This window comes from Hypanus sabinus, chromosome 1 (genome assembly GCF_030144855.1).
Source record: "Hypanus sabinus isolate sHypSab1 chromosome 1, sHypSab1.hap1, whole genome shotgun sequence".
Lineage (NCBI taxonomy): Eukaryota > Metazoa > Chordata > Chondrichthyes > Myliobatiformes > Dasyatidae > Hypanus > Hypanus sabinus.
The window spans coordinates 2,629,448-2,701,536 of record NC_082706.1 but is presented as its reverse complement, the minus strand read 5'-3'; positions in this window follow the sequence as shown (position 1 = coordinate 2,701,536).

Below are 72,089 nucleotides of genomic sequence, written 5' to 3'. Positions count from 1 at the left end.
TTCCCCGTGACCGCCTGGGCTTTCCTCCGAGTGCTTCAGCTTCCTCCCACAGTCCAAAGGAGTAGCGGTCATCAGATTAATTGCTCTTTGGGCTCGGGTTAAATCGGAGAGTTACTGGATGGTGTAGATCGATGGACCAGAAAGGCCATTCTGCACTGTATCACTAAATAAACAAACAAATAAATAAATTATAAGTAAAACTCACACAGGAATGAAGCCAATGGTGACCTGGTCTCAGGATTTTTTTATATTTAAAAATCAACTTTATTCATAATAATATTCTTAACTTCATAGACAATATTTTAAGTATTACCAGGGGAATGTTTCAGCACAGACTTGTTGGGCTGAAGGGCCTGTTTCTGTGCTGTACTTTTCTATGACACTAACCTGAGGGGGAATTCTTCACTCAAAGGGTGGTTCGAGGTGCCAATGGAATGGTGGATGTGGGTTCGAGTTCAATATTTTAGAGAAATTTAAAATTTGATAGTTCATTGTCATTCTATTATTGTCATCCAACTATATATGAATACCCATGAACTCAGCCAAACAATACAGTGTTGCTCCAGGATCAAGGTGCAAAACACACAACACAAGGCACGTATAACACATGTAAGACAGCAAGATATCAGTAAGTACAGTCACACAAAAAATCATGTCCAACACCCTGAGTCCATGAATGTTGCAGAAATCTGCATTCAAACATAATTCAGCTCGTCTTCTGCTGAGCAAAGATTGGGTGGCAGACTGACTCCAGCTTGGACCCCCCCCCACCACAGTACCTCAGGTGGGGTGTACCAACTCCAACACCTCTCTTCTGAGCGGCTGTAAACACTGCAGCTCAAGACCTAGTCCTTGCTATGTCCAAGTCCACATAGCACCCATGCTGTACTTGCCTGCTGTTTGCCAATAAATCAGTGAGACAGACTTGCTGCATTCTGCTTTAACAGTGTCCAACAGGGTGGCGTGACCGTGTTTGACTGCACACCACCTTTGTGCAGTGAAGCCTTCTGTTGCAGTCAGCAGCACAATCTACTCCAAATCCAGCTCCTTCAATTTCTCTGCCAACTAACAATTCGCTGATGGGGAATACTTTAAGTTCTTAAAGTCCAGCAGGATGCGATGATTGTAAAAAAATGTTTAAAAAGGGCAATAATACCTTTGGTTGAACACATATAAGCCATTATTGTGATTGAAGATGTTGCCATCTTAATGAACATGGGTGGGAGGAAAATGGAGGACTATGGTTTGGATTCAAGTTGATGGGACTTGGCAGATTGAAGACTAGATGGGCCAAATGACATTTCTGTGCTGTTGGATTCTATGACATTCTTTAAAACCAGCAGCAATGCTCCCATTCATGGGCGGTACACTGTAACATACAATTCCTTACGCAACCTGGCCTCTCCCTGTCCAGTAGCAGAATAACCCTGCACTGTGCTCTCTGAATACTTTGAGGGGCTGCACCAAGTTTCAGTGCATCTCTCAGCACTTGCTCCTGCTGGCTGGGATGTGCCAGTCGGCAGCGTTCCTCTATGGGCATCATGGTGTACTGACACATACAAAGTGGAGAGTGCAGTAGTTTGATTGAAAACCAGTGTATTATGCCCAAACTATGGAGACTACAATGGGATGAGGGAGGTGTTGACTAGTGTAGACTGGGAACACAGGCTATAAGGTGGGACAGTTGAAGAACAGTGGAAGACCTTCAAAGAGATTTTTCACGGTGCTCAACAAAAGTATATTCCCGTTAAAAGCAAGGACAGTAAAGACAGGGATAACAAGGAAATAAAAGAAGGCATCAAACTAAATGCTCATGCATACACAGTCACCAAGAGTGGTGGGAAACTGGAAGATCGGGAAAACTTTAAAAAGCAACAAAGAACCACTAAGCTAGCAATAAAGAAAGGGAAGCTAGATTATGAAAATAAACTAAAATAAAAATGGAGAGCTTAAGTTTTTATAATTGTATAAAGCAGAAAAGGGTGGCTAAAGTCAACGTAGGTCCCTTGGAGGATGGGAAGGGGGTAATGAGAAAATGCCAGAAGCTTTGAATGACCATTTTACGTTGGTCTTCATGGTGGAGGACACCTCTAACATCCCAAAGAGAGAGTTTATGAATGTGATGGGAAGTGAGGACCTCAATACAATAGCTAACACTAAAGACATAGTGCTGAGCAAACTTGGGGGCCTGAAGATAGATAAGTTTCCCGGTCCTGTTGGAATTCATCCCAGGGTACTGAAAGAAATGGCTTTGGCAATAATTTACCAAAGTTCTCTGAACTCTGGAAAGGTCCTGGCAGATTGGAAGACAGTAAACGTCACGCTACTGTTCAAAAAAGGACGTAGACAGAAGGTAGGTAACTATAGGCCGATTAGTTTAACATCTGTAGTTGGGAAAATGCTTGAAGCTATCATTAAAGAAGAATTAACAAGGCATCTGGAAAGAAATGGATTCATCAGGCAGACACAGTAGGGATTCAGCAAAGGCAGGTCCTGTTTGACAAACTTTTTGGAGTTCTTTGAGGATATAATGAGTGCAGTTGATTATAATCATATAACCATATAACAATTACAGCACGGAAACAGGCCATCTCGGCCCTTCTAGTCCATGCCGAATGCTTACTCTCACCTAGTCCCACTGACCTGCACTCAGCCCATAACCCTCCATTCCTTTCCTGTCCATATACCTATCCAATTTTACTTTAAATCACAATATCGAACCTGCCTCTACCACTTCTACTGGAAGCTCATTCCACACAGCTATCACTCTCTGAGTAAAGAAGTTCCCCCTCGTGTTACCCCTAAACTTTTGCCCCCTAACTCTCAACTCATGTCCTCTTGTCTGAATTTCCCCTACTCTCAATGGAAAAAGCCTATCCACGTCAACTCTATCTATCCCCCTCATAATTTTAAATACCTCTATCAAGTCCCCCCCTCAACCTTCTACGCTCCAAACAATAGAGACCTAACTTGTTTAACCTTTCTCTGTAACTTAGGTGCTGAAACCCAGGTAACATTCTAGTAAATCTCCTTTGTACTCTCTCTCTATTTTGTTGACATCTTTCCTATAATTTGGTGACCAGAATTGTACACAATACTCCAAATTTGGCCTCACATGCCTTGTACAATTTTAACATTACATCTCAACTCCTATACGCAATGCTCTGATTTATAAAGGCCAGCATACCAAAAGCTTTCTTCACCACCCTATCCACATGAGATTCCACCTTCAGGAAACTATGCACCATTATAAATTAGTTGTATTTCCAGAAAACATTCGATAAGTTTCCGCATAAAAGACTTAACCATAAGGTAAGGTTGCATAGAGTTGGAGGTGATGGATTAGCATGGATAGAGGATTGGTTAACTAGTAGAAAGCAGAGAGTTGGGATACATGTGTGTTACTCTGATTGGCAATCAGTGGTGAGCAGTGTGCTGCAGGGGTCAGTGCTGGAACCACAACTGTTCATTAACGATCTGGAAGAGGGGACCGAGTGTAGTCCATCTAATTTTGCTGATGATACTAAATTGAGTGGAAAAGCAAATTGTGCAGAAGATACGGAGTGTCTGCAGAGAGATATAGATAGGTTAAGTGAGTGGGCAAGGGTCTGGCAGATGGAGTGCAATATTGGTATTGTGAGATCATCCACTTTGGAAGGAAAAATGGAAGATCAGATTATTATTTAAATGGTAAAAGATTGCAGCATGCTGCTGTGCAGAGGGACTTGGGAATGCTTGTGCATGAATCACAAAAGGTTGGTTTGCAAGTGCAGCAGGTTATCCAGAGGGCAAATGGAATGTTGGCCTTCATTGCTAGAGGGAGTGAATTTGAGAGCAGGGAGGCTATGCTGCAACTGTACAGGGTACTGGTGAGACCTCACCTGGAATAGTGCATGCAGTTCTGGTATCCATACTTGAGGAAGGATATACGAGGAAATCTGAAGATGCTGGAAATCCAAACAACAACACACACAAAATGCTGGTAGAACACAGCAGGCCAGGCAGCATCTATAGGAGAAGCACTGTTGATGTTTCGGGCCGAGACCCTTCTATGAGGATTAAACTATGAGGAGAAATTGAGTTGTCTGGGACTGTACTCGCTGGAAATGAGAAGAATAAGAGGTGATCTTATAGAAAAATATAAAATTATGGAAGGGATAGATAAGATAGAGGCAGAAAAGAAAGATACTCCCCAAGATATATATATAAAAGACTAACACCCAGGAGAGAATAGAAAATAAAAAACACATCATGCTCATCAAGATGAACCCATAAAAAATAAAAGTATAAAATAACCAATAAAGAGAACTGTTGAACACCACATGAGCAATTTAAAAAAAAATCATGCAAGCAGTAATCGCAAGCAAATAGCGTTTTTGAACTGAAGTCCACAAGAGAGTCCCACCGTTCAATGCAGAGCTGAGTAGACATTGTGGAGCAGCAAGTGAACTGGCCTGTACCTCACCTGAGGCCCCAACACCCCGACTTGCTCAATCTGGCCCGGCACTTAACTCTCTGTCCAAACAACAAGCTCTGCCATTTGGATACGCTAGACTTCGCAGTCTCAAGTTGGCCTGTAAACCTCTGTCTGAACATCCTGTTTAGTCGCATCGATATGCTTTTGGGCCTGGACATGATGGCTTCTGTTCAGCCCGTGTCCGACCTTTCACCATCTCCCACGCTCTCGGCAGCTGGCCCACCAACTCGCCTTGCCTTGGTTCTGCTGCATCGAATTGCCTCCTAGTCTAAAGGGAAGTTACAGACTATTCATTGCGATGATTGTTTGCCAGAGAAAGCGTATAGTGACTGTTTCACAGCAAATTGTTCAAAGTTCAAAAGTAGAAAGAGGTAACAGGGTTGGAAGGTGTTAAATCATTGTGTATAGAGCAAATGAATTGCAAGGCTAAAAAGACCTTGATGGGAGTTATATACAGACTCCCAAACAGTAGTACGGATGTGACCTACAAATTACAAACGGAGATAGAAGATGCATGCCAAAAGGGCAATATTACAATAGTCATGGGGTTTCAATATGCAGGTAGATTGGGAAAATTAGGTTGGTGCTGGATTCCAAGAGGGGGAATTTCTAGAGAGACTATGAAATGGCTTTTTAGAGCAGCTCATGGTTGAGCTCATCAAAGAATCAGCTATTCTGGACTGGGTGTTGTACAATGAACCAAAATTGATTAGAGAGCTCAAAGGTAAAGGAACCATCAGAGGAAAGTGATCATAATATGTTCAAATTCACCCTGAAATTTGAGGGAGAAGCTAAAGTTGGATGTAACAGTATTACAGTAGAATAAAAGGAATTACAGAGGCATGAGAGAGGAGTTGAGCAGAGTTGATTGGAAAAGAACACTGGCAGGGATGACAGCAGAGCAGCCAAGGCTGGAATTTCTGTAAGTATTTCAGAAGGCATAAGATATATACATCCCACAGAGACGGAGGTATTCTAATGGCAAAATGACACCACAGTGGCTAACAATAGAAGTTAAATTCAACATAAAAGCTAAAGAGAGGGCATATATTAGAGCAAAAATTAGTGGGAAGTTAGAGGATTGGGAAGCTTTTAAAAAGCAACAGAAGGCAACTAAGAAGTCATTTAGGTAAAGATGGAATATGGAAGTTAGCTATTCAATAATATTAAAGGGATAACAAAAGTTTCTTCAGATACATAAAGTGCAAAAAAGAGGTGAGAGTGGATATCAGACCACTGGAAATGATCCTGGAGAGATAGTAATGAGGGACAATGAAATGGCAGACAAACTGAGTAAGTATTTTGCACCAGTCTTCACGGTGGAGGACACTAGCAGTATGGTGGAAATTCCAGGTGTCAGGGGTCATGAAGTGTGTGAAGTTACCATAACTAAGGAGAAGACTCTTGGAAAACTGGAAGGTCTGAAGGTAGATAAGTCACCTGGACAAGATGGTGTGCAACCCAGAATTCTGAAAGAGGTGGGTGAAGAGATTGTGAAGGCTTTCAAAATGATCTCTGAAAAATTACTAGATTCTGGAATGGGTTTGGAAGACTGGAAGACTACTGATGTCACTCCACTCTTCGAGAAGGGAGAGAGGCAGAAGAAAGGACGTTGTAGGCCAGTTAGTCTGACCTCAGTGGTTGGGAAGATCTTGAGGATGTGGTTTTGGAGTACATGGAAGCACATGTTAAAATAGGCCATTTTCCTCAAGGGAAAACCTTGTTTGACAAATCTGTTGGAACTCTTTGAAGAAATAACACACAGGATAGACAAAGGAGAATTGGAGATTCTCAGAATCATAGGATAGACAAAGGAGATGTTATGTATTTGGATTTTTCAGAAGGCCTTTGACAGGTGCCACACGAGGCTGTTTAACAAGCTATGAGCCCAAGGTATTACAGGAAAGATTCCAGCATGGATAAAGCAGTGGCTGATGGGCAGGAGGCAAAGAGTGGAATAAAGGGAGCCTTTTCTAGCTGACTGTCAATGACTAGTGGTGTTCCACAGGGGTCTGTGTTGGGACTGATTCTTTTTACGTTGTCTGTCAATGATTTGGGTGATGGAACTGTTGCTTTTGTGGCAAAGTTTACAGATGATATGAGTATAGGAGGAGGGGCAGGTAGATTTGAGGAAGTAGAGAATCAGTAAAAAGACAGATCGATTAGGAGAATGGGCAAACAAGTGGGAGATGGAATACAGTTTTGTGAAGTGTATGGTCATGCACTTTGGTAGAAGAAATGAAAGAGTTGTCAAGATTAGCTATTTTCTAAATGGAGAAATAGATACAAAAATCTGAGGTGCAAATCGACTTGGGAGTCCTTGTGCAGGATTCCCTGGAGGTTAAGTTGCAGATTGAATTTGTGGTGAGGAAGGGGAATGCAATGTTAGCGTTCATTTCAAGAGGACTGGAAGATAAAAGCAAGGATGTAATGGTGAGACTTTATAAAGCACTGGTGAGGCCTCACTTGTTGAATTGTGAGCAGTTTTGGACCTCTTCTCTTAGAAAGGATGTGCTGAAACTGGAAAAGGTTCAATGGTGGTTCATTAAAATGATTCCAGGATTGAATAGCTCGTCATATGAAGAGCTTTTGATGACTCTGGGTCTGTATTCACTGGAATTCAGAAGGATGAGGGGGTGATCTCACTGAAACCTATTGAATGGTGAAAGGCCTTGATAGAGTGGATGTGGAGAGGATGTTTCCTAAATCCAGAGGACACAGTCTCAGAATAGAGGGATATCCTTTTAGAACAGAGATCAGGAGAAATTTCTGTACCCAGAGAGCAGTGAAACTGTGAAATTCTTTGCCACAGTCAGCTGTGAAGGCCAAGTCTTTAGGTATATCTAAGGCAGAGGTTGACAGATTCTTGATTGGTCAGGGCATGAGGGGATACGGGGAGAAGGCGGGAGATTGGAGCTGAGAGGAAAATGGATCAGCTGTGATTAAATGGGGGAGCAGACTCGATAGGACAAATGGCCTTATTCTGCTCCTATATCTCATGGTCTATGGTGATTTGTGGGTGGTGATTTCATGCTTTACAACAACTACCATCTTCAGCAGGGTAAAGTGAGCCAGGACCCTCAGAGAGGCAGTATCAAATAGGATTAGGTATTGAGGCATTGAGACCATGTGGTCAAAGTTGTAGAGTTTGAGAGGGATCGGAAGATGAAGAAGTTTGTGGGAGGTGTTCCAGGCAACTGGAGTTATGGTGACCAACAGAAGAACGAGTGGAACTGGGGAGACAGTGAGGCTGGAATTAGAAGGGTGTTTATCATTCTTTGGGTGAAGATGGGTTTCAGATTCACATTTAGTTATCACATATATATCAAAATATACAGTAAAATTATTAACCAGCACAACCTGACAATGTGCTGAGGACAGCCCTCAAGCATTGCCAGACATTCCAGTGCCACATCACATGCCCATCATTTCCACCCTAAATAGTTTGGCTCTTTGATCTTAATGTTATAACCTTCAGATGTATTCTCAATGATTTCTTTACTCAGAGTCCAGTAGATGTCTCTCAGTTTGAAGGAACGGTTTCTAATATCAGTCGCAAATTTAATTCTTACTACTTTGGTCATTATCACATCACTTTTCTCTCATAATGTAAAATAATAAACAAACTTACACACCCAGTCCGCAAGTTACTTCAGACTTCTCAATATTTGCAAGATCCCTCAAAAGAGCAGATATTCTCCTGTTGGATATAGAAAATATCGACCACATCTCCTCACTGTTCCTCAGAACTGCCCTGCATCAACATCATGAATAATCCTCACCAGGGCTTCACAGGCTTTAAGGTAGATCGGGACATGTAAAGTTTTCCACAAGTGGATGTTTGACAATAATAACACATACATAACCAGAGAAAGAATTATCGTGATGATCCAAGGGGATGTGGGAAAAAGAAGACACTGAACTGGGTGGACCTAAGCATCAAGTAACTCACACACAACGGTGGAGGAACTCAACAGGTCAAGTAGCGTCTAAGGAGAGGAATAAACAATTGATGCTTCAGGTCTCGACTTCTTTACACAAAGCTTTACAGTATCGACGACCCAGGTTCATTTCCCATTGCTGTCCGTAAGGAGCTTGTACGTTCACCCCGTGACCATGTAGGTTTCCTCTCGGTGCTCTGATTTCCTCCCATTGTCCAAAGACATACCGGTTGGTAGGTTAATTGGTCATTGTGATTAGGCTTAGATTAAATCGGGGTTGCAAGCCAGCACAGTTCAAAGGACTGGAGAATCCTGAAATGCGCTGTATCTCAATAAATTAAAGAAAATGTAGTGTAGTTTTTCCCCAAGTCAGTCTGCACAAGCCCATAAAGAAGGGAACTGGTAAGTTCATGGTGGAGTAGACATTTCCAGTTGATGTACAGAGTGCTGGCATGTTCCAGGGGAGCCTGGAGAAACATGACAGAGGGAGGTAGGATGTCTGAAGAAATGTCTGGGACAAATTTAGGTTGTGTTCTCTACAGTTGTAGAGTCTGAGGGGATATCCGATGGAAGATTATAAAATTATGAAAGGCAAAGACAGTCAGAATCTTTTTCCTGGCATAGATTTTCGGACACTGGAGGGCAGAGGTCTAAGATGGGGCAGGAAGTTTATAGGTCGAGTTTTATTTTATTTACAGAGAGGCTGGTGGCCTGTAATGTGTTGCCAGGAGAGACTGGAAGCAGATTTGATAGCAAGAGTCCTTTAGACCGGCAAATGAACAAGCGGGGAATGGAAGGTCAGCATAGCAACAGGCCATCAGCTCACCAGGTGTGCAGTTGATCAGTCAGGGCATCAAATGATATGGCAAGAAGGCTGGTGTATGAGGTTGTGTGGGATCCGGGATCAGTCATATGGAATGGCAGAGCAGACTTGATGGGCTGAGTGGCCTAATTCTTATGTATTGTGGTCTTATGATAAACATGATAGATTTTTCAGAGGCTTCTTAGCATCTTCTTCATTCCTTTGTATTTGCAACAATACGCCTCTTAGCATCATTTCTAAGCTCTTAATTTAGTTTGCTTAGTTTGTTTGCTTAGTATGTTTGTTTCTACTCTAAAATAAATTGGAAATGAAAAACCCCATGGACCAGAAATTAAACAGAGATCCAACAGCATCTTCCACAACTTTAAGATGTCACGATAAAGGAGATGAATGCCACGGTTGTGATGTTCGAAACGATGCAGACTATGTTTCCTGGGCAAGTCCAATGTCCGGGACAACTGCTCGAGTGATTATGGCTGCCGGTTAAATACTGAGCTGATACAGTATGGTGGTAGCCTCCTGCTGTCCCAGGAGATACCCTCCGATCCCCAGTGATACAATGAACCTCCACTTCATTGTTCATCCGAAACTCAGCTTCTGAGTGCAAGAGCCTCAAGGTAATGTTGCACCTGGTTAGACCCTGTGTGTTCAGTTCTCAGCACCTCATTACGGCAAGGATGTGAAAACCTTAGAGAGGGTGCAGAGGAGATTTACCAGGAACCTGCCCGGATTGGAGAGCATGTCCAATGAGGATAGCTTGAGCATGCCAGGGCTTTTCTCTTTGAAGCAAAGGACGGTGAGAGATGACTTGATAGAGGTGTGCAAGGTGATAAGAGACATAGGTAGAGAGGACAGCCAGAGACTCTGTCCCCAGGGTGGAAATGGCTAATATGAAAGGATTGGAGGGGGATGTCAGAGGTAGTTTTTTTTACCTAAAGCATGGAATGCCCTTCCCTTCCGGAGGCAGATACATTAGGGGCATTAAAGAAGCTCTTAGGTAGGCACATGAATGAGAGAAAAATGGAGGGGTACGGAGGAGGGAAGGTTAGATTGATCTTGGAATAGGTTTAAAGACTGGCACAACATTATGGGTTGCAGAGTCTGTGTTGTGCTGTAGAGTTCTTTGTTATGAAGGTAAGAAATACATTCCATAGTAAGTAATTTAGTGATACAGCTTGAAACAGTCCCAAGGAGCTGCACTGCCCAGCATCCTACCTATTTAACACTAGTCTAACCACAAATCAATTTACAATGACTTTTTAGTCTGCTAACAGGTGATTTTTTTGGAACATGGGAGGTAACCGGAGCATCCGGAGGAATCCTACAGGAATGTACAAACTCCTTACACTGAACTCTGCCGCCCAGAGCTGCAATAGTGTTGAGCTAACATGATGCCCACCCTTTAATCTACTCTGCTTTAAGATAAATAATTTTGATTCTAATAACTGGAGATGAATTAAAGCTGGAGTGAAAGGTTCACAGATGTTATCTCTTTAAAATGATTTCAGCTGGCTCAGATTTACAGCATCTCTTGAGGCCCTCTGGGTTGACCATAAATAAAGAATACAGCACTATAAAGGATGTTGTATAAATGCAATATCTCCGTTAGATTGATACTTCTCCAGTAAATTCGACTTGCAAAAAAAATCTGCCAACTTTGGAATCATATTTTAATCACTTTGTGGAATTACTAACATCCCACAGTGATTTTCATACGAACAGCGAGAAAGACTGGTACATATTATATGCGTACGACCTTTCCCAGTGTTGGGAAGCCGCAAGTGCTTCACAGCCAGTGAAGTGTGGTCACTGCTGTACTGCAGAACATGAGTGAGTCAACTTGTGGACAACATACACCCAGACACTGCAGTACCACAATGCTTGAGGATCTGTCACCAAAGACTCCAGCAAATTTCTACAAATGTACCGTGAAACCATTCGGACTGGGTGCATTACTGTCTGGTTTGGAGGCTCCAATGTACGGGATCAGAGAAAAAGTTAAAAAGTAAACAGTATAACGGTACTGGTGCTTCCTATGCAATGAGACGGTAAGATGAGATTCCCGCATACACTGCCAGAATTAAACCCCAATCATTAGCACTGTTACACAAACTGCTAAGCTACCATGGACCCTAATTTTTATTGAAAGAGAGAGAAGGCCATGGAAGCTGCGGCATTTTGTGTGTGTTGCTGATAAATACAACTTTCTTTGAGAAACTGAAGCAAGGGTCCGTTAGTATGGAACATGTCATCATGGACAATATTTTATAACGTGAATAATAATTTTATAAAATTATTTTGTAAATAAGGCACCCAAGGTTAGCTGGAGTTACACTAAACCTGGGGCTGCTCTCTGGTTTCACACATCAAGATGACAAGGTGGCTGAGTTTCCGTCTGTGAGTGAGGAGGACAGGCGTCGACTCCAGAGGGCCTGCTCAGCCTCACCCTGCGGGTGGCAGAATGACCGATGGAGAGAAGACCCTGGATGGGGACAAATGGGAGCAGGCAACATTGCTCGGTGGTGCAGCAGTTAGCATAATGCTTTAATGCACCTGCAATCTGGGTTTAATTCCCGCCGCAAACTGTAAGGAGTTTGTGCGTTCTCCCCATGACTGCGTGGGCTTCCTCCCACATTACGCACGGGTTAGGTTAGCAAGTTGTTGGCTGTTTATTCATTTCCATAGATGCTGCCTGACCTTCTGAGTTCCTCCACCATTTTGTGTGTGCTACTCTGGATTTCCAGCATCTGCAGAATCTCTTGTGTTTATTATTAAGTTGTGGGCATGTCATGTTGGAGGGAAAATACAGGTTGGAGGCCCAGAAGTGCCCATTCCTGTGGTTGACAAACAGACAGACAGACAGACATACTTTATCGATCCTGAGGGAAACTGGGTTTCGCTACAGCCGCACCAACCAAGAGTAGTGCAGAAATATAGCAATATAAAACCATAAATAATTAAATAATAATAAGTTAATCATGCCAAGTGGAAATTAGTCCAGGACCAGCCTATTGGCTCAGGGTGTCTGACACTCCAAAGGAGGAGTTGTAAAGTTTGATGATCACAGGCAGGAATGACTTCCTACAACGCTCAGTGTTACAACTCGGTGGAATGAGTCTGTCTGAATGTACTCCTGTGCCTAACCAGTACATTATGGAGTGGATGGGAGATATTGTCCAAGATGGCATGCAACTTGGACAGCATCCTCTTTTCAGACACCCCCGTCAGAGAGATGGTGACCCGTTTGTTTGTGTGTGTTGGTTCGGAGGGAGGGATGGGGCTTGTTTTGTTTTGATGCTGCTGTTGTTGCTGTTGTGATGTTGTTGTTGTTGTTTTGATGCTGTGTCCTGCCGAATATTGTGGGCATGCTATGTTGGTGCCAAAATGTGCGGTGACACTTGTAGGCTGCCCCAAAATATCCTTCGGTTGTGTTGGTTGTTAAAGCAAATGAAGGTTTTGATGGACATATGATAAATAAATTAATCTGAATTAATGAAAGACTGTGTGACAATAGTTTAGATACAGTCGGGACAGCTCTAACCTTGAATTTTCACTTTTGCTTCTCAGCTGCTCGGTGACTGGACAGTGGAGGACATTCCCAATAACACTGCATACACTGGAGGCAGCTTGCACGTAGTGGTAACGTATCACCTCCCCATCCCTGTATTAACTCCCCACCCCCAGGTTGCCTCCCCATCCCCAGGTCTCCTCCTCAACCCCCGTATCAACTCCACAACCCCGGGTCACCTCCCCACCCCCGTGTCTCCTCCCAACCCCCGTGTCTCCTCCCCACCCCCGGGTCACCTCCTCAACCCCCGTGTCGCCTCCCCATCCCCGGGTCACCTCCTCAACCCCCGTGTTGCCTCCCCATCCCCCATGTCGCGTCCCCATCCCCCGGGTCACCTCCCCACCCCCGGGTCACCTCCCCATTTCCGGGTCACCTCCCCATCTCCGGGTCACCTCCCCATCCCCCGTGTCACCTCCCCATCCCCTGGGTCACCTCCCCATTTCCGGGTCACCTCCCCATCCCCCGGGTCACCTCCCCATTTCCAGGTCACCTCTCCATTTCCGGATCACCTCCCCATCCCCCGTGTCACCTCCCCATCCCCTGGGTCACCTCCCCATCCCCTGGGTCACCTCCCCATTTCCGGGTCACCTCCTCAACCCCGTGTCTCCTCCCCACCCCCGGGTCACTTCCCAACCCCCGTGTCTCCTCCCCATCCCCGGGTCACCTCCACATTTCCGGGTCACCTCCCCATTTCCGGGTCACCTCCCCATCCCCCGGGTCACCCCCCATCCCCAGGTCACCTCCCCATTTCCGGGTCACCTCCCCATCTCCGGGTCACCTCCCCATCCCCGGGTCACCTCCCCATCCCACGGGTCACCCCCCATTCCCAGGTCACCTCTCCATTTCCAGGTCACCTCCCCATCTCCGGGTCACCTCCCCATCCCCCGGGTCACCTCCTCATCCCCGGGTCACCTCCCCATCCCCCGGGTCACCTCCTCATCCCCGGGTCACCTCCCCATCTCCGTGTCACCTCCCCATCCCCGGGTCACCTCCCCATCTCTGGGTCACCTCTCCATTTCCAGGTCACCTCCCCATCTCCGGGTCACCTCCCCATCCCCGGGTCACCTCCCCATCCCCGGGTCACCTCCCCATCCCCCGGGTCACCTCCCCATCCCCGGGTCACCTCCCCATCCCCTGGTCACCTCCTCATCCCCCGGGTCACCTCCTCATCCCGCGTGTCACCTCCCCATCTCCGGGTCACCTCCCCATCCCCCGGGTCACCTCCCCACCCCCCGGGTCACCTCCCCATCCCCCGGGTCACCTCCCCATCCCCGTGTCACCTCCCCATCCCCCATGTCTCGTCCCCATCCCCCGGGTCACCTCCCCACCCCCCGGGTCACCTCCCCATCCCCCGGGTCACGTCCCCATCCCCTGGGTCACCTCCTCATCCCCCGGGTCACCTCCCCACCCCCCGGTCACCTCCCCATTTCTGGGTCACCTCCCCATTTCCGGGACACCTCCCCATCCCCGGGTCACCTCCTCATCCCCCGGGTCACCTCCCCATCCCCGGGTCACCTCCCCATCTCTGGGTCACCTCCCCATCCCCTGGTCACCTCCCCATCCCCCGGGTCATCTCCCCATTTCTGGGTCACCTCCCCATTCCCCGGTCACCTCCCCATCCCCCGGGTCATCTCCCCATTTCTGGGTCACCTCCCCATCTCCGGGTCACCTCCCCATCCCCCAGGTCACCTCCCCATCCCCCAGGTCACCTCCCCATCCACCGGGTCAACACTGAGTGCTGAAGTTGACCATGGACCAATGTTCCGCTAATTCGGTAATGACGTGTCTGCACAAAGATCTTGTGCTGTACAGTTTTTCACCCAGCATCACCCAATGTGCGCACTGAATTTTATATAGAGAGGTGTTCATTTAACAGCTAGCCGAACACTGTTAATAAGAACTTCGATCTCCTCTGGGTTTGACTGTTTTCACTCTCGTTCATCTACTGTCTCACAAAACATAAGATTCAAGGTTCAGATTTACTTATTACATTACATTCACACATTCAGTGAAATGTGTCAATAACCAACATAATCTAAAGGTTCCTCGCAAGTGTCACCACAAATTCCAACCCCAAAATAGCATGTCAATAATGCTCAGCAGTACAACATTAAGCAGCAGAGCCTGGCAATGAGAGGCTTTGCACACCCAGCACTGGAGATGGGGCAGTGTTTCTGCGCAGGAAGGCTGATGGAGCGGGGAGCTGGGTCTGGTGAACCTGGCTTGGGGCATGGAACAAGAAAAGGAGTTCCAGCTCTCATTATCAACACTTACAAAACGCTGGAGCAGCTCAGCAGGTCAGAAGGGGAAATAAACAGTCGACACTTTGGGCTGACACGCTTCTTCAGGACTGAAAAGGCTGGGGAAAGGTACCGGAATAAAGCAGTGGGGGGAGGGGGAAGGATAGCTAGAAAGTGACAAGTAAGTTCAGGTGGGCTGGAAAGGAAGGAATCTGATAGGAGAGGAGAAAGGGAAGGAGGAGGGGACCCAGGGGAAGTAATAGGCAGGTGAGAAAAGGTTAAAGGTCAGAGCGGGGAATAGTGGAAGGGGCAGGGGGAATTTGCTTACTGGAAGAAGAAATATATATTCATGTCATCAGGTTGGAGGCTGCCCAGACTGAATATAAATGAGGTGTTGCTCTTCTGCCCTGAGGGTGGCCTCACCTTGTACAAGAGGAAGTCATGGACCAACATGCCAGAATGGCAATGGGAATCAGAATTAAGATGTTGGGCCACTGGGAAGTTCCTCTTGTGGCAGATGGAATGGAGGTGCTCGCTGAAGCGGTCCACAATTCCATCTCATCATTGCTGCAAAATAATGTTGTCTGTTTAGTCCTTTCCATAGTTGCTGCCCGACCTGCTGAGTTCCTTCAGCACTTCGTGTGCTGTTCTGGATTTCCATTATCTGCAGAATCTCCCATGATAATGGTTTTCTCAGAAGCAATTTTACTTTATGCAAAGCGATACGCCGTGAACTTCGAGTGACCCATTGCAAATTATCCCTCCCACTGAACCTCCCAATAACAAGCATGTAACTTCCAAGCTGAAGTGTATTTTGGGAATGAGAAGTCATGGTGGCATTAGACGGCATGGTAGTGCGGTGGTTAGTGGCATAACGTTTTACAGAGCCAGTGACCCAGGTTCAATTTCCTCTAATGTCTGTAAGGAGTTTGCACATTCTCGCCGTGATCATATTCCACAAACGTACAAGTTAGGGTTAGGAAATTGTGCGCATGCTACATCAGAAATGTAGTGATATTTGCAGGCTGCCCTAGCAAAACCTCGGTCTGTATTGGTCGTTGATGCAAATGACTCATTTCCCTGTATGTTTTAATGTACATGTGACAAATGAGGCTAAAGTTCTTTATCTCCCCCAATTCGCACTCACTCACTTTCTCATGGAATCTTGGAAAGAGCCTGCACCACATTTGGGCTGAGCCCACTGAATACATGCACTACATCCACCCCCACCCAGTCACCGGTCTGCCCCACAGTTAACCCCAACCCTAACCGCAGCTGAGGGTGAACAGAGCCTGTCCTTCCGGAGAATTCCTCCAGGGGGCAGCAGATCCCTGCGTACTGTACTAACAGCCGCGCTGCAGTGGAGATCAGGAAGCCATTCTTACAGCACGGGGAATAAGACAACTAATTTATACATAGCACCTCTGTCACACCTAAACACAAAAGCGGTGGCACGGTGCCTAGCAGTTAGTGCAATGCGATTACGGCACCAGTGCTCTGATTTCAATTCCTGCCGCAGTCGGTAAGGAGCTTGCACGTTCTCCCCCGTGGCTTTATGGGTTTCCTCCAGGGTGCTCCCTCATTCCGAGGACATAAGGGTTAATACGTTGCCGGGTATGCTACGTTGATTCAAGCCACACTTATGGGCAACCTCTGCACATTCCTGGGCTTTGTTGACGCAATTCACTGGTTGTTTCAATGTACTTTTTAGCTCTTTGAAAGAATTAATCTAATTGCATGCTTCTTTTCCCTCAATTTTCTGCATATTTATGTGCCTAACTGGGAGCCTTGAAAGTACCTCCATCATGTCAATAACTATATAACGATGAAAGGCAGTGATAGAGTAGACGGCCAGTATCCCCCCCCCCCCCCCCAGGCTCAAATTGTCAAACAGATAATACACAGAGAGTCAGTGGTACCCGCAACCCAGTTCGAGAGTTAGTGGTGGAACCAAACTAATCTTTAAGTAGTGGTCACGTTCACAAACTCCTCCCAGACACGAACTTTCCTGGTCTATATGTTAACCCAGTTCATTACATGAGTTATTTACAGATGCCACCCTCACTAATTCCCATCGGTCTTGAATCCTCGTTACTCGTTCAGCACCCTAAGATGCGAGTTGGGCGAGAGCGTGCTTTGATAAATATTGTCAGCACTGTGGGCAGGCAGATAACTAATGGATTGACAGAGCCAGGGATGAAACTACAGCACGATCTGCAAGTGGAGATGTTTATCATATCACACAAGCTGTCTATATTGTGTTATTTTCATTAGAATGCTGAAGGGCTTTGAAGTGAAGCTTGTGCATTTTAACTGCCATTATAGCTGAAACCTCAGGAAAGTCACTTGAAAGTGTTTTACAAATCTCGCTTTGTCTCTGTGATGTGCTAACAATGAAAGTATTCGTTACACTCTCATACATCCTCTACACCCGTGTTTCAAGAGCACCTCCTCATTTATTCTGATGTATTCCAAGAGCATCTTGAATCTGTTCTGAGCTCTGATGAGTAGCTGGTTTCACTCCATCATTCTGAACTTCCTACAACATCATTTATCTTTGACAAAGTAATATCCCAAAACGATATTCTCTTGTCTCCACATAGTCGCTGGTATCTGTTGTGGCATGACTGATGAAAGACACAAACAGATGTGACACTGCCTCTCGAACACGGAGCCGGAGAGGCATTGTTCTGCTCTCTGGTACAGGCTGACCACCCCTGAGACACAGAGCCACTGCCGTCCGCCGACAGCAGCTGCAACACCCAGCTTCAGTAAACATTCCCTTGCATGTTAGCAATGAGGTCAAAGTATGTATTATGTCATCTCAGAGCCATTTTCTTGCAGGCATTCACTGTAGAACAAGGACACAGAACAGAGTCAGGGAAAAACTACAAAGACTGAGACACCATTGTGCAAAAGAAGAAAAACTGTATAAACAGATCATAATAATTCTAATAATAATCATAAAACTGAGAACATGAATTGTAGATTGCCTGAAATTCAGTCCATAGGTTGTGGAATCAGTTCAGAGTTGAGGTGAGTGAAGTTCTCCACACTGGTTCAAGAGCCTGATGTTTGAGCAGTAATAACTGTTCCTGAACCTGGTGGTGTGGGACCTGATGGTTGAGGGGTAATAACTGTTCCTGAACCTGGTGGTGTGGGACCTGATGGTTGAGGGGTAATAACTGTTCCTGAACCTGGTGGTGTGGGACCTGGTGGTTGAAGGGTAATAACTGATCCTGAACCTAGTGGTGTGGGACCTGATGGTTGAGGGGTAATAACTGTTCCTGAACCTGGTAGTGTGGGACCTGATGGTTGAGGGGTAATAACTGTTCCTGAACCTGGTGGTGTGGGACCTGATGGCTGAGGGGTAATAACTGTTCCTGAACCTGGTGGTGTGAGACCTGATGGTTGAGGGGTAATAACTGTTCCTGAACCTGGTGGTGTGGGACCTGATGGTTGAGGGGTAATAACTGTTCCTGAACCTGGTGGTGTGGGACCTGGTGGTTGAGGGGTAATAACTGATCCTGAACCTAGTGGTGTGGGACCTGATGTTTGAGGGGTAATAACTGTTCCTGAACCTGGTAGTGTGGGACCTGATGGTTGAGGGGTAATAACTGTTCCTGAACCTGGTGGTGTGGGACCTGATGGCTGAGGGGTAATAACTGTTCCTGAACCTGGTGGTGTGGGACCTGATGGCTGAGGGGTAATAACTGTTCCTGAACCTGGTGGTGTGGGACCTGATGGTTGAGGGGTAATAACTGTTCCTAAAGCTGGTTATGTGAGTCTTGAGGCTCCTGTACCTCCTTCCTGATGGCAGCAATGAGAAGAGAGCATGGCCTGGGTTGTGGAGGTCCTTGATAATGGATGCTGCTTTCTTCTGGCAGCGCTTGACATAAATGTGTTGAGTGAGTTGGAATTCCTTCATGGGGCAGGCACCAATCAGACTGTTGGAGCCAAGCAGAGAGAGAATGAAGTAGAATTAGAAAAAGTGATGGGAATACCGGATGGGAAGGCTGTGTGTGTGGAGGAATGGAGTCACTTCTCCAGCTTGATAGTCCTTCATCAATTGGATATTGAGCACATCTTAAGTTACCAAGGTGTGGAGAGGCAGAGCAGTGTTTTGGGATATGGAGATTCAGGATGAGTAGATGCAGGGCAAGGGGAGGAGATATAGGCAGCACTTCAGGACGAGGAGATGCACAACAATGTTTCAGGACGAGGAGATGCACAACAATGTTTCAGGACGAGGAGATGCACAACAATGTTTCAGGACGAGGAGATGCACAACAATGTTTCAGGATGAGGAGATGCAGGACACTGTTTCAGGACGAGGAGATGCACAACAATGTTTCAGGATGAGGAGATGCACAACAATGTTTCAGGATGAGGAGATGCAGACAAGGAGAGGAGGAAATTCTTCACTCATGTGATTGAGGTCATTGGAGTACCTGACCAGTGCTGGCTGGTGAATGTGTTTAGGACATGGATAACATCACTCACCTCAGCACTGAACTGATTCCACAACCTATCGACCCTCTCATGTTCTCTATATTATTTATTAATTATTATGAATTTGTATTTGTACATTTTGTCTTCTTTTGTACTTTGGTTGTTTTTCAGTCTTTGTGTGTAGTTTTTCATTGACTCTATTGTTCTACCGTGAACACCTTCAAGAAAACGAATATATACACCAATAATGAGTTTACTTTGAACTTTGAGAGAGGTGACTGAGGTTTCTTGGCAGGGACAGTGTGTACCTGTGTCAGCACATCTTCACATCCGAAGATGACTTCTTCTTAGCATTCTGCCTTCAGTGAAGACTGTTTCTGCATGAAGACACCAGAGATTGCAGAGAGCTGTGGACACATCTCAGCGTGTCACAGAGACCAGTCTTTACTCCACAGACTCTGGCTACACTTCTCACTGCCTCAGTAAAGCAGCCAGAATAATCAAAGCTCCCTCCTTTACTCCACCACTCTGGACAATCTCTCTGCTCCCCTCTCCCTTTGCACAGAAGGTACAAGCACCTGAAAGCACATACTACCAGGCTCAAGGACAGCTTCTATTTCTTGTTACACAAATCCCACATGGACTTCTTGTACAATAAGATAGGCTCTCGGCCTCACAGTCCACCTCGTTGTGATCTTGGACTCTATTGTTCCCCTGCACTACCATTTCTCGGCAGCATTTACACCTGATTCTGCATTGTTATTGTTTTACCTTATTCTAGCTCAATGCACTGTGTAATGATTTGATCTGTATAGATACTGTGCAAGACCATTGATACAAGAGCTACTGCAGATGCTGGAAATCTAGAGCGATACACACAACGTGCAGGTCAGGCAGCATCGATGGATGGGAATAAACCGTCAATGTCCCAGGCTGAGATCCTTTGTCAGGACTGTACCAGTCCTCATGAAGAGTCTCGGCCCGAAATGTTTATTCTCATCCATAGATGCTGCCTGACCTGCGCCAGAATGTTGTACGGAAGACCATGTTGGTACGTGTGACAATGATAAACTAATGTCTAGTAAAGTACGTTACTAAATGGTGTCAGCCAAGGGACTCCATTCCTAACCAGCCAATGTAACCTTCAGGGTCCATACCTATCTGAGGCAAGATTCATGCAGTATTTCAACATTTCCTTCATGCCAATGCTGAGACCTTGAACAGAGCCAATCTTTTAGAGGAGTCCTTCACCTGGAAAGCTACCTTTGTTCTTTGCTCCATAGATGCTGCCTGATCTGCTGAGTATTTCCAGCATCAGTTTATAAACACTACCATTCAGCATAAATTGCCAGTGCTAACTCTGTAACAGGTAGAGTGGGACGAGACAATAATTCATGGCTTCATGCGCTGGATGTCTCTATATCACTGCGCCACCAAACAAATGGATTAATACCATAGGTAGAAAACAGATGGGAGAATAATGTCTCTAGTATATTAAATATGTTATTGTTATTACGTGGGATGAGCGATAAGTTTGTGGCCTAAGGTAGAAGGAGATGTTATACAGCTCTTGTTACATGCACATGCAGTTCAACTCTTTGAGTGATTATGCAGAAATTTTGTAGTTAATAACCCATCTTCTTCTACCTTAGGACACAAACTTATCAATCACCCCTTGTACCACCAATAGCAAATTTTAATCAGAGAAAACATTAGATTACGACTTTCGTGCTGATCATTTCTGTACTCTGAAGCTTTATGGGTCTCATGGATAGTTATTTATTGTTTATTTAAAGATAGAGTATGAAAAAACATGCCCCTCTGGCCCAACGAGCCCGTGCTGCCCATTCACACCCACGTGACCAATTAACCCATTAAACCAAACATCTTTGGAACAGGGGAGGTATCCCGAGCTTCTGGAGGAGACCCCCATGGTCACAAGGAATATGCATACAATCTTTACACTCAGCGGTGGGAATTGAACATGATTGCGGGCGCTGTAATGGCTGCTAACCGCTACACTGCCATGCTGCCCCTAAATTCCTTAAAATCTCTCCTCTTTCCCCCCAAACAAGACATTAAACGTTGAGCTTGTGATGCCTCCTGAGAGCTGATCCATTCGGAAACGGGCTGAACAGGACAGGACTGGCTCTCTCCAACCCATTACTCAAGGTCAACTCACCGCCCATCTGAGTGTCTGCCTACAGACAGTGATTGTTGAATATCAAGGAAATGACATTAGAACATTCTCCCATCTGCTGGTTCAGGATATTACCCTCAATAAACCAGCAATTGATTTAATTATTGTCAGCTTCCATTATGAGGAGCCAGCATTACTAACATTCAGGCTCAGACTGGAGTCCACAGCTCCTGCAGAGTTAATGCAACTGAGTGGAGGCATTATAATAGTCTCCATAATGAAAGAAGATATGATCTGAAGACAGAAACATTACTGTAACACCTTCAATATGGTATGTGTTGGCTATTGAGGAAAGGAGTTGGGACATTATGTTCAGAGACACACACAAAACACTGAGGAACTCTGCAGCTCAGGCAGCGTCGATGGAAAAGGATAAACAGTCGACCTTACAGACCGGTGATAAAGGGTCTTGGCCTGAAATGTCAACTGTTTCCTCTGCGACCATTCATCAGGTCTGTGATAGTGAGTTTGGGTGACCACGTGGCTGAAGAGTCAGAGAGTAACAGAGACCACAGAGGGGGAGTAATGAGGGAGCATTTCACCGAACTCATATCAAAGAGAAGATTCAGACTTCTTCAGGGTAGGCACACCTTGATGAGGCCTCGCAGTGGTAAATACAAGGGGGTCTGCACATGTCTGCACATGTCCAGAGGCAGCACACACAAAATGCTGGAGGAACTCAGCAGGTCAGGCTGTGTCTATGGGGGAGAGTACACAGTCGACGTTTCAGGCTGAGACCCTCCATTGATGTTGCCTGACCTGTTGAGTTCCTTTAGTCATTGCTGAGGCCTCTCTCGTCATAGGAAAGATGTGGTTAAACTGGAAAGACTGCAGAATAGATTTACGAGGATGTTGCCAAGACGAGACATCACGAGTTATACAGCGAGCTTGGCCAGGCTTGGTTGTTTTTAGAAGGGAGGAGAATAAGGAGAAGCCCTATAGAAATGCTTAAAATTTAGAGAGGCAATGATAAGGGGGATGGTAACAGTCTTTTCGCCAGGGTAGGGGAGTCCAAAATTAGGGGGTATAGATTTAGGATGAGAGGGGAAAGATTTAACAGGGACAACTTTTCCACACAGAGGGTAGTCAGCTTATGGAACAAGCTGCCAGAGGAGGTGATTGGGCAGGCAAAATACTATCATTGAAGTTGGCTTGGAGGGGCAGGGCTTGGTGGGATTGAGAAGTGGGTCCAGCTGGGTGGACACAAGGATTCATTGGGCAAAGGGTCTGTGACTCTATAAGAAGGGACAACTTCGGAGGAGTCACCCTGGATCTGTTTACCTGTTCTACCATTTGATAAGATTGTGATGGGCCTTGACTGCAGCCTCCACTCTATGTTCCTGCTTGCCCTTGTTGTTGATCAACTCTCTCTCTCTCTATGCAGTATAGACGCTGCAACCATTGTCCTCAGAGGAAGAAGATCCAGACAGCCACATGCTCTGTAGAAACAACAGTGATTCATCTTTATTGTAAATTGGGACCAAGTTCTACATTATCCCACTATGGCAGGGGTTCCCGACCTTTATTTCCCAAGGGGTGGGAAGAGGGATGGGGATGAGGAGGTGGAGTGGGGGGTAGAGAAGAGGGGGGTGGAGAGGGGGAGGAGAGAGAGGGGGGAGAGAGAAGGGGAAAGAAGGGGGGATAGAGAGGTGGAGAGGAGGGGGAGAGGAGGGGGAGAGAGGGGAGAGGGGGAGAAGAGGGAGGGGGAAGAGGGGCATATTTTATGTACAGCTGCTGCAAAACAACAAGTTTCATGCCATTTGCCCTTGAGAATAAACCTGATTCTGACTCTGCCTGTAGCAAGGATTACCTGCATCTTCGTAGGCCTCAGGGCTGTACCTGATCCTGATTCTGGTATCCAGGGCCGCACACCTAGGGCAGGTACATTGTCTTTGCTGCCCGACTTTCCGACTTTGTGGTCTCTGAATCCTCTGTTGGACGAGGTACTGCCACAATGAACCATGTGAATGTCTGCAAAGACAGAAGGTCGATGCAGTTCTCCCTGTCTAATGTTTCTTTGATCCTGCTTTCACGAGTATTGATGAGGGAAATTTGACCCATAATGATTAGACTGAATCTCCTTTAAATCAATGAAGTTTAGGTTTTCCTCTGATCATCTTAACTGAGAGGGAAGAGGGAAGTTGCCAGAATAAGAGGGGCAGGAGGATGAGCTAGAAGGTGAAAGGTGAAGCAGAGGAAGGAATCTGATAAGAGAGCAGAAAGGACCAAAGGGGAAAGAAAAGCAGGAGGGTCACCTGGGGAGGTGTAGGTGAGTGAGAAGAGGTAAGAGGCCAGAGTGGGGGATAGAGGGGGGGTGGGGAAGGAGAAAAAATATCTGAAGGAGAAATCAATGTTAATGCCAACAACAGCAGGGAGCAAACTTTTCCAAACTATCTCCAAGATGCAGTTCACCTTTGCCATTCCGTGCAGATTCAACCATTCAACATTGTTTCATGTAATTTCCAGTACACAAATGTAAAGCAGAACAAAATGTGTGTTACTCCAGGTCCGATGCTGCAAAAAATAAAATAACACAATATAAAAATCACAATAAATATAAATACACATGATACCTTACATAAGTAGATTGATTGCCTGTCCATACTGGGGACAGGAGTGGTTGTACATAAGCTGACTCTGACAGGAAATGAAGTATTGGTGGTTGAGGTTATAGAGGGTTGGGTTAGTGGATGGAGATGTTGATCAGCCTTACTGCTTGGAGGAAGTTACTTTTTGGGTTTGGTGGTGGTGGTGTGGGTATTACAGAACCTCCTTTCTGATGGGAACGGAGCAAACAGTCCATGAGCAGGTTGGCTGGGATCTCTAAAAAGGTGGTGGTGGCAGTTGTCCATCATGCCCGACAATGACTGGAAACCCGTGCGGGAGAGGTTTTAGAATTGGGGTAGTTCCACTCTCTTAACCTCAGAAGTCTCGGTCAATTGCTACAAACAAGCATCACAGACTGGTGTCTTCCTTGAGAGCAGTGAATGAACATGATGTCTTCCCTGCCTTCTTGTACCCTTGGCTCTCCACAGAGTGCTGCAGTACCATGTTTTTACCCGTTGGATCTTATCCGCCCAGTCCACCAGAGCTGACTTTGCCTGCTAGGACAGGCATGTCCCAATATATAAAAAAATAGCAGAGGCTTGAAACATATCACAGATGATCAAGCAATATCTGTTGCTAGATGGAGGTAACAAGCAATATTTTATCAGAAACAATGTAAAGATTTCAGAATCTGACAGTTTATGTAGCTGGGATCAATTGTTACCAGTGACAGGAAATAGAAAAAACGTTTCACCTGCTTTTTCTCTGTGTATCCCAAGTGATAACAGAGTAAATTTGATATTCTTTGGTTAATTCATCAGGCAACATCTAAGATGTGAGATTACAGTTGTAAACCAGCCTCAATTAGATGCAGAGGAAGCAGGAGCAAGGAGATAGAGAGAGTGAGAGAGAGAGATGCATATTTATTCATTGAATTAATGAGTCCTTTCAAATTTCATTGTAAAGTGAAGCAGAAAATTTAAATTTATTCTGCCCTTAAATTCTTTTCTTTAAACCAGAATGATCCATTGTTAAGGGACGGGGAATTGTGTGATTAAGCAGATGCGGCACAAACATAAGGGTATAGATAGTCAGCAGCAAGATGAATTTGCACAATCCCAGTGCTCTCAGGTTACCTTTAAAAAAGGATCTCCCTATTCAGTACATGAGCTAATAAATTCCAATCACAACATTTATGCACAAATTCAGCAGAATAATTCAACTGAACCATATTCTCAGAATTAAATTTCAAGTATCCAAAAAGACTGCACGTATAAACTTCCTAAACCTTAGAGTGCTAAACAAATCCTCATTTACATGAGTGTAAATACTCTGTGCGTTTGAAATTTATGTTTATATTTTAATAAATTTCACAGGAATGGGCTCTAAGGATTTGGGCATTAAAAGTAAGATAATGAGGAAAAATATCTATTCCTTCATTCTGGGTAGCATTATACAAAGGAAGAGAGAAGGAAAGAAAGAGAAAACATATAGCATGGATTTGTTAGGCCAAATGGCCTGTTTCTGAGCAGTGGTATCTTACCAAAAGAGACAAAGTTCATTTATATAGTACCTTTCAGAATCATATCCTGTTTTCCTCTCCAAACACGGACACTATACCGAAACAGCAGGCTGGCATCACTACTTCCATAGAAGGACAAGTAAATTCAGAATCAGGATGAATATGTGGCATATGCAGTGATATTTGTTGTGAAATTTTGGCATGCTCATGATGAATTTCGCCATCTTTTTAAATTGATGCACCTTAGAAAGCATTTGACCAGGATGTATCCAAAACTTGGTAAGCAATTCTCCCTCTCCCTCTCTCTCATTGCTGCCAGAGGATGCTGCTGGAGTCCTGGGTCTTGGGCAAGGTGTAATCGAGGCGGTTTGTGCATTGCACTCTGAACTTCATGTTAGATATGTTTCTGGTTTCTGTTTGTGTGATTTTGATCGGGACAGACTGGCTCTACTGCAACCTGCAGTCAACGAACAAGAGCGTTGAATTGAATTGCACTGTACTAAACATTTAGGGTTGCAGAAAAGGAGGAAGTCATGGAGGTGTTGTCTATGGAGTCTGTGGGTGGAAGTTCAGAATAACTTCAATAACTCTACTGGGTGTTTTTTATAGATCACCCAATAGTAACAGGGACACCGAGGAGCAGATAGGGAGACAGGTTCTGGAAAGGAGTAATAATAACTGTTGTTGTGGTGGGAGATTTTAATTTTCCAAATATAGATTGACGTTTCCCTAGAGTGAGGGGTTTAGATGGGGTGGAGTTTGTTAGATGTGTGCAGGAAGGTTTCCTGACACAATATGTAGATAAGCCTACAAGAGGAGAGGCTGTACTTGATCTGGTATTGGGAAATGAACCTGGTCAGGTGTCAGATCTCTCAGTAGGAGAGCATTTTGGAGATAGTGATCACAATTCTATCTCTTTTACCATAGCATTGGAGAGGGATAGGAACAGACAAGTTAGGGAAACATTTAATTGGAGTAAGGGGAAATATGAAGCTATCAGGCAGGAACTTGGAAGCATAAATTGGAAACAGATTTTCTCAGGGAAATGTACGGAAGTAATGTGGCAAATGTTCAGGGGGTATTTGCATGGGGTTCTGCGTAGGTATGATCCAATGAGACATGGAAAGGATGGTAGGGTGCAAGATCCGTGGTGTACAAAGGCTGTTGTAAATCTAGTTAAGAAGAAAAGAACTTACGAAAGATTCAAAAAACTAGTTAATGATAGGAAACTAGAAGATCATAAGGCTAGCAGGACGGAGCTTAAGAATGAAATTAGAAGAGCCAGAAGGGGACGTGAGAAAGCCTTGGTGGGCAGGATTAAGGAAAACCCCAAGGCATTCTACAAGTATGTGAAGAGCAAAAGGATAAGACTTGAGAGAATAGGACCTATCAAATGTGACAATGGAAAAGTGTGTATGGAACTGGAGGAAATAGTGGAGGTACTTAATGAATACTTTGCTTCAGTACTCACTACGGAAAAGGATCTTGGTGATTGTAGGGATGACTTGCAGTGGACTGAGAAGCTTGAGAATGTAGATATTAAGAAAGAGGATGTGCTGGAGCTTTTAGAAAGCATCAAGTTGGATGGGTCACTGGGACTAGATGGGATGTACCTCAGGCTACTGTGGGAGGCGAGGGAGGAGATTGCTGAGCCTCTGACAATGATCTTTGTATCATCAAGGAGGATGGGAGAGGTTCCGGAAGATTGGAGGGTTGCAGATGTTGTTCCCTTATTCAAGAAAGAGAGTAGGGATAACCCAGGAAATTATAGACCAGTGACTCTTACTTCAGTGGTTGCAAAGTTGATGGAGAAGATCCTGAGAGGCAGGAATTATGAAGATTTGGAGAGGCATAATATGATTAGGACTAGTCGGTATGGCTTTGTCAAAGGCAGGTTGTGCCTTACGAGTGTGATTGAATTTTTTGAGGATGTGACTAAATACATTGATGAAGGAAGAGCCATAGATATGTGTATATGGATTTCAGCAAGGCATTTGATGAAGTACCCCATGCAAGGCTTATTGAGAAAGTAAGGAGACATGGGATCCAAGGGGATATTGCTTTGTGGATCCAGAACTGACTTGCCCACAGAAGGCAAAGAGTGGTTATAGATGGGTCATATTTTGCATGGAGGCCGGTGACCAGTGGTGTGCCTCAGGGATCTGTTCTGGGACTCCCTACTCTTTGTGATTTTTATAAATGACCTGGATGAGTAAGTGGAGGGATGGGTTTGTAAATTTGCTGATGGCACAAAGGTTGGGGGTGTTGTGGATAGTGTGGAGGGCTGTCAGAGGTTACAACGGGACATTGGTAGGATGCAAAACTAGGCTGAGAAGTGACAGATGGAGTTCAACCCAGATAATCGTGAGGTACAGTAGTTCATTTTGGTAGGTCAAATATGATGGCAGAATATAGCATTAATGGTAAGACTCTTGGCAGTGTGGAGGATCATTGGGATCTTGGGGTCTGAGTCCATAGGACACTCAAAGCTGCTATGCAGGTTGACTTTGTGGTTAAGAAGGTGTACAGTGTATTGGCCTTCATCATTCGTGGGATTGAATTTAAGAGCCGAGAGGTAATGTTGCAGCTATGTAGGAACCTGGTCAGACCCCACTTGGAGTACTGTGCTCAATTTTGGTCGCCTCATTACAGGAAGGACGTGGAAACCATAGAAAGGGTGCAGAGGAGATTGGGGATTGGGGAGCATGCCTTATGAGAATATGTTGAGTGAACTCAGCCTTTTCTTCTCGGAGCGAAGGAGGATGAGAAGTAACCTGATAGAGGTGTACAAGATAATGAGAGGCATTGATAGTGTGGATAGTCAGAGGCTTTTTCCCAGGGCTGAAATGGCTAACATGAGAGGGCACGGTTTTAAGGTACTTGGAAGTAGGTACAGAGGAGATGTCTGGGGTAAGTTTTTTTATGCAGAGTGTGGTGAGTGCATGGAATGGGCTGCCAGCAGAATGGGTGGAAACGATAGGGTCTTTTAAGAGACTCCTGGATGGCTATATGGAGCTTAGAAAAATAGAGGGCTATGGGTAAAGTCAAGGTAGTTCTGAGGTAGGGACATGTTTGGCACAGCTTTGTGGGCTGAAGGGCTTGTCATGTGCTGTAGGTTTTCTATGTTTCTAAACTGTTTAGACTGATTCAATGACTGTAGTCTACTGTTTGTGTGATTTGTTCTGCATTTTGCACACTGGGTGTTTGATGGTTTCTTTGACTGGATTCCTTGCTGTTTATTTGTTTCATGGCTGTCTGTGGGAAGATGTATCTCAGGATTGTATCCTGTATACATACTTTGATAATAAATGTATTTTGGATTTTGAGATCACAAGAAATTGTGGAGAGTCATGAATACAGCTCTGTCCCCTCCAAACACCATACTGCATGGGAAAGAGCTAACATCATCAAAGACCCTTCTCCCCCTTCCCTCACACAGAGACCATGTACCACCCAGCTGATGGACAGTTTCTATCCATTGTTACCAGATCTTGAGCAGATCTGCTATATACTAAACAATGAAATCCTGATCTCCCAATCATACTTAAGGTGGCCCTGGATCTTGATTTGTTTGCTTACGTGATCTCAGTACATGTGACAATAATAAACCGATATTGAAGATATGCCTCGAGACCACATTCTATCAGCTCCCAAACCCTCAGTTCTCTGCTGTTCAAATATATGTCTGTTTCAACCCTGAAACTGGCCAGTCCCTGACCTGAATGGGGATATATTCCCCAGGGTCACATCCCGATGCAGAAAAAGTAATTTTTCCTCATCTCCTAACTCCTTACTCTGAGACTGCACACCCTGGCTCGGAGCCATCAGTGCCAGTTCATTAACTGCTCTCAGAATCCTGCATGCCCCAAGGAGATCTATTCGTCCCACTGCATTCCCCAGTGACCCGCTCAATCATTCTCATCACAGAGTGACCGGCTCGTCCATTCACATCTCGGAGTGACTTGATTGTCCATTCTCATCCTGGAGTGACCCGCTCGTCTATTCTCATCCCGGAGTGACCCGCTCGTCCGTTCTCCATCCTGGATTGACCCGCTCATCCCTTCACATCTCAGAGTGACCTGCTCGTCCATTCTCATCCCGGAGTGACCCGCTCGTCCGTTCTCCATCCTGGATTGACCCGCTCATCCCTTCACATCTCAGAGTGACCTGCTCGTCTATTCTCATCCCGGAGTGACCCGCTCGTCCATTCTCATCCCGGAGTGACCTGATTGTCCATTCTCATCCTGGAGTGACCCGCTCGTCTATTCTCATCCCGGAGTGACCCGCTCGTCCGTTCTCCATCCTGGATTGACCCGCTCATCCCTTCACATCTCAGAGTGACCTGCTCGTCCATTCTCATCCCGGAGTGACCCGCTCGTCCGTTCTCCATCCTGGATTGACCCGCTCATCCCTTCACATCTCAGAGTGACCTGCTCGTCCATTCTCATCCCGGAGTGACCCGCTCGTCTATTCTCATCCCGGAGTGACCGGCTCGTCCATTCTCATCCCGGAGTGACCTGATTGTCCATTCTCATCCTGGAGTGACCCGCTCGTCCATTCTCATCCCGGAGTGACCAGCTCGTCCGTTCTCATCACAGAGTGACCGGCTCGTCCATTCTCATCCCGGAGTGACCTGATTGTCCATTCTCATCCTGGAGTGACCCGCTCGTCCATTCTCATCCCGGAGTGACCTGCTCGTTCATTCTCCGTCCCGGAATAACCCACTTGTCTATTCTCATCCCGGAGTGACCCGCTCGTCCGTTCTCCATCCTGGATTGACCCGCTCATCCCTTCACATCTCAGAGTGACCTGCTCGTCCATTCTCTGTCCCGGAGTGACCCGCTCGTCCATTCTCATCCCAGAGTGACCTGATTGTCCATTCTCATCCCAGAGTGACCCGCTCGTCCATTCTCATCCCTGAGTGACCTGCTCGTTCATTCTCCGTCCCGGAATAACCCACTTGTCCATTCTCATCCTGGAGTGACCCGCTCGTCCATTCTCATCCCGGAGTGACCTGCTCTTTCATTCTCCGTCCCGGAATAACCCACTTGTCTATTCTCATCCCGGAGTGACCGCTCGTCCATTCTCATCCTGGAATGATCCGCTCATCCGTTTTCATCACGGAGTGACCCGCTCGTCCATTCTCATGCCGGTGTGACCCGATCATCCATTCTCCGTCCCGGTGTGACCCGATCATCCATTCTCATCCCAAAGTGACCCACTCGTCCATTCTCCGTACCAGAGTGACCCGCTCGTCCATTCTCATCCCGGAGTGCTGGTTTACCTGCGTTCCAGGGATCAATTGTGGAATCTGTGGCTTCAGTTCAAAATACATGAATTATTCTGGAGTCGCACAGACAGCAGATTGGGTTGCATCACTGAAGAATGGAAGTTTGTGAAGCTGACAGGTTTTGTGTTAGCATCACTGAGACTAGCCCTCTTGCTTTAAAATAAAATGCAGATTTTTTAAAAAAATAAATGAATATAAACTCTTTCCAACTGCTACAATGAGTTTTGAATTTCTGCTCCCAGCTCAATGGCATTCAGTTTTGACGGATACTCAGTTACTTTACTGTTACACTTTTCACAGACAATATATTTGCAGAAACCACACTTAGAACCATTTGGGTCCTGAACCAATGTGCATAATTTCCCTCATCTCTACTCTGGACCAACTCCACAATTACTTGCAAAGGCTCTATAACTAATGTTTTGAGTATTTCTTAAATATTTGCACAATTTGACTTCTACTGCACAACTGTCAGCCTTTCTGTATCTTCTTTTAGTAATTCTATGATATTTCTTTATTTTCCTGCAAATGCCCACAAGAAAATGAATCTAAGAGTGGTATGTAGTGATATGTACGTACTTTGATAATAAATTTGATTTGACTTTAACAATGGTTCCAGTAAAATCGCAGTATAATCTCAGTAAGATTTCTTTCTTATTTTTTCTTATTTACACTCTGTCTCCAGCTTCTCAAGGGAGTGATGAGGGGCAGTAGAAATCTGCTCTACCTGTCATTCCTCCATCACTGCCAAAACAATGCCAAAAACAAGAAGATTCATTTTCACTTCTAAGTGCTGAGCCCAAAGGTCAATGATTAGCACAGTTTGAAGTTAACAGCAATGGAATGATTGAGGGATGTATCACAGCAGGGGGAACGCAAAGGCAGTGAGAGTGGATGTGGTCACAGGTCACTGTGGATCTGAGAGCTGAGACTCCCTTCACACCAAGTTCCATGTTAACGACTCTGCAGTGGGTAAATTGCTTGTTTTTGTAGCACATTGATCCAGACATACTAATTCAAATCTCACAGTCACAGATGTGAGCTTAGCATCAAGAAATCAAATAAAATCTGAAATTTAACAAAAATCAGTGATGAGAGCCATGAAAGACTTTATTTTTTGTAAAAAATTCTCTCTTCTCGCTACTGCCGTCAGGAACGTAGTCCAGGAGCTTGAGGTCCCACACCACCAGGTTCAGGATTAGTTATTACCCCTCAGCCATCAGGTTCTTGAACCAGAGGGGATAACTTCACTTCCCCCATTACTGAACTGTCCCCACAACCTGTAGATTCACCTTCAAAGACTCTTCATCTCATGTTCCCAATGTTTATCGCTTATTTATTTTTTTACCCCGTTGGTATGGTCTTTCATTCATTCTATTAAGGTTCATTCACTATATATATATATGTATAGATTCATTATTTATGTAACTTAGCGATTCTGTGCAGAGAAGGCCCTTGGGGCCCTTTGAGCTGGGCTGCCCCAGCAACCCTAACCCTAACCTCATCTCACTTGGTCATTCCATGACCTGGAGTGACACGCTCATCCATTCACTTACAATGACCAACTAACCCCACCCCCCCACCAGTGCAAGGAAGAAAGGAACACACGGGAAAAACCATTGTCACTGCTCCACCCATCACCTCCCAGAATATGAACTCCACCCATTTTATATTCTGGCTTGGACGTCTCCAACTCAATGGAATAAACATTGATTTCTCTAACTTCTGGTAACGCTCCCCTCTCTTCCCCCACTCCCCGTTTTCCATTATCCCAATGGCCCCACACCCCTTCTGTGCCAGTTCTCTCAATCCCATACTTTACCCATACATTTCTCCTCCCAGTTCCTCTCCTCACCTCCTTCTGTAATCTACTGTCTTCTCATGTCAGATTCCACCTTCTTCAACCCTTGTCACTTTCACCCATCAGCTCCCAGTTTCTTATCAATATCACCACCACCTGCCTAACCTGCCTACCAACTCCCTCACCTCAATCCACTTACCAAATGCCAGTTCTTGCTCACCCCCCCCACACATTTTTATACTGGCTGTCTCCCTTTGACTTTCCGTTGCTGATGAAGGGTCTGGACCATTCCCCTCCAGAGACCTTGCCTTGACTGCCTGACTTGCTGAGTTCCTCCAGCATGTCCTGTGTGGTGCTCCAGATTTCTAGCGACTGCAGTCTTGGCTGCACCTCCCAGCATCCATCGCACCCACTATGCTGGCAATCTTCCCTCTTCCTCTCTGGCCTGAGGTAGGGTCCTGACCACATCAGTACTCCTTGCTGCCTTGGTAAAGCAGCCAGCATAATCAAATACCCCCACTCACCCCAGACGTTCTCCCTTCTCCCCCTTCCATTAGGCAGAAGGTACAAAAGCCTGAAAGCTTTTAAGAATAGTTTCTACTACATTGTAATAAGATTATCAAACAGTTCCCCAGTAAAGCTGGACTCTTGACCTCACGATCTATCTCCTTTATGACCTTGCACCTTATTATCTATCTGCACTGCCCTTTCTCTGTAGCTGTACACTTTATGCTAAATTCCTTAGTGTGATAACTTGTACTACTGTGTAACAGCCTGAACTGTATGAACAGTGGCAGGAGAACCTGTTTTTTTACGGTATCCCGGTCAGTACCTGTGATAATAAGAAACCAAACCAGACCTGAAATACTGGTGCACATTTAGTCTCAGCCCGCTCATTCTTCAGTGCCAACATCAGTATCTTCAGTGTCCTCTGTTCTGTTCTCCGGGAACCTAGTGATGGACAATGAGACCTGGTGAAGAAAACATGTTATCTACAAATGGGTAAACTCTTTAAAAGAAAGTGCAGAGAAACTTAACTTGTGTGGACAACCAAATTGTTCTGCCTCACTTCCCAAGTGACTTGTCTTCACATTGTAGTCAATTGGAACTTGAAAAGGCTGCATTCTGATTGGATCAATTAAAGAAAGATTAAAGAACTGTTAAAAGACACAATTGACTCTTATTTGTTGTCAACCAATTATTCTTTTCATTACGGATTGAAGATGACTGTCAGGCCTGTGATGGATCAATGTTTCAGATACAGCTTCATCTACACGGGGGTTACGTTTCTCACTTGGCAGTTTAAAATGGAATCAGATCTTTATTAGATTTACACTTTGTCTGTTCCTTAAATCAGCTGAAGTATATTTTGCTTCTCAAACAGGGAAAATCCTTGTGGAGAAGGTGAAGAAAAATTTAACCCTTTACACAGAGGTGGTGGATATGAGTTTGATTGAAGTTTGGATAGGTACACAGATGGGAGGGGTGGAGGGGGCCATGGTCCAGGTGTGGTCAATGGAACCAGGCAGAAGCATGGACTAGATGGGCCAAAGTGCCTGTTTCGCTGACAACCCGCAAAGTGCTGGAGGAACACAGCAGCATCCATGGAAGGCAATAAACAGTTGACGTTTCAAGCTGAGACATTCAACAGGATTCTGTTTCTGGGATGTCGAGCTCTATCACTCCATGATTTCAGCCCCTTTCATCCTGTCAGGCAGTGAGGTACATTTTTGATGGGGTCACAGATCCATGAAATGCCTTGGCAACAGCAAAGTTCTTAAACAGCTGCTGTGAAGACGGGATAAACAGTGGGCAGGAGCTGTGGAGGACAGTGCAGTGTCAATTTTTTGGGTCAAGACACTTATCTGGACTTTGGTCAAGACCCAGTTAGTTCCCTTTGGAGTGAAGATGAGGGGTGACTTGTTAGAGGTGTACAAGATGAAGAGAACCACAGACAGTGTGGACAGATAATCTACCCAGAGCAGCAATGGCCAATACCAGAGTGAGTGGAGGGAAGTTGAGGGGAGATTGCAGAGGTAGTTCTTTTTCTACAGAGAATGGTGGTGGTGGTGGTAAAGGCCAATACATTAGGGACATTTAAGAAACTCTTAGATTGGCACATGGATGATAGGAAAATGGAGGGCTAGCTATGGGAAAGGGAAGGGTTACATTGACCTTGGAGTTGGTTAAAAGGTCAGCACAAAATTGTGGGCCGAAGGGCTTGTACTGTGCTGGAATGTCTTATGTTCCTTCAGCATTTTGTTTTTTCATTTACACTTTGAAGAATACCTTGAGGGATTTACTTTCCAGTTGAGAGCTAGAATTTAAAAGCAAGGATGTAATGCTGAGGCCTCACTTGGAGTATTGTGAGCAATTGAGAAAAGACATGCTGACGTTGGAGAGGGTTCAAAGGAGGTTCACAAAATGATTCTGGGAATGAAAGGGTTATCATTTGAGCAACAATTGTAAGTTCAGGGCTTCTAGTCACTGGAATTTATATAAATGAAGGGGGATCTCATTAAATCTATTAGATATTGAAAGGCCTAGACAGGGTGGATGTAGAGAGGATGTTTCAAAGAGTGGGGAAGTCTCAGAGCAAAGGGCACAGCCTCAAATTATAGAGACATCTATTTAGTACATCGATGAGGAAGAATTATTTTTAGGCAGAGGGAGGTGAATTGATGGAATTTGTTGCCATAGGTGGCTGTGGATGCTAGGGCACTGGGCACATTTAAGGCGGAGCTTGATGAGCTGTTGATTAGTTCGGGCATGAGGGTTTTGGGGAGATGGTAGGAGAATGGGCTTCTGTGGGCGGAGCTAAAGAAGCTAAAGAGGGTGAATTCTCCCAGCTCACCAGCACAACAGGTAAACATCTCTATTTTCCTTTTCAGGGTTTCTGGGTCCTATCGGGATCTTTGATCTACAGGAAAATCAAAGACTATGGTTCTGCACAATGGTGTATTGCCGTTCCTGGAGCTTGGCGATCGGCCGCGTTTCGGCATGTCCAGATCCGGCCTGCAGTCGGGCGACTTTGGGGCCTACATGGCCCTGTGGACAGTGCAAGACATAACATGACTGCAGTACTGTGCAAAAGTTTTAGGTACACCAGCTACTTTCAGGTGCCTAAGACTTTTGCAAGGTACTGTACCCGCACTTTCTCAACCTCACTGGCAGGGGAAGCAAGGCTATTGAAACAAAGACCACCCCAAGACAAACTGACTTCTCAGTGGGATAAATTAACTGGATGAAGGAGAGGTAAAGTGCATTCTGATATTGCCGAGGATGGAAGGAAACAGGATCCCACTACAATGCTGCAGGGAGAAGGGAACGGGTTAATGGAAAGATGTCAGACTCAGCAGTCTATTTGGACAGGAGCCAATGGCATAGAAGTAGGATTGAGTATTTCAGTCACACACTGAGTTTAGCAGCGTTTCCCCATCAGTGTTTCTCAATCTGTAAAAATGCACCGCCCGTGCCAAGGGAGAGTTCTAATTAGATTTGGTTATCAGAGATAGTATTGGTTCCTGCCTGAGACAGTAATGATGTTCTCTGAAGTGATATCCATTTTGCTGGCATTCAGTTTGTAACCTTTGTCTGGTGTCAGTAGCACTATGGTAACCTGTGACTTCCTGGGTGGGTGGCTAACCTCGAACGCAAGACCACTCACATGGAGCTTGAAAGTTCAGGGTGGGGGGGGGGGGATCAGAGCCAGTGTCAGCTGATAGTGAGGGCAGCTGGAGTCCATCAGGAGGAACTGGGAATGATAACATACTTACTTTATTGTCACCAAACAATTGATACTGGAGTGTACAATCATCACAGCGATATTTGATTCTGCGCTTCACGCTCCCTGAAGTACAAATCGAAGAAAATATAGTAAAAATTTAAATTATAAATCATAATTAGAAAATAGAAAAGGGAAAGTAAGGTAGTGCAAATCAGGTCTGGATATTTGGAAGGTACGGCCCAGACCCGGGTCAGGATCTGTTCAGCAGTCTTATACAGTTGGAAAGAAGCTGTTCCCAAATCTGGCCATACGATTCTTCAAGCTCCTGAACCTTCTCCCGGAGGGAAGAGGGACAAAATTGTGTTGACTGGGTGGGTCGTGTCCTTGATTATCCTGGCAGCACTGCTCCGACAGCGTGCGGTGTAAAGTGAGTCCAAGGATGGAAGATTGGTTTGTGTGATGTGCTGGGCTATGTTCACGATCTTCTGCAGCTTCTTCCGGTCTTGGACAGGACAACTTCCATACCAGGAAATCTGCAGATGCTGGAAATTCAAAAAACAACACACACAAAATGCTGGTAGAACACAGTAGGTCAGGCAGCATCTATAGAGAGAAGCGCTGTCGACGTTTCAGGCTGAGACCCTTCGTCAGGACTAACCGAAAGGAAAGATAGTAACACCAGGTTGTGATGCACCCTAGAAGAATGCTTTCTACGGTCCACTATAACAATTAGTGAGGGTTTTAGGGGACAGGTCAAATTTCTTCAGCTTTCTCAGGAAGTCAAGGTGCTGGTGGGCCTTCTTGGCAGTGGACTCAGCTTGGTTAGACCAGGTCAGGTCATTTGTGATATTCACCCCGATTCCCTGTGACACTGACACTGTACAATTGATACTTCCCTTGGGGATTTTCCCGTTACACCGCCTGTCTGCCTGATATCGCCTATTGAAACCCGCTTCCAACTTGAGTTTCCTTCAAACCTTTTCTACAAAATCCTTTGGGACATTTCTGTTATGTTAACAATGCATAGAACTGTGTTGATATCTTGAAATGGAATCTATATAGTTATAGGAGGCATGGTAGCATTGTGGTTAGTGTAATTAAAACTCCCCCTTGGCACAGATGGTGCATACTTAATGGCAACAAATTCCACAGAAACACCACCCTCTGTCAAAGAAATTCCTCTTCAGAACTGATCTAAAGGGGTACCCCCCTATTCTGAGGCAGTACTGTCTGGTCCTAGAACCCCCACTACAGGAAACATTCTCTCCATATCCACTCTATCTCAGCTTTTCAATCTTCAATACGTTTGAATGAGATCCCTCCTCGTTCTTCTAAACTCCAGTGATCAAACACTAGGCATCAAATTCACCCCACACATTAACCCTTTCATTCCTGGAATCATTCTTGTGAACCTCCTCTGGACCCTCCCCATTGCTAACACATCTTTTCTGAGATAAAGGACCCAAAACTGCGTGTGGTCTGACCAATGTGTCGTAAGGCCTCAGCATTCCATGCTTGCTTTTATATTCTAGCTGTCTTGAAATGAATGCTAATTGTGCATTTGCCTTCCTCACCACAGACTTGACCTGCAATTTAACCTTTAGGGAATCCTGCATGAAGACTCCCAAGGCCCTTTGCATCTCTGATTTTTGAGTTTCCGTATTTCTTTTACTGAAGTGCATGACCAAACTTCCTGACACGGTATTCCATCTGTCTCTTTGCACATTCTCGTAAACTAGGTCCTTCTCCTGACTCTTTACTTCCTCAATACTACCTGTCCTTCCACCTATCTTTGTATTGTCCACAGACTTGGTCACAAAGATATCCATTCTGTTATCCAAACCATTGACATATAACATGAAAAGAAATGGTCCCAACATGGACCCCTGTGGAACAGCACAAATCACCAAGAGCCAACCACAAAAGGCTCCCTTTATTCCCATTCTTTGTCTCTTTCCAATCTTCTATTCATTCTAGCAGCTTTCCTGTAATATCATGGGCTCTTATCTTTTTGTTTGCTGCAAATGATGTAGTTCACTTTGTTTTGATGTACCTGTGACAAATAAAGCTCAGCTTTATCTTTATCTTAACAGATCTCAGGTAGTCAAGGTGCACGACTGCTCCTCCCTCACATCATCCTCAATACTGGCGTTCGCAGGGCTGTGTGCTCATCCCATTCCGGCACGCTCTGCTCACACAGGACTGCATGGCCAAACAGCCCCGTAATCACATCATTAAGCCTGTCGATGACATGACGGTGGTGGGGCTCATCACCAACAATGATGAGGAGGTTTATATTCCTATGAATGCAAGGTACTGCTGACACAAAACAACATCAAAAGTCACGACTTATGCCAGTGATATTGAACCCGGTTCAGATTCTGTATCAGTGTGCGGTAAGGAAACTGCACTGTGGCGGGCAGGAAGGCTCCACATCGGGTAATCAGAACGGCCACATCACCAGCGCTAGTCCACCAACTATCAGGGACATGGAAGCAGAAAGGTTCCAGCAAAAGGACAGTAACATCATGAAGGATCCCACTCACCTGCTCATGGACTGTTTGTCCCACTCCAATCAGGGAGGAGGTTACGCACGTCTACGCCAGGACAACCAGGGTCAAAACCAGTTACTATCCCCAGTCAGTAAGGCTGATCAAAACTTGCACCCACTAACTCACCCTGCCACACCCCCAGTCACCACTGTTTATCATTTCCTGTCATTTGGTGAAAATATGGATGTGAGCAGCAGAATTTTGGGAGAGCTCAAAGTTCTGAAATAACAGAATGTTCGAATTCCTACAGTCCAGTACCTGGTATCATTTTATGGACATAATTCACAATCAATCTACGTATACGAGCTATCTGGATGGGGCGCAGTGAATACTTGCAGTTTCACTGTAAGTGCACAAAGCAATGTTTGGCATTTAACATTCAGATCATTAAGCAGGAGTTATTGGTTATTCCATTCTGATGTCTACCTGTTCCTGAAGCAGACATTGAGGGTACTGTTCTATCCTGGGTGGCAATAGGTGCACTTAGCAGAAATTTTGAGTTCCAAACACACTCATTTGTGCCCATGAAATTCTCTGTCAATTGAATTCAATCATCCTCCCCTCTCAGTCGTTCACTCATTCTGGCATTCGTTTTAACTTCTGTTTAGCTTTCAAGACTTCTCGAAGAGTTTAATGAAAGGATCTAACCCACACATGTGGGGCTGAGGTATGGGGAGGTGAATATGTTCCCCTGGGTCACTGTTAGGGATGTTACTGAGAAAGCGTGGGTGTGGACGGGTGCTGGGGGCGATGGACGTCCCACACAGCAGACACTTACACAGTCTGCACTGCTGGGCGCTGCATGATCCACCACAGCAAGAGTCTCATAAACATTTCACTGCTGGAGTTGTCTGAAACAGATCATATTTCTAATGAGGCCACGTGGGAGGTACTATAGATTCATCAACACATGTTGTAAATCATTTCACTTGTGACATGAACTTAGCTCATTGACCCAATCTGCGGAGTTCCTCATGGGAGGAAAGAAAGGTCTTCATCTCTGTGGCACCTTGCTTGACTTCAGGATTTCCCTAAACACACAGGGGGTAGTGAAGCCATTTCAAAGTGTAGTCCTTGTTGCAATACACTAACATGGCAGCCACTAAGTTTCCACAAGCAGGAATGGGATAGTGACTAATCTATTGTAAATGCTTGATGCTGAGGGCAGGATACTTGTGTTTATTAGAGAAATTGTGATACAACTTCATAACTTATTGGTGAGGTCACAGCTGTTGTAAGAACAAGAGAAGATTCAGAGGAGATTCACCAGGATTCACTATTCTGGTTCCCCTCTCACCCTTTCTTTACTTTTGCCCACAGTCCACTCTCCTCTCCTCTCAGAGTCCTTTTTCTTCAGTCCTTTTCTACCTATCACCTCCCAGCTTCTTTCCACCCCTCCCCCACTCATTCACCTTCCCCCTGACCTGGTCTCACCTATCACCTGCCAGCTTGTACTCTTCCTCCTCCACATATCTTCTTTTTCTACCTAAACAACATTCCTGTGGGGCCAATGTGTAAAACAGAGAATATACAGTCACACACAGCACAATAGCACATACAGTCACACACAATACGATAGCGCATACAGTCACACACAGTGTGATAGAACGTACGCACACAGCACGATAGAGCATAGTTACACACAGCGCAATAGAACATACAGTCACACACAGCACAATAGCACATACAGTCACACACAATACGATAGCGCATACAGTCACACACAGCGCGATAGAACATACAGGCACACACAGCACAATAGCACATACAGGCACACACAGTACAATAGCACATACAGTCACACACAGTGTGATAGAACGTACGCACACAGCACGATAGAGCATAGTTACACACAGCGCAATAGAACATACAGTCACACACAGCACAATAGCACATACAGTCACACACAATACGATAGCGCATACAGTCACACACAGTGTGATAGAACGTACGCACACAGCACGATAGAGCATAGTTACACACAGCGCAATAGAACATACAGTCACACACAGCACAATAGCACATACAGTCACACACAATACGATAGCGCATACAGTCACACACACCACGATAGAACATACAGTCACACACAGTGCAATGGTACATACCGTCACACACAGCATGATAGCACATAGTCACACATGGCGCTATAGTACATACAGTCATGCACAGTGCGATAGGACTTACAGTCACACATAGCACAATAGCATGATAGGCCATACAGTCAGACAGCAATAAGATTAGCGCAGCCGAGTAGCATAGCCTGAAGAGATGCTTTCCCTCTCCCCCCCACAGATACTGCTCAACCAGCTGCATTCCTCTAGCCCGGTTATTGCTACAGCTGGGTACCTGATGCTCGGTGTGGACACAGAGAGCTGAGGCACCGGTTCACCTGTTTCTCTGGTGTACAATGAATCGAAGTATTCACCAGGGTAATGGGAGCAACTTGTTTCATGGAATCCCTTTCAGGGTACTAAGAGCTCCATTTCGGCTACAGTGCAGCCCCAGAACCTTTGTCTAGATTTCTGCATCGTTCTGAAGAAGCTATGTGAAGCTGACCATCTCTAGAGTGAGTGACACTTGAGCTTCAGAACCAGAAACAAGGGAGCCAGTGAGCAAGAGGTGATACCTTCTCCCACCACGGTGACTGGGGGTGTGGGGGGGCGTAATGTCAGTGGGGAGGGAGAGGACAGCAGCAGGATTGTTTATAACGTTTGAAGAGAGCCATCAGCTGGAGTGTGAGGTGCACCGTCCAGCTCTGGGTTTAGTGGAACTCACACCAAGCAGCAAAAGAGCCAAAGGTACGGGGTCATCACTGACCTCCAGCACCGTGCTCCAGATTGTCAGCAGTCCAAAATGATGGTGGCCTTATAGTCACAGAGCACAGAATCAGGCCCTTCAGCCCATCTAGTCTGTGCCTAACTATTAATCTGCCTAGTCCCATCAAACCAGACCTGAACCATAGCTCTCTATACCATGTACCTATCCAAACTTCTCTTAAACGTTGAAATCAAGCCTACATGCTCCACTTCTGCTGGCAGCTTGTTCCACACCCCCACCACCCTCCTCCTCAGATTCTCCTTCGGTATTTCACCTTTTACCTTTAACCCATGATCTCTAGCTCTAGTCTCACACAACCTCGGTGGAAAAAGCCTGTTTTCATTTACCTTCTCTGTGCCTCTCATAACTTTGCGTACATTTATCAAATCTCCCCGCATTCTCCTGCGCTCCAGGAATCCGGTCTGATTTCATTATTGGTTCTCAGTGCACAGACACTCAGTGAAACTCATCCCCTGACAGGGACTCCTACACTTCAATTACATCCATTTGCTGGATAATGGAAGGGTTGATTTACCTCACACAGGGGCTTAGGCCTTAATGATACAACAAAGTGGCTCGGGACATTAATGCTGTATCAGGTTGCTTACAGTCAGTACCAGATGTTCCCTGCACGCCGCACGGACTATGCGGTCAGCTCAAGCACAGCACCATCCCACAAACAAGCAACAAGGCTAGCAGTTGCTTTATCCCGGGTGAAGGGATTGCTTGAGGGAGCACTCACATCTGAGATTCCCAGGAAAACACATCTTGCATCAGTGACACGAAACTCCTTTAGCATGTGAGTGAAGCTGCGTGAAGTCCTGTCTATAATCTGTTCCATGGGCGCTATCAAGGGGAAAACACTGCAACCCGGACCTCACACAGAGGACACACTGGAGTCACTGAAAGCCAATCAACTCAGTCCCAGGACATCACTGCAGAACACACTTCACTCAATGTTTCAATGTGTCGTCGCTGATGACTTGGAATCTGAAAACTCACATGCTCGCCACTCAATCACACATTAGTTACTGTCACAAGGACAACATTGTGGACACTGTCACCAAACCATTTTGAAATTTGAACAGAGGAATGCCATTTTTATACAGAATTAGCTAGCATATTGACCATTTGGTAACCTTCTGTATGTTGAAATTCCTTACTTCTGAATCAGAATCAGTTTTATTATCACTGGCATGTGTTGTGAAATCTGTTAACTTGCAAGGCCAATTACCATTTACACTACTTTGAAGTAAGTTGGTAAATTAATTTATGTTCCTTGCATTCTTCAATTACATCCTTACCTTGACTCTGTATGCCAAATGGCTCCAGCCACTGCTGTGGAAAAAGGAAGTGATGCTTTTCAAAGATCTTTTCTGCCCAGGTGTTCTGCTAATCCTTTGCTTTCTGCACTTCCACAGATGCACATTGGTAACTAAATGAATCTGGCTCTGAACCAGCTCTAGGAAGGAAGCTTTAAAAGTGTCAGAGTTGGGATTACACTAACTCTGTACCATCCGCAGAGCCCAGCCACACTGCAGTGGCTCTTTGAGACTTTGAACAAGAATCCCTCATTTGTAGGGCAGAGGGAGAGCTGCCCTGACAGACTCCAGATTTTGTTACTATGGACCGCTTTCCATCCCATCCCATCCCTGGATTCCTAGAACATCTTGTTTACCCTCAACATCAAATATGCCCCACAGCTTCCGACGATTGCCTGCCGTGAAGCTACCAGAGGAACACTGAACACCTCCAGATTCACCTGCATTTCAAAACACACGGAGTGCAATGCACCATTTTCCATTAACAACCAACATAACCCAAAGGGGTGCTGGTGGGCAGCCTGCAAGGATCACCACACGTTCTGGTGCCAACATACCACGTTCCGCAGAACAGCACAAGCACCAATAACAAGACGACAACAGCAAAACAAGCCCTCTTCCTCCCTCCCACCCACAGACGCACTCACACTCACAAACAGGGGAAAAATCACGATGAAGGGTCTTGGCCAGGAACGTCGACAGTTTACTCTTTTCCATTGATACTGTCTGGTCTGCAGAGTTTCTCCAGCATTTTGCGTATGTCACTCGCACACACCGACAGGTCTCCAACACCAGGACAGGCTGCCTCTGGGCTTCCAAACTCCATTCCCTGGTCTTGGACTCACAGACAACAGGCCTCTGACCCAGAGGCCTCGACCATAGAACTTGCCTGACTTTGGTCTCCTACCTTTGGCCTTCAACCTTCGGTATCGAACTCAGAACTCACTCATCACCTGACTTTGAACTCCAGAAGCCAGCACTGTATTCACATGGACATCTAGCCCTTATGCCTCATGCCCACATGGGCCACCAGCTCAGCGACCCATTGAGCTGGCAGGGACTTGCTGACCGGGGTGGTTCACAGGGCCTGCTGACCTCAGTCACTGACCACAGGGATGGCTGGACTCATCCTCAGCACCTGATAACCTGATATCCATCCACAGCAATCACTGGCCTTCTACCATAGAGCCCTGGAACCTGGACCCTGACCATCGCTTCCAGACCAGACCCCTCACTCCCCCCACATGCCAGTTCCCAAACCCCAATCTGACCTCTCACTCCCCCCACATGCCAGTTCCCAAACCCCAGTCAGACCTCTCACTCCCCCCACATGCCAGTTCCCAAACCCCAGTCTGACCTCTCACTCCCCCCACATGCCAGTTCCCAAACCCCAATCTGACCTCTCACTCCCCCACATGCCAGTTCCCAAACCCCAGTCTGACCTCTCACTCCCACCAGATGCCAGTTCCCAAACCCCAGACTGACCTCTCACTCCCCCCACATGCCAGTTCCCAAACCCCAATCTGACCTCTCACTCCCCCCACATGCCAGTTCCCAAACCCCAGTCTGACCTCTCACTCCCCCACATGCCAGTTCCCAAACCCCAGTCTGACCTCTCACTCCCCCCACATGCCAGTTCCCAGACCCCAATCTGACCTCTCACTCCCCCACATGCCAATTCCCAAACCCCAGTCTGACCTCTCACTCCCCCCACATGCCAGTTCCCAAACCCCAGACTGACCTCTCACTCCCCCCACATGCCAGTTCCCAAACCCCAGTCTGACCTCTCACTCCCCCACATGCCAGTTCCCAAACCCCAGTCTGACCTCTCACTCCCCCACATGCCAGTTCCCAAACCCCAGTCTGACCTCTCACTCCCCCACATGCCAGTTCCCAAACCCCAGTCTGACTTCTCACTCCCCCCACATGCCAATTCCCAAACCCCAGTCTGACCTCTCACTCCCCCCACATGCCAGTTCCCAAACCCCAGTCTGACCTCTCACTCCCCCCACATGCCAGTTCCCAAACCCCAGTCTGACCTCTCACTCCCCCCACATGCCAGTTCCCAAACCCCAATCTGACCTCTCACTCCCCCACATGCCAGTTCCCAAACCCCAGTCTGACCTCTCACTCCCCCCACATGCCAGTTCCCAAACCCCAATCTGACCTCTCACTCCCCCCACATGCCAGTTCCCAAACGCCAGTCTGACCTCTCACTCCCCCCACATGCCAGTTCCCAAACCCCAGTCTGACCTCTCACTCCCCCCACATGCCAATTCCCAAACCCCAGTCTGACCTCTCACTCCCCCCACATGCCAATTCCCAAACCCCAGTCTGACCTCTCACTCCCCCCACATGCCAGTTCCCAAACCCCAGTCTGACCTCTCACTCCCTCCACATGCCAGTTCCCAATCCCCAGTCTGACCTCTCACTCCCCCCACATGCCAGTTCCCAAACCCCAGTCTGACCTCTCACTCCCCCACATGCCAGTTCCCAAACCCCAGTCTGACCTCTCACTCCCCCCACATGCCAGTTCCCAAACCCCAGTCTGACCTCTCACTCCCCCACATGCCAGTTCCCAAACCCCAGTCTGACCTCTCACTCCCCCACATGCCAGTTCCCAAACCCCAGTCTGACCTCTCACTCCCCCCACATGCCAATTCCCAAACCCCAGTCTGACCTCTCACTCCCCCCACATGCCAGTTCCCAAACCCCAGTCTGACCTCTCACTCCCCCCACATGCCAGTTCCCAAACCCCAGTCTGACCTCTCACTCCCCCCACATGCCAGTTCCCAAACCCCAAACTGACCTCTCACTCCCCCACATGCCAGTTCCCAAACCCCAGTCTGACCTCTCACTCCCCCCACATGCCAGTTCCCAAACCCCAATCTGACCTCTCACTCCCCCCACATGCCAGTTCCCAAACGCCAGTCTGACCTCTCACTCCCCCCACATGCCAGTTCCCAAAGCCCAGTCTGACCTCTCACTCCCCCCACATGCCAATTCCCAAACCCCAGTCTGACCTCTCACTCCCCCCACATGCCAATTCCCAAACCCCAGTCTGACCTCTCACTCCCCCCACATGCCAGTTCCCAAACCCCAGTCTGACCTCTCACTCCCTCCACATGCCAGTTCCCAAACCCCAGTCTGACCTCTCACTCCCCCCACATGCCAGTTCCCAAACCCCAGTCTGACCTCTCACTCCCCCCACATGCCAGTTCCCAAACCCCAAACTGACCTCTCACTCCCCCCACATGCCAGTTCCCAAACCCCAGTCTGACCTCTCACTCCCCCCACATGCCAGTTCCCAAACCCCAATCTGACCTCTCACTCCCCCCACATGCCAGTTCCCAAACGCCAGTCTGACCTCTCACTCCCCCCACATGCCAGTTCCCAAACCCCAGTCTGACCTCTCACTCCCCCCACATGCCAATTCCCAAACCCCAGTCTGACCTCTCACTCCCCCCACATGCCAATTCCCAAACCCCAGTCTGACCTCTCACTCCCCCCACATGCCAGTTCCCAAACCCCAGTCTGACCTCTCACTCCCCCCACATGCCAATTCCCAAACCCCAGTCTGACCTCTCACTCCCCCCACATGCCAATTCCCAAACCCCAGTCTGACCTCTCACTCCCCCCACATGCCAGTTCCCAAACCCCAGTTTGACCTCTCACTCCCCCACATGCCAGTTCCCAAACCCCAGTCTGACCTCTCACTCCCCCCACATGCCAGTTCCCAAACCCCAGTCTGACCTCTCACTCCCCCCACATGCCAGTTCCCAAACCCCAGTCTGACCTCTCACTCCCCCCACATGCCAGTTCCCAAACTCCAGTCTGACCTCTCACTCCCCCACATGCCAGTTCCCAAACCCCAGTCTGACCTCTCACTCCCCCCACATGCCAGTTCCCAAACCCCAGTCTGACCTCTCACTCCCCCCACATGTCAGTTCCCAAACCCCAGTCTGACCTCTCACTCCCCCCACATGCCAGTTCCCAAACCCCAGTCTGACCTCTCACTCCCCCCACATGCCAGTTCCCAAACCCCAATCTGACCTCTCACTCCCCCCACATGCCAGTTCCCAAACCCCAGTCTGACCTCTCACTCCCCCCACATGCTAATTCCCAAACCCCAGTCTGACCTCTCACTCCCCCCACATGCCAATTCCCAAACCCCAGTCTGACCTCTCACTCCCCCACATGCCAGTTCCCAAACCCCAGTCTGACCTCTAACTCCCCCACATCCCTGTCCCTAAACCCCAATCTGACCTCTCACTCCCCCACATCCCTGTCCCTAAACCCCAGTCTGATCTCTCACTCCCCCACATCCCTGTCCACAAACTGTAATCTGACCTCTAACTCCCCCACATCCCTGTCCCTAAACCCCAATCTGACCTCTCACTCCCCCACATGCCAGTTCCCAAACCACAGTCTGACCTCTCACTCCCCCCACATGCCAGTTCCCAAACCCCAATCTGACCTCTCACTCCCCCCCATGCCAATTCCCAAACCTCAATCTGACCTCTCACTCCCCTACATCCCAGTCCACAAACTGTAATCTGAACTCTAACTCCCCCACATCCCTGTTCCCAAACTGTAATCTGACCTCTCACTCCCCCTCATCCCTGTCCCTAAACCCTAATCTGACCCACAAATCTGCACATCCCTGTCCCTAAACCCTAATCTGACCCCTAACTCTCCACATCCCTATCCCTAAACCCCAATCTGACCTCTCACTCCCCCACATGCCAGTTCCCAAACCCCAGTCTGATCTCTCACTCCCCCACGTCCCTGTTCCCAAACTGTAATCTGACCTCTCACTCCCCCACATCCCTGTCCCTAAACCCCAATCTGACCTCTCACTCCCCCACAGCCCTGTCCCTAAACCCTAATCTGACCCTCAAATCTGCACATCCCTGTCCCTAAACCCTAATCTGACCCCTAACTCTCCACATCCCTATCCCTAAACCCCAATCTGAACTCTCACTCCCCCACATCCCAGTCCACAAACTGTAATCTGACCTCTAACTCCCCCACATCCTTGTCCCTAAACCCCAATCTGAACTCTCACTCCCCCACATCCCTGTCCCTAAACCCCAATCTGACCTCTCACTCCCCTATATCCCAGTCCACAAACTGTAATCTGACCTCTAACTCCCCCACATCCTTGTCCCTAAACCACAATCTGACCTCTCACTAACCCACATGCCAGTTCCCAAACCCCAATCTGACCTCTCACTCCCCCACATGCCAGTTCCCAAACCCCAATCTGACCTCTCACTCCCCCACATGCCAGTTCCCAAACCCCAGTCTGACCTCTCACTCCCCTACATCCCCGTCCACAAACTGTAATCTGACCTCTAACTTCCCCACATCCCTGTCCCTAAACCCCAATCTGAACTCTTACTCCTCCACATCCCTGTCCCTAAACCCCAGTCTGACCCCTAACTCCCCACATCCCTGTCTGTAAACAGTAACCTGACCTCTCACTCCCCTACATCTCTATTCTTACTCCCTTACCTAACCATCTACATCCCTGTCTCTAAATGCTAACCTGACCCCTAAGTCACCCTGCTGCCCCATAACCACAACCCTAAAAAGTAACTAAATTTGAGCCGTGACCTTGTAGGACATCTCAGTTTGGCGCCACCTTGACCGGAATGAGAACAGCAAATGAAAACAACCAACGTAGCCAAAGTACATCGATCTTGATTAGATTCAAATCCCATATTGTTAATGCATTCACCACTTAACCCTCAGGAGGCCATTACCATTAAAAAAATACCATTAGCTGACTTTTCCCGTCATCTGAAAGGATTAACTTCATCCATCTTTAACGATAGTTGCGATTCCCAATGCAGTGACATTAGTAAACCATTCACCTTGCTCAGATGTTGGCATGATGGATGATATTGGAAACTCATCCACATCGTCAGGGTCTTTAACGGGAGACAGCAAATATGGACTATGTGCTCTGTCTGGCAGCTGACCACAGGCATACCGTTTTTTTACCTGTTTCAAGTGGCTTCAGAAGACACACTGAGATGATTCCGGGTGTCAGCTGACCATCTGCCCTATTCTCTGTCTGCTGCAGCTATCTGAGAACCTCAGCTGACCTGGGACCTTGATCTGATCTGCACCACCCCCCTGGACAGGGTTCCTGGATCCCCAGGGTATGTCCCGTCCCAGGATTCCATTTGGGTGCCCCCGGGGTCCATCGTAGGAGCTGGTTTGGCAGATCCTATGGACCTTGTGGTTTGCCCAAGGTCACCTGCTATTCCAGATGATTCGGCACCAGAATGCATGATGATACTTATGGGCTGCCCCCTGGTGTGTTGGTTGCTAACACAGACAGCATAGTTCACTGTAATGTGTTTGATGTACGTGCTATAATTAAATCTGAGTCTGAAACCATCCACAACAGAGGGTCACTGAGGTAACAGTCCTCGTGCCTGTGTTCTGTGCTGCAGGTAGCCTGAGCAAGGATCCATGGGCAAAGGGTACCATTCGAGGCCACTCTCTAATCTCCTAGCAATGCATTAGATCTCATCTGTATTCTGCATCACTTCAAAGGATTCTTACTGATTTTGACCAGAACTGTATTTACTGGAATGATATATTCTTTTATGAAATAGGAAAAAAATTGAACTTTAAACTCTAAGTGATTGAAAAATTTTTGGTGTTCAGAAGTAGTTAGATATCCTTGTACAAAAATCAGATTCAACAGCAATAAGACAGGCAAACGGTGTACTGGCCTTCAATGCAAGATTTAAATTAATCAGTAAAGATGCCTGGCTCATTTCTATCAGGCGCTGGTGAGTACAGGCTGATTTCCTCTCTAAGGATATACTTGTGGTAAGGGGAGTCAAAAGATAGGTATGTAGATTAATACACACAAAACGCTGGAGGAACCCAGCAGGTCAGGCTGTTCCTATAGAGAGCAAGAAACAGACAACATTTCCAGCTGGATGCATTGGTAATCATTTTCCAATGTTCTATGGATTCAGGAACAGTTCCTGCTGATTGGAGGGTGGCTAATGTTGTCCCACTTTTCAAGAAAGGAGGGAGAGAGAAAACAGGGAATTATAGGCCGGTTAGCCTGACGTCAGTGGTGGGAAAGATGCTGGAGTCAATTATAAAAGAGGAAATTACAACACATTTGGATAGCAGTAGGAGGATCAGTCCAAGTCAGCATGGATTTATGAAGGGAAAATCATGCTTGACTAATCTTCTGGAGTTTTTTGAGGATGTAACTATGAAAATGGACAAGGGAGAGCCAGTGGATGTAGTGTACCTGGACTTCCAGAAAGCTTTTGATAAAGTCCCACATTGGAGATTAGTGGGCAAAATTAGGGCACATGGTATTGGGGGCAGAGTACAGACATGGATTGAAAATTGGCTGGCTGACAGGAAACAGAGTAGCGATTAACGGGTCCCTTTCGGAATGGCAGGCTGTGACCAGTGGGGTACCGCAAGGTTCAGTGCTGGGACCGCAGCTGTTTACAATATACATTAATGATTTAGATGAAGAGATTAAAAGTAACATTAGCAAATTTGCTGATGACACAAAGCTGGGTGGCAGTGTGAAATGTCAGGAAGATGTTATGAGAATGCAGGGAGACTTGGACAGGTTGGGTGAGTGGGCAAATGTATGGCAGATGCAGTTTAATGTGGATAAATGTGAGGTTATCCACTTTGGTGGCAAGAACAGGAGGGCAGATTACTATCTAAATGGAGTCAAGTTAGGAAAAGGGGAAGTACAACGAGATCTAGGTGTTCTTGTACATCAGTCAATGAAAGCAAGCATGCAGGTACAGCAGGCAGTGAAGAAAGCTAATGGCATGCTAGCCTTTATAACAAGAGGAGTTGAGTATAGGAGTAAAGAGGTCCTTCTGCAGCTGTACAGGGCCCTGGTGAGACCCCACCTGGAGTATTGTGTGCAGTTTTGGTCTCCAAATTTGAGGAAGGACATTCTTGCTATTGAGGGAGTGCAGCGTAGGTTCACAAGGTTTAATTCCCGGAATGGCGGGACTGTCATATGTTGAAAGATTGGAGCGACTGGGCTTGTATACTCTGGAATTTAGAAGGATGAGAGGGGATCTGATTGAGACATATAAGATTATTAAGGGATTGGACACACTGGAGGCAGGAAGCATGTTCCCGCTGATGGGTGAGTCCAGACCTAAAGGCCACAGTTTAAGAATAAGGGGTAGGCCATTTAGAACAGAGATGCGGAAAAACTTTTTCAGCCAGAGAGTGGTGGATATGTGGAATGCTCTGCCCCAGAAAGCAGTGGAGGCCAAGTCTCTGGATGCATTCAAAAGAGAATTAGATAGAGCTCTTATAGATAGCGGGGTCAAGAGATATGGGGAGAGGGCAGGAACAGGGTACTGATTGTGGATGGTCAGCCATGATCACAGCGAATAGCGGTGCTGGCTAGAAGGGACGAATGACCTTCTCCTGCACCTATTGTCTATTGACCCTTCAATCAGGACTGGAATGGAAAGGGAAAGAAACTGAAACTCCACTCACTGTGGATTTCCAGCATCTGACGAAGGGTCTCGGCCCGAAACGTCGACGGCGCTTCTCCCTATAGATGCTGCCTGGCCTGCTGTGTTCCACCAGCATTTTGTGTGTGTTGTTTGAATTTCCAGCATCTGCAGATTTCCTCTTGTCTGCAGAATCTGTTGCGTTTATGCATATTACTTCCGGAAATGTGAGGGACTAAATATTCCAGGTTTAGAAGAATCAGACAAGTATACACCATATTTTTAATTGAGCTGAGCACAATGCCTGTGTGCAAATGTTCTTGTGCCAACATAATGAATTGGCCAAGATAGGTAAGAAAATACATTGTCACCGAGAGGTATGTGTTCCAAACATTCCTCCCAAGAAAGCCCTGGAGGGTCCATCACTCATTTAGTTCAGGACAGAGAATGACAAGTTTCTGATCAACGAGGAAGGAGGAGAAAGGGGGAGTCAGGAGGGAAGTTGAGGTCAGAAGTTCTACAGGCTAGGTAACTGGGTAATTGAAGTGTATGTAGGCCTCTGTTAGTCTCGATAGACCATGGATTTGCCACTTGGAAAGTTTCCAGGGCGCAAGCCCGGGCAAGGTTTTTTTTTAATGGAAGACCGGCAGTTGCCCAAGCTGCAAGTCTCCCCTCTCCACGCCACCGATGTTGTCCAAGGGAAGGGCATTAGGACCCATGGAGCTTGGCACCGGTGTCGTTGCAGAGCAATGTGTGGTAAGTGCCTTGCTCAAGGACACATACGCAGCCTCAGCCAAGGCTCAAACTAACGACCTTCAGATCACTAGATGAATGCCTTAACCACTTGGCCACACGCCAACACAAATTGAAAGCATGGAGTGATGGAAGGAAGGAGCCAGGGATGTTCTTGGAGGGTTGTAGGGTGGGTGCAGTGTGTTTGGAAGTGGTTTACATATCATTTGTACTATCCACAAGATCCAACGAGAATAACGTCAAGAAAACAAACTTTAGAACCAAGTCTTGTGTGCTTACATCATGTGTATGCTGATATCATTTTGCCTCATACTAATATGAACTATTAACACATTTATGCATAAATATTAACACACTGCTTTCCCTTTCTGAAAAACAAACATTTATATGCTCAATTAACAGACTGAATCTCAATGTCTCTGCCTCTCTAACATTCCATGGTCTAAGGATATCTTCACTCTGCTTCCTGCAGATTTGCACCTTTTCTTCACTGAATGGTTCCATATCAGGCCTGAAATAAACTCACCACCACCTACTTGTCTAAAGCCTTCTTCTGTGTCACCTCCTGCCTTTTTTGGGCCCCTGTGGACACCTGTGGCCTCAGCTCCAATTCACAGAAACTGTGGTTTCAGATAGCTGATGTACAGATCTACTTTCTGCAGCCATGAGGGACCGTCTTGTCGAGCCCCTGCTCTCTGTTTCCTGCAATAGTTGGGATCACTCAGTGGCCACCCATTTCAACTTGACTTCCCCATCCTATTCTGACATGTGTGTCCATGGCCTTTTCTACCTCCACAGTGAGGCTAAACACAGGCCAGAGGATCAAGTCCTCATATTCTGCCTGAGTAGCCTCCAACCCTGAAGGCATGGACATTGATATTTCCATCTTCCAGAAATTTCTCCATTCTGTATCAGTGTGTATCTAGTTGGAAAAGACAAGTATTTCTGTGGCACCTCCCACATTCCGCTCAGGATTTACAGCCCTTCTCAAATGTCCATCACAGGCAAATTGGGCCGAGCAAGGTTCCTCAAACTATAAACTAGACTGATTAAGGATAGAGAACGTGGCTTTGTGAGCGAGAGGTCGCGTCTAACTGTTTTTTTAGAGTTCTTCGAGGAAGTTACCCGGAATGTTGATGAAGGCAAGACAGTCAGTGGATGTTGTCTACATGGACCTCAGCAAGGGTCTTGACAAGGTCTCACGTGGGAGTTGGTCAAGAAGGTTCAGTTGCTCGGTGTTCAGGATTAGACATTGGCTTCATGGGAGAAGCCTGAGCATGGTAGTAGATGCTTGCCTCTCTGACGAGGTTCTCTGGCTGGTGGAGTGCCGCAGGGATCAGTGCTGGGTCCATTGTTGTTTGTCTTCTATATTAATGATTTGGATAATAATGTGGTAAACTGGAACAGCAAATTTAGTGCTCTATGACTCTTTTGTGAAGCAGGATGAACTGAATCAGTGCTTAGAAGCAGGAATTTGTAGTGGTTAATATAGTGACTCTCAGCAAATCCACATCCAGTGTCAATGTCCCAGCTGGAACCATATGCTCCACATCAACATGCGGATGGTAAACTTATTTCTGTCTCAGAAATCACAATTTTGGAATTCAGAGATGGCACTTGGCACATGGATCTGCATTCAATATATTCAATTAGTCTGGATAATTAATTTAATCTATACACTCTCAATTAACACTCTACTGCATCCAGATCAGCCATCTGTGTTTTATTACCTTCAATCTCAGGATAAAAGTTTAATTGGTGCTTGGTGAATAAGAAGGTGAGCTTTAATCAGCCAGGTTTCTTGTTTCATACCGGACAGCCTTACTTTGGTGGAATCAAGAAGGCAAAACAGCCTCCATTTCCTGGGATGGATATGAGAGGGCACAACTTTTCAAAGTTCAAAGCACATTTATGATTGAAGTATGTATACATTGTACAATCTCCAGATTCGTCCCCTTATAGACAGTCACAAAATAAGAAACTCAGAAGTATCAGGGGATATCAGAGGTAGGTTTTTTGACCCCCAACACAACGAGTGGTGGTGGTAGAGACAGATTCATTAAGGATGTTTAAAAGACTCTTAGATAAGCATATGGATGATAGAAAAATGGAGGACTGTGTGGGAGAGAAGGTTTGGATTGATCTTGGAGTAGGTTAAAAGGTTGGAAGAACATTATGGACCAAAGAACATTAAACAGGCACATTTTGAACAACATGTTCGCATCTTTAATGTTCTTGATGATAATTAGCATGTGTCCCCACCTGATTTGAGTGTGGAAATGGTAGAGTGTCTTTCACTGTCTCACAAAATTATATTACTTGCCAAATACTCATTTTATCGCTATAACTGTGGCCAAGTACAGTGCCAAAGCCGTATTTAACTTGGCTGATGACATCACTGCTGTCAGTCAAATCAAAAGTGATGACGAATTGGCATTTGGGAGGGAGACTGAAAACCTGGCTGAAAGGTGCCACAACCCATCGCCAATGTCAGCAAAATGAACAAACTGATTATTGAATACAGGAGGAGGAAAGTGGAAGGTTATGAGCCAAGGGACTGGAGGTGAAGAAGGTCAGCAACTTTAAATTCATGTCAGAAGGTTTGTCCTGGGGTCAGCTTGTAAGTGCATTCATGAAGAAGACACAATGTCATCTTTACTTTTACTTTATTGTCACCAAACAATTGACACTGGAGCGTAAAATCATCACAGCGATATTTGATTCTGTGCTTCGCATTCCCTGAAGTACAAATCGAAGTAAATATAATAAAAATTTAAATTATATATCATAATTAGAAAATAGAAAAGGGAAGGTAAGGTAGTGCAAGTCAGGTCTGGATATTTGGAAGGTACCGCCCAGATCCGGGTCAGGATCTGTTCAGCAGTCTTATCACAGTTGGAAAGAAGCTGTTTCCAAACCTGGCCGTACAAATCTTCAAGCTCCTGAACCTTCTCCCAGAGGGAAGAGGGACAAAAAGTGTGTTGGCTGGGTGGGTCGTGTCCTTGATTATCCTGGCAGCACTGCTCCGACAGTGTGGGGTGTAGAGTGAGTCCAAGGATGGAAGATTGGTTTGTGTGATGTGCTGGACTATGTTCATGATCTTCTGCAGCTTCTTCCGGTCTTGGACAGGACAATTTCCATGCCAGGTTGTGATGCACCCTAGAAGAATGCTTTCTATGGTGCATCTATAAAAATTAGTGAGGGTTTTAGGGGACAGGCCAAATTTCTTCAGCTTTCTCAGGAAGTAAAGGCGCTAATGGGCCTTCTTGGCAGTGGACTCAGCTTGGTTAGACCAGGTCAGGTCATTTGTGATATTCACCCAGAGGAACTTAAAGCTTTTGACCTGTTCCACCTGCGCACCACCGACGTAGATGGGGTTGTGCGGTTCGTTACTCCTTCTGAAGTCAACAACCAATTCCTTCGTCTTGCTGACGTTGAGGGATAGGTTATTGTCTTCGCACCATGCCACCAGATTCTTAATTTCCTCTCTGTACTCAGACTCATCATTACCCAAGATACGGCCTACAATTGTGGTGTCATCAGCAAACTTATATATTGAGTTCGATAGAAACGTGGCTACACAATCATGGGTGTACAGTAAGTACAGCAGTTTGCATAGATTAGCATATGTTCTAAAACATTGATAATCTTGTATAAGTGCACAGTGGAGAGTATCCTGACTGGTTGCATCGCAGCCTGGTATGGAAACACTAATGCCCAACAACGGAAAAGTCTACACAAAATGGTGGAAACAACCCTGTCTATCACAGGAAATGCCTTCCTCACCAATGAGCACTTCTACTAGGAACACTGTGTCAAAAAAAACAATCATTAAGGACCCCCACCATCCAGGCCATGGTGTCTACTTGCTGCTACCATCGAGCAAAAAGTACAAGAGTCTTGGGTCCCATACCACCAGGTTCAGGAACAGTTATTACCCCTCAACCATCAGGTCCCACACCACCAGGTTCAGGAACAGTTATTACCCCTCAACCATCAGGTCCCACATCACAGGTTCAGGAACAGTTATTACCCCTCAATCATCAGGTCCCACACCACCAGGTTCAGGAACAGTTATTACCCCTCAACCATCAGGTCCCACACCACCAGGTTCAGGAACAGTTATTACCCCTCAACCATCAGGTCCCACACCACCAGGTTCAGGAACAGTTATTACCCAACAACCATCAGGTCCCACACCACCAGGTTCAGGAACAGTTATCACCCCTCAACCATTAGGTCCCACACCACCAGGTTCAGGAACAGTTATTACCCCTCAACCATTAGGCTCCTGAAGCGGTGTGGATAAGTTTACTCATCACAACACTGAATGACTCCACAACCTAAAGGCTCACTTGCAAGGACTGGACTACACATGTTCTAGTATTATTATTCTTTATTTTTTGTGCAACTGTACACTAGCTGTTTGACAGTCTTTGTTGAGCTATAATTCTTCATAAAAATTCTATTGTACTTTTATTTTCCTGTGAATGCCCACAAGAAAATGATTCTCAGTGTATAATACATGGTGACACACATGTACTTTGACAAAAAGTTTACTTTGACTTCGACGTTACTGTACAACTAATAGAACAGAGCCCATTTTACCTTCCCTCCTCAACGCAGATGGAGCTCCAGAGTGCCTGGATGGTTACGTCAATGGGTGAGTCAATGCCAGCTCCTTTTTCTGAAGTGGATTAAGTGAGCTAAATCAAGCATTCCAGGTTTATTTCTCAGGTGATGGTTTATTTAATAACAAATTCATTGGTTTCAGTTTTACAACACATTATCTGAGCCTGCTTTTGAAATCGTTTTTATTTTCCATACCTTTTTCCTAACCCACCCAGCGTTTCCTACTTTTAAAGCCATCAGCATTCTTAAGGACAAAATGAAAAGCAAAACCCCTGCAGATACTAGACTTCCGACATATAAACAATATGTATCAGAATTGTCAGGCAGCACCAGAAGGGCATTTACCTGGGATAGTCATTCTGTTTTTCTCTCTACAGATACTGCCCCAACTGGTGAACATTTTGGTTGCTGCTATAAAGATATCTTTGTCAACAGGCTATTAACCTTTGTGTTTCTGATCCAGCTGTGTGGGCAAGGAGACAACTTGGTGAGTTAGCAGAGAATCAGCCTTAATATCTGTTGACTGGGACAACTTAAAATTACCATAAGACTATAAGACATAGGAGCAGAATTTGGTCATGCACCTCATCAAGTCTGCACTGCCTTTCATTCATGGTTGATTTATTTTCCCTCTTAACACCATTTCCCTGCCTTCACCCCTTTGACACCTCTTCTAATCAAGAACCTATGAACTTCCACTTGAAATACAACCGATGACTTGTCCTTCACAGCCATCTGTGGCAATGAATTCCACAGATTCACCACTCCCTGGTTAAAGAAATTCCTTCTTATCTCTGTTCAAAATGGCCGTTCCTCTATTCTGAGGCTGCATATTCTGGTCCTAGACTCCCCCACTAGAGGAAACATCCTCTCCACATCCAATATTTAATATTTAATATTAAATTCAATATTTAATGCTTCAATGAGATCTCCTGGTCATTCTTCTAAACTCCAGTGACTACAGGCCCAGAGCCACAAAATGCTCAACAGCCATCATTACTTCAAGTGTCCACCTACCAGACAGTACACTTCAAACTCTCAAAACAGACTATTCAAAATCTCTATCTTGGACAGACATTACCCTGAGGGAAGAGGAAAGGATTCCATAGAATGCTCAAAACCACCATCCTGAGAGATAACATTGGCACCAAGTCCCGTTGAGCTCTGGCCCATAGCTTCCCAAGTGAAGAAGGTACATTCAGGATGGTGTTGAGAACCACCGGGAGAATGCAGAAACTACAGATGGAGTTCACCGTCTCACATTCTCCACCCAGCCAACTGCTCCTCTAGAACTGTCTGTGGTTCTCACACCAGCCTCATTCACCAAAAAAAAGTACAAACAAACCTCTCTTGATATCAAGGGACAGCCCAAGAGGATGAGGACATTCCTTCAAAGTATTTGAAACTGAGTCTTTCTCCTGACCTACCTCCCCTCCCACACCAACTCCCATCTCCTCATCCTGCACACTCCCCTGGCCAACAAATTAAACTCTAAATGTCTGAAATCACATTAATTTAATAAAATCCAGGAGACCGTAAGACAGAGGAGCAGAATTAGGTCATTCAGCCCATCGAGCCTGCTCTGCTATTTCATCATTGCTGATCCTGGATCCCATACACCTGTCCTCTCACCGTATCCTTAGTTGCCTCAACCAACCAGGAATCTATCAACTTTTGCCTTAAATGTACCCATGGATGTGGCCTCCACCGCAGTCTGTGGCAGAGCATTCCACAGATTCACCACTCTTTGACTAAAAAAGTTCCTCTTTACTTCTGTTCTAAAAGGTCACCCACCCATTTTAAGGCTGTGCCCTCCAGTTCTGGATACCCCCACCAGAGGGAACATCATCTCCACATCTACCCTATTCAGTCCTTTCAACATTCGGTAGGTTTCAATGAGATCCCCACACATTCTTCTAAATTCCAGTTAGTACAGGGCACAGCTGTCAAACGCTCCTCATATGTTAACCCCCTAAATCCCGGAATCATCCTCGTGAACCTCCTCTGGACTCTCTCCAATGACAACACATCCTTTCGGCTCAAAACTGCTGACAATACAGGAATAATCCAAATAGAACATACAGAGTAAATGGTAGGGCATTGAGGAATGCAGAGGAACAGAGAGATCTAGGAATAACTGTGCATAGTTCCCTGAAAGTGGAGTCTCATGTAGATAGGGTGGTGAAGAGGGCTTTTGGAACGCTGGCCTTTATAAATCAAAGCATTGAGTACAGAAGTTGGGATGTAATGCTAAAGTTGTACAAGGCATTGGTAAGGCCAAATTTGGAATATTGTGTGCAGTTCTGGTCACCGAATTATAGGAAAGATAGCAATAAATTAGAGAGAGTGCAGAGACGATTTACTAGGATGTTACCTGGGTTTCAGCAATTAAGTTACAGAGAAAGGTTGAACAAGTTAGGTCACTATTCATTGGAGCATAGAAGGTTGAGGGGGGATTTGATCGAGGTATTTAAAATTTTGAGAGGGATAGATAGAGTTGACGTGAACAGGCTGTTTCCATTGAGAGAAGGGGAGATTCAAACGAGAGGACATGATTTGAGAGTTAGGGGGCAGAAGTTTAAGGGAAACACGAGGGGGTATTTCTTTACTCAAAGAGTGATAGCTGTGTGGAATGAGCTTCCTGTAGAAGTAGTAGAGGCCAGTTCAGTTGTGTCATTTAAGGTAAAATTGGATAGGTATATGGACAGGAAAGGAGTGGAGGGTTATGGGCTGAGTGCGGGTAGGTGGGACTAGGTGAGATTAAGAGTTCGGCACGGACTAGGAGGGCCAAGATGGCCTGTTTCCGTGCTGTGATTGTTATATGGTTATATGTTATATGGTTATAATACTCTGAGAGTGGCCTGACCAGTGTCTTATAAAGCTTCAACACTATCTCATTATTTTTATATTCTGTTCCCCTTGAAAAAAAATGCCAACATTGCATTTGCCTTCTTTACCGCAGACTCATAGAAACATAGAAAATAGGTGCAGGAGTAGGCCATTCGGCCTGTGAATTAATCTTCTGGGAATCTTGAATGAGGACTGCGAAGTTCCTTTGCACCTCGAATGTTTGAATTTTCTCTCCATTGAGATAATAGTCTGTACTATTGATGAACTCAGGGTGTAAGCTGTGTACATACATCTACTGATGCCTCTGGACACACCTTCATAAATGTATGTTAAATGTTTTTCAGTTTGTACTTTAATCACTCAAGAACTGAATGTAAAGTCAATGTTTTATCAAAAGTACTGCAAAATCATGGTGTATGACAGGATCATGTGTTTACTGAACATTAATCATGAATTGTGTTTAATATTGCAAGTCATAATATGGAATAGTGATGCAAACATAATGAAAATAATCAATGAAATAGGTACTTCAGAATTAAAGACTGCTGCCTGCTAAACATTTAGAGATTTGACACAGCAAGTGGACTGATAGAGGCTTTATCCCAGGGCTGAAATGGCTAGCACGAGAGGGCACAGTTTTAAGGTGCTTGGAAGTAGGTACAGAGGGAATGTCAGGGGTAAGTTTTTTTACACAGAGGGTGGTGACTGTGTGGAATGGGCTGCTAGCCACTGTGGTGGAGGTGGATACAATAGCGTCTTTTAAGAGGCTCCTGGATCGATACATAGAGCTTAGAAAAATAGAGGGCTATAGGTAACTTGAGGTAATTTCTAAAGTAAATACATGTTCGGCACAGCATTGTGGGCCAAAAAGCTTGTGTTGTGCTGTAGGTTTTCTATGTTTCTATTGTTCCTTTTAACAAAATGCATGATCATACATTTCCCAGCAGTGTATTCCATCTGCCACATTTTTTTGCACATTCTTTTAATTTGCCCAAGTCCTGCTGTAATCACATTGCTTCCTCAGCACTACCTACCCCTCCACCTATCTTTGTATCTTCCGCGAACTTTGCCACAGAGCCATCAAATCCATTATCCAAATCATTGACAAACAATGTGAAAAGTAGTCGTCCCAATACTGACCCCTGAAAAACACCACGAATCATTGGGAGCCAACCAGAAAAGGTCCCCTTTATTTCCACCCGCTGTCTCCTGCCCATCAGCCACTCCTCTATCCATTCCAGTTTTTTTCCTGTTACACCATAGCATTTCATCTTGTTAAGCAGCCTCACGTGAGGCACTTTATCAAATGCCTTCTGTAAGTCTAAATAAATGACATCCACTACCTCTCCTTTGTCCACCCTGCTTGTTACTTCCTTGAAGAATTTTAACAGGTTTGTTAGGCAAGATTTCCCTTAACAGAAACCATGCTGACTTTGACATTTTATCATTTGTCTCCAAGTACCCCAAAACCTCATCCTTAATAATAGACTCCAACACTTCCCAGCTACTGAGGTTGGGCTAACTGGCCTATAACTTCCTCTCTTATCTCTTCCTCCCTTCTTAAAGAGTGGAGTGACATTTGCAATTTTTCAGTCTTCCAGGACCATGCCACAGTCAAGTAATTCTTAAAAGATCATGACCAATGCATCCATCATCTCTTCAGCAACCTGTCTCAGGACTCTGTGATGTAGTCCATCTGGTCCAGGTGACTTATCCACCTTAAGACCATTGAGTTTGCCTGGCCTTTTAGCTTTGTAATAGCAAGGGCACTCATTTCTGCTCCTTGACACTCACAGACTGCTGGCATACAGCCAGTGTCTTCCACAGTACAGGCTGAAAGAAAGTGCTTGCTAAGTTCATCTGCCATTTCTTTGTCCCTCATTACTACCTCATCAGCATCATTTTCCAGAGGTCCAATATCAACTTTCACCTCCTTAGTATTGTGCTTTATATTATTGGCTAGTCTACTCTCATATTTCATCTTTTCCCTTCTTTTAGCATGTTTAGTTGTCTTTTGTTGCATTTTAAAAGCTTCCCGATCATCCAACTTGCCACTCACTTTTGGTACCTTATGTACCCTTTCCTTGGCTTTAATGCAGTCCTTAACTTCCCTCATCAGTCACAGTTGCCTACCCCTGCCGTTTGAGAACAACTTCTTCTGTGGGACATATCTATCCTGCGCCTTGTGAACTATTCCCAGAACTATTTCCATCTCTGCTCTGCTGTCACCCTCAGCAGTAACCTCCTGCAATCCACCTGGGTAAGCTCCTCTCTCGTGCCTCTGTAATCCCCTTTATTTCATTGAAATACTGATACATCTGAATTATGCTGCTCCCTCTCAAATTGCAGTATAAATTTAATCATATTATGATCACTGTATCCTAAGGGTTCCTTTACATTGAGCTCCTAAATAAGATCTGGATTATTACACAACACCCAATCTAAGATAGCCTTTCTCCAAGTAAGCTCAAACACAAGCTGGTCTAAAAAGCCTTCTCATCAGCATTCAGCAAATTCTCTCTCTTGCAATCTAACATCAACCTGATTTTCCAAATCCCCTTGCATATTGAAGTTCCCCATACAATTGTGTCAGTACTCTTATAACATGCCTTTTCTGGCTCCCTTTGCAATCTCAACCCCACATCTTGGCTACTACTTGGACGCCTATATATGATTCCCATAATGGTTTTTTTTTAACCCTTGCAGTTTCTTAACTCCACCCACAAAGATTCAACATTCTCTGACCCTGTGTCACCTCTTTCCAAAGATGTAATTATATCTCTCACCAGCAGAGCCACACCACTGCCTATGGCTTCCTGCCTGTCCTTTTGATACAAAATATATCCTTTGATGTTAAACTCCAACAATTATGGCCTTCTTTCAGCCACGACTCAGTGAGGCCACAAGATACCAACGTATCTCTAATTGTGCCAGAGTTCATCCACCTTATTCCGAATGCTACGTGTATTTAAATACAGCACTTTCAGCCCTGCATTTCCCTCCCATTTGAAATTTGCCTCCGTGGTACAATTTAACTCTCTGCGCTGTCTGCATTTGTATCCAATTATTGGTTTGTCCTTCCTTACATTCATATGACGTCCATCATCTACTTTTAAGCCTGCTGGCTCATCCTCAGCTCTGGTTTCCATCCCCCTGCTATATTAGTTTAACCCATTCCTAACAGCTCGAGCCAACTTGCCCAAAAGGATCCTGGTCCCCCTCTGATTCACATGCAACCTGTCCCTTTTGTACAGGTCTCACCAGAAGCGGCTGTGAAACAAAGGCCACCTGAGCAGTGGTCCAGGTCTCCATTGGAGTGATGGTGCTGATGCACCATCAATAACTCTGAGACGTGGGTTAAGGTAGGCTTTTATTGACTGGAAGAAAGCACAAGCAGCCAGTGACCATCACACGACATCCTGGAGACTGAGGAAGGGTCTGTGGCTCCAATCGCCTTTATACCGGGGTCTGTGAGAGGAGCCACAGGAGCAGTCAGCGGCGGGGGGTGTGTCCAGACAGGTATATGTAGTTCATCACAGGTGCATAGTTCCCTGAAGGTGGAGTCTCATGTGGATAGGGTGGTGAAGAAAGCTTTTGGTATGCTGGCCTTTATAAATCAGAGCATTGAGTATAGGAGTTGGGATGTAATGTTAAAATTGTACAAGGCATTGGTAAGGCCGAATTTGGAGTATTGTGTACAGTTCTGGTCACCGAATTATAGGAAAGATATCAACAAAATAGAGAGAGTGCAGAGAAGATTTACTAGAATGTTACCTGGGTTTCAGCAACTAAGTTACAGGGAAAGGCTGAACAAGTTAGGTCTTTATTCTTTGGAGCGTAGAAGGTTGAGGGGGGACTTGATAGAAGTATTTAAAATAATGATGGGGATAGATTGAGTTGACGTGGATAGGCTTTTTCCATTGAGAGTAGGGGAGATTCAAACAAGAAGACATGATTTGAGAGTTAGGGGGCAAAAGTTTAAGGGTAGCACGAGGGGAAATTTCTTTACTCAGAGAGTGGTAGCTGTGTGGAATGAGCTTCCAGTAGAAGTGGTAGAGGCAGGTTTGGTATTGTCATTTAAAGTAAAATTGGATAGGTATATGGACAGGAAAGGAATGGAGGGTTATGGGCTGAGTGCGGGTAGGTGGGACTAGGTGAGAGTAAGCGTTCGGCACAGACCAGAAGGGCCAAGATGGCCTGTTTCCGTGCTGTAATTGTTATATGGTTATATGGAGTAATGCCACCTGCCTCTCATAATAGGTACACAGTCGGGGCAGGGAAGTGCAGCACCTTCCTGGTAGCAGCATGCTTGCCCAGCACAAAAAGATTACCCACTTGTCACATGGCCACCAAGGCATTCAGTGAAATGTATTAACAACCAGCCAATCTGAGGATGTGCTGGGGGAGCCTGCAAGAGTCATGATACTGGTGGCACCAATATAACGTGCTCACAACTTGCTAACCCCAGCCATACGTCTTTGGTATGTGGGAGCTCTCATAAAGCCCCATGTGATCAAGGGGGAGAACCTATCAACTCTTTACGGATAGCAGTGAGAACTGAGTGCCAGTTGACAACTTTCAGATTCAGTTGCGTGACCTGCAGGGGTACACCAGCGAATGCATATTCAAGAGCAGGGAAGATGAGACAACTTGGATAGATTGAAACTGAGAGGTGACTTGATAGAGGTGTACAAGATGATAAGAGGCGTAGATTGAGTGGACAGATGAAGATATTTTCCCAGGGCAGAAATGGCTAATATGAGAGGGGAGTAATTTTAAGATGATTTGAGGAAGGTTTGGAGGGGATATTGGGGGTAAGTGTTTCTTTACACGGAGAGTGGTGGATGGGAGGAATGCACTGCTGGGGGTGGTGACTGAGGCAGTTTCATTAGGGACATTTCAGAGACTCATAGATAGGCTAATGGATGAATGAAAAATTGAGTTCTGTATAGGAAGGAAGGGTTAGATTGATCTTCAGGTAGGTTATGAGTTAGATGTAGATTTATTTAACATATATACGGTGAAGTGAGTCATTTGCATTAACAACCAACACAACCTAGATGTGCTGCGGGTAGCCTGAAAGTGTCGCTACACATTCCAGCACAACATAACGTGCCCATAACTTCAACACAACAGCATAAGCAGCAGCTTCACCAACAAACAAAACAGGACAAAACCGGCAAAACAGATCCATTCCCCACCCTCACAAACACAGGCCTCCAACCCCAGGGCAGGTCCCTTCAGGGCCTCCAATCTCTGGCCCAGACTCCAAAACTATCACCAGTCTCTGGCCTGGACTCGCCCTCTGCCTCCGTATTCGACAACTCTGTCTTCAATCTTCCGGGCTTTCTACCTCTCGACTCACAAAGTGTCAGACTTTGTCTTGCAGACTTTGCCAATATTCATGTATCAACAATGTTCTGGGCCGAAGGGCCTGTGTGAGGTTGTACTGTTCTGTTCATCGTTCTAGGAAATGTTGTTAGTTTGTGCTGCCTGATGAGTGTGGACATGAGGAATTGCTGGTGCAGTGAGACCCGTGATTGTGACCAGAGGCAAATCATCCATCACGTCTCAGTACTTCACTGAGGCAGATTGACACACTTTACATTGTGCAAAAATATGCAGGAAGAATCGGTACCTTTGGCAGATGGACTTCAGAAAAAAACCACGAAGGAAGTCACATCAGCAGTATATCTTAAGCAATACCTTATTGGATCAATTAGGCAAATATTTTCAGTGTATTTCTTCCTGAACAAAATTCTTGAACTAAAATGCATGTAAACTCATTCCACTGGAATTAGCAGCATTTCAGTGAGATTTGGCAGTGAAAACGTTAACACAAGTGTTTTAAACTTTACTTACACAGATCCACTTCTCCCTTTGAATGGCTATTGAATACAGTCAATATCTTCAAGCCTTTTCGCCTAATTACTTCAGCCTCAGATTGTATGAGATTGGCTAATCCATCAACCAACATGTGGCAAGCTGGAGCAAACAGCCAAAGTGGACATCATTAAAAGGGAAGTTATTTGATGTAAGTAACTTGTCAGCCAACAAGAGAAGGGCTATCTATCCAGGTGTGATAGATACTCCCAATTCACTGTGAAGTGTCTTGCCTTCATGGTAACAACTTTACAAATGAACACGTTATAATATTTCTCTGCTGTTGAGTTTGATGCATTCAAGGCACTGAATGTTTTTGGATGGATTGAAGATTTTCTGGTGATCTGCCCCTCAAATGAAGTAGAACAATATAGATGTAAGTGTAGGCAGGTCACTGAATAGAAGGAAGCCCTGTAGATACAGAGAACTGAAGCTCCTAGGAAGTAAATTCAAAACTAATCTGTAGAAATCATATTTCAGTGAATGAGTATTTAATCAATGGATGGGCTCCCTGAGCAGACAGTGGAAACAGATCCTATTGATTAATGCAGATGCCGATTTCTTTCATAAAATAACATTTTGGGATTCAATCAATGAGTTATTAGGGACATAATATGATATGTGTGTGGGGGGGTGAGAGAGTGATAGTTTACGAGTGTGTGTGTGTGTGTGTGTGGGGAGGTGAGATTGATAGTGTATATGTGTGTGTTGGGGGGGGTGAGAGAGTGATAGTGTGTGTGTGTGTGTGTGTGTGTGGGGGGGAGACTGATAGTGTATATGTGTGTGTATGGGGGGTGAGAGAGTGATAGTGTGTGTGTGTGTGTGTGTGTGTGGGGGGGAGACTGATAGTGTATATGTGTGTGTATGGGGGGTGAGAGAGTGATAGTTTACGAGTGTGTGTGTGTGTGTGGGGAGGTGAGATTGATAGTGTATATGTGTGTGTATGGGGGGTGAGAGAGTGATAGTTTACGAGTGTGTGTGTGTGTGTGGGGAGGTGAGATTGATAGTGTATATGTGTGTGTTGGGGGGGGTGAGAGAGTGATAGTGTGTGTGTGTGTGTGTGTGTGTGTGTGTGTGGGGGGGAGACTGATAGTGTATATGTGTGTGTATGGGGGGTGAGAGAGTGATAGTTTATATGTCTGTGGGGGGAGATTGATAGTGTATATGTGTGTGAGGTGGGTGCAAAGAAAGTTTGTGTGGTGTGGAGGGTATTGTGTATCTGTGTGGGTGTATGGAGAGGCAATGTGTGAGGGGGAGAGTGATAGTGTATGTACGTCTGTGCATTTGTGTGGTGTGGAGAGCGTTTGTGTTTGTGAGCATGGGGACAATGTGTGTGTGTGTGTCTATATATATATATGGGGTACCATATATTTTTGTATGTGGGAATACTGTGTTTGTGTGTGTATGCAGTGGACAGGGACGAGAGTGACTGTATCCCTGATTCCCACCGCCTTCCTTCTCTGCGTATTTCTGCAGTACAGGAGGGAGACTGAAAATCTGGCTGAACGGTGCCACAACAATAACCTCTCACTCAACATCCGCAAAAGCAAAGAGCTTATTATTGACTGCAGGAGGAAGAAGCATGAAGTCCGTGATCCGGTCCTCATCAGGGGATCAGAGGTGGAGAGGGTCAGTAGCTTTAAATTCCTTGCTGTTAACACAGCAGAAAATGGGAGCAGCACGTAAGTGCCATCATAAAGAAGACATGAAAGCACCTCGACTTTCTTAGAAGTTAGCAAAGATTTGTCATGTTACCAAAAACTTTGTCAAATTTCTGTAGATGTACAATGGAAAGTATCCTAACGGGATCAATCAGAGACAGAGAGTGGTGGATACAGTCGAGTCCATCACAAGGAAAGCCAATTCTGCTGTTGAGTGCATTTCCACGGAGAGCTGCACACAAAAGCAGCACCCATTATCAAAGTTCAAAGTAAACGTATTATCAGAACCCACATGTGTCACCATATAGAATCATATAGAAGTTTCATTTTCTTGTATTCCGCAGGGGTCAGTGTGGGGACCACTTCTTTTTATGCTGTATATCAATGATTTAGATGATGGAATGGTGGCTTTGTTACCATGTTTGCAGATGATACGATGATTGGCGGACGGGCAGCTAGTGTTGCGGAAACAGATAGGATGCAGAAAGACTTAGACAGATTAGGAGAATGGACAAGAAAATGGCAAATGAAATACATGTTGGAAAATGCATGGTCATGCACTTTGGAAGTAAAAATAAATGTGCAGACTATTTTCTAAACAGGGAGAAAATCCAAAAATCTGAGATGCAAAGGGACTTAGGAGTCTTTGTGCAGAACACCCTGAAGGTTAACTTGCAAGATGAGTTAGTGGTGAGGAAGGCAAATGTCATGTTAGCATTCAATTCAAGAGGTCTAGAATACAAGAGCAGGGATGTGACGCTGAGCTTTATAAGGCACTAGTGAGGTCTCACCTTGAGTATTGTGAACAGTTTTAGGCTCCTCATCTTAGAAAAGATGTGCTGGCATTGGAGAGGGTCCAGAGGAGGTTCACAAGGATGATTCCAGGAATGAAAGGGTTAACATACAAGAAACGTTTGATGGCTCTGGGTCTGTACTCGCTGGAATTCAGAAGAATGAGGAGGATCTCATTGAAACCTTTCGAATGTTGAAAGGCCTAGACAGAGCAGATGTAGAAAGGATGTTTCTCATGGTGAGAGAGTCTAGGACAAGAGGGCACAGTGTCAGTATAGAGGGGAACGGAGATGTGGAGAAATTTCTTTAGCCAAAGGGCAATGAATTTGTGGAATTTGAAGCCACATGTAGCTGTGGAGGCCAGATCATTTGGTGTATTTAAGGCAGAGATTGATAGATTTTTGATTGGACATGGCATCAAAGGTTTTGGGGATCTGGGGTTGAGGAGGAGAAAAAGGAAGGATCAGCCATGATAGAATGATGGAGCAGACTCGATGGGCCAAATGGCCTAATTCTACTCTTATGTCTTATGGTCTTACACAGCAAATCCAAGAAACTCAATGGAAGACTGCACCCAACTGGATGGCCAAATAACCAATGTGCAAAAGACAACGAAGTGTGCAAATACAAAAAAAAGCAATAAGTATAGAGAACATGAGGTGAAGAGTCCATGGGTTGCGGGAACAATTCAGTGTCGGTCGAGTGAAGTTATCCTCTCCGGTTCAAGGAGCTGATGTCTGATGGTAATAACTGTTCCTGAACCTGGTGGTGTAGGTCCTGAGGCTCCTGTACCTTCTTCCTGATGGCAGAAGTGAGAAGAAGACATATCCTGGATGGCTGGGACCTTTGATGATGGATACTGCTTTACTGTAACAGCACTCTGGTGTGCTCAGTGGTGGGGAGGGCTTTACCCGTGATGTATTCTTGACTCCTTGTAGGATCTTCCATTCAAGGGTATCTTCTGTTCAAGATCCCTGACATCCAGGCCATGCTCTCTTCTCACTAATACCATTGGACAAGAGGTAAAGGAGCCTCAAGTCCTACAACAGCAAGTTCAGGAACAGTTATCACCCTACAGCCAGCAGGTTCTTGAATCAGGGTGGATAACTTCATTCACCTCAACTCTGAACTGATTCTGTGACCTCCTGTTTCACTTACAAGGACTCTACAACTCATGTTCTCAGTATTATTTTTTATTTGCACAGTTTGCTTTCTTTTACATCTTGCTTGTTTGTCAATCTTTATGTATAGTTTTTCATACATTGTATTGTATTTATTTTTCCTGTAAATGACTGCAAGAAAATGAATATCAGGGTAACATATATGCACTTTGATAACTTTGCTTTGAAACTTTGATCTGGTTCTCAAATCGACTCATTGATAGAGACTGTTTGCCTTGAGCAGTGAGTAAGTTGTACCCCAGGACAGCATCGATAGTGTCCTGACCTGCTGCATCACCATCTATTACAGGAATCGCAAGGCATCTGACTGCAAGACCCTACAAAGGATTGTGAGGACTGCAGAGAGGTTTGTCAGGATCTTTATCCAGAACCCTTGGCATTGTCAATGATCCCTCCCATCTGTCCAATAATCTCTTTGACATCCTACCATCAGGCAGGAGGTACTGTAGCATTAGGACAAGAACTGTTAGGATGGAAAATAGCTTATTACCCCATTCTATGAGACTGACTGCTGAACTCCCTATCACCACCCAAGTTTAATCATGTATGAAGCACTAGTAGTGTTTTACATTTTTAAAAATTGTGTCCTAAGTGCATCTTATTATTTGTTAATTTTCTCTATGTGTTGTGCGTATGAGTTATACGTACTGTGTTGTGCATCTTAGTCTGGAGGAATGTTGTTTCATTTGGTTGCGTAAATGTCTATGGTTGAATGACAATGAACTTGAACTTGATATGTTTTGTCCTCTCAATCCTCTAATTATTGGTCTATACATGTATTTCAAAATGTATTTTAAGCATAGAACCTTTAAATTATATTATGATAACTAGTTTTCAAAGGAGCTATTAGTGTGAAAAGAATAATAACCTGACTGACAAAGGGTGTTTGTGACTGGCGGTAGATCACTGTGGATGCGCTATATTCCGCATCTGGCACAAACCTGTACAGACGAGAACCAGACTGTTGGTTGATAGGACAGGTGTGAAGAAAGGTTGGAGACTGTGTCACACATCTTGCTCAGCTGTGGGTCACATTTGTCACACACACATCAAAACCTACTTCCTGCCCATTATGCCATTGATGTTGAGGGCAGCAATGAAAGCCCTCCGTCTCTGTTTATCCTTGGCACTCGGATTCTTCATTGCTGTTTCCATCACAGTTTTATTTTACCAGGTAGCATTGTTATCTCTGAGCTGAACCCCCAAACATGGAGGATCAGTGGACTACTCTCGACCCTTTGACATTTTTGACTTGAGTGACCCTACTGCAAGCCAAAGCGTAAGGCCCTGACTCCAGCCCACATCTGGGTCATTGAAGCATACAAGGCTCTAAACCATGACAAGAGTGTGGCTCTCTTTACATCAAAAGATACAGTGAAATTCATCATTTTCACCAACATCCTTCCTGTGCTGGCATAGCATGCCCACAATTTACTAACCCATACATCTTAGGAATGTGGCAGGAACCCCCTGGAAACCTACATGGTCACGGGGAGAATGTACAAAGTCCTTATAGACAACAGTGGGAGTTGTCCCCCGAATGCTGGCCCTGTAAAGCATTATGCTAATATCATGCTGCTGTGCTACCAGAGCAGCCACCCTTGTCCTAGAGAGCTGAGACTGCTAGCCGCAGGAGCTGTGAAAGGGGTCCAGGGCTGTGTTGATACAGTTGCTAGACATTTCACCCTGTAATCTTAATACAGTGAAAGAGAGAATGAATGTTCTGACCTGGAATCAGGATTGCTTGGGGATGGATGTAGTTAGTGGATCTGTAGGCATCAAGACAGGTAGATGTTTCTCCATCACTCGGACTGAATGTTGGTGAGTTCAAGTTAGTTGAGGGCATGGTTACCTACACCTTCTATCACTGCTGATCACTGAGGTAGGTTGATGGGGTGTGAATGAAGTTTTGCTGGATAACTTCCCAGTTTGTCAGAAAATGTGGGTGTTGTCAATCTCATGGACAGATTGTAAATAGGAGAGGAAATCACCAGGGGTACAACTGGATAATCTCTGGCCCCTCTACCTTTGTGTTTATAGATCTTAGTGCTCTTTGACATCCCATAAAGGGAACTGCATCGTTTGACGCAACACACACAAAATACTGGAGGGATTCAGCAGGGTAGGCAGCATCTATGGAAAAGAGTAAATGATCGATGTTTTGAGCTGAGACCCTTCTGCAGGAATGGAGAAAAAAACATGAGGCGTCAGAATTAGAAGGTGGGGGGGGGGAGCAAGAAACACAAGGTGATAGGTGAAACCGAGGGGAGGAGGAGGGGTGAAGTAAAGAGCTGGGAAGTTGATTGGTGGAAGAGATACAGTGCTGGAGAAGGGGGAATTTAATAGGCGAGGACAGAATGGTCATGGAGGAAAGAAAAGGTGGAGGGGGAGAGGTGATGGACAAGCAAGGAGATAAGCTGAGAGAGGAAAAAGGGAATGGGGAATGGTGAAGGAGGGGGGAGAGTGGTCATTATCGGAAGTTTAAGAAGTTGATGTTCATGTGATCAGGTTGGAGGCTACCCAGATAGAGGCCACATTCAGGTTGGAGGAGCAACACCTTGTATTCCAT